Source organism: Symphodus melops, assembly GCF_947650265.1.
Source record: "Symphodus melops genome assembly, chromosome: 6".
Taxonomy (NCBI): domain Eukaryota; kingdom Metazoa; phylum Chordata; class Actinopteri; order Labriformes; family Labridae; genus Symphodus; species Symphodus melops.
Window position 1 is genome coordinate 9,477,023 of NC_136696.1, and position 72,089 is coordinate 9,549,111.

At 40.3% G+C, this 72,089-nt stretch overlaps 3 protein-coding genes and 1 long non-coding RNA gene across 4 annotated transcripts in view; 3 read left to right on the forward strand and 1 right to left on the reverse strand.

Moving 5' to 3' along the window:
* The first annotated feature begins 15,593 nt into the window (after window positions 1-15,593).
* Window positions 15,594-19,165, forward strand: LOC306824807. The gene is made up of 2 exons (XR_013779182.1): window positions 15,594-16,124; window positions 18,196-19,165. It is a non-coding gene; the product is annotated as an uncharacterized lncRNA (long non-coding RNA).
* An 840-nt stretch (window positions 19,166-20,005) lies between these two features.
* Window positions 20,006-24,282, forward strand: LOC306825877 (uncharacterized protein). The gene is made up of 2 exons (XM_079346838.1): window positions 20,006-20,486; window positions 22,032-24,282. Exons 1-2 carry the CDS (start codon window positions 20,294-20,296, stop codon window positions 23,162-23,164), a joined length of 1,326 nt encoding a protein of 441 aa, XP_079202964.1. The 5' UTR covers window positions 20,006-20,293; the 3' UTR covers window positions 23,165-24,282.
* Window positions 24,283-26,695: 2,413 nt separating this feature from the next.
* On the reverse strand, window positions 26,696-57,195 carry ano1b (anoctamin 1, calcium activated chloride channel b). Its single transcript, XM_079345797.1, has 24 exons — window positions 56,813-57,195; window positions 49,356-49,730; window positions 45,247-45,345; window positions 44,450-44,601; window positions 44,172-44,226; window positions 43,084-43,132; window positions 42,580-42,635; window positions 42,310-42,351; window positions 42,142-42,206; window positions 41,672-41,806; window positions 39,940-40,100; window positions 39,660-39,742; window positions 37,685-37,759; window positions 36,265-36,333; window positions 35,955-36,156; window positions 34,857-34,968; window positions 34,538-34,595; window positions 33,912-34,012; window positions 33,552-33,694; window positions 32,443-32,595; window positions 32,222-32,274; window positions 30,756-30,940; window positions 28,324-28,429; window positions 26,696-27,601 (listed from the first exon to the last, which is right to left on the reverse strand). Exons 1-24 carry the CDS (start codon window positions 56,915-56,917, stop codon window positions 27,335-27,337), a joined length of 2,901 nt encoding a protein of 966 aa, XP_079201923.1. The 5' UTR covers window positions 56,918-57,195; the 3' UTR covers window positions 26,696-27,334.
* A 9,123-nt stretch (window positions 57,196-66,318) lies between these two features.
* LOC306824847 (transmembrane protein 263-A) overlaps window positions 66,319-72,089 on the forward strand; it is a 6,868-nt gene continuing 1,097 nt past the window's right edge. The window contains exons 1-3 of the mRNA XM_079345224.1: window positions 66,319-66,441; window positions 67,686-67,815; window positions 69,151-72,089. The exon at window positions 69,151-72,089 is cut by the window's right edge and continues 1,097 nt beyond it. Coding sequence (XP_079201350.1) covers window positions 66,436-66,441; window positions 67,686-67,815; window positions 69,151-69,431 — 417 coding nt within the window. The 5' untranslated portion in view covers window positions 66,319-66,435 and the 3' untranslated portion in view covers window positions 69,432-72,089. The remainder of the gene's footprint in view (window positions 66,442-67,685; window positions 67,816-69,150) is intronic.

The following is a 72,089-nucleotide window of genomic DNA, read 5'->3' on the forward strand; positions in this document are numbered from 1 at the left end:
TTACATTCTCTTTGTCCGTTTGTTGACTCTGGAATCACGTTTGATCTCGAGAGGTTTTGCGAGATTTCCCGTCTGATCGGGGGACGTTTGCGAGTGAAATCGGTTCGTGTGTGGTGTGTTGATGTTGCCGTGTGGCCGCACACCACACACTGTACGACCAAAACTGTAAAACCTCCGAACCTCTAAAGTTTAGGAAATTGGCCGACAATTTTAAAATCCTACCGTGTCTTTCTTTCCCTCATTGTCAGGTCACTGTAGTAAGTCAGATGTGTCTCTCTGAGTGTCAGTCTCCCTGTGATTCATGGCTACCTTTGTTTTCCTTAAGCATTTTTTCAGTTTTTGTTTACGTTTCACAAGAAATTGGTTACAATGCCCTGTGTTGTTTGTTTTTGTGTGTGTTTGCTTTTTCTCCCCAACACCCCATGACAGAATGAACTGACACAGAGGGGAAGAAACACAGATTAAATAGACATAGGAGTAATCAACACAGGTGAGACTCGTTACACAGGTGAAGGCAATCAGACAGGACGGAAACGCACATAGGGGTTGCAATGAACACAAGACCAGAAACAAAGAACTCAAGAATGTAACAAGACACACTGGAACATGAAATGACAAAATAAAACTGGAAACACTAAAGACCGAACTAAGAAACAAACACAGGGAAACGAGCAACACTACATAAGAAAAGAACTAAAACATAAGAAATCTACAGTAAACTCCAAAATGAAAAACTAAACAAGACTAAATCATGACACTGTGATGGTTAGAGTATATAAAGCGGTTTTAAGGTGAATATTTCATAGTATAATTGGTGTATTATTGTTACAATGTTGCAATAACAATAATACAGGTATATTTCCAAATTCTGAACTTGTTGAATAACTTCTGCAACAGACTGTAATTTGCCTTACTATTATGGTTCTTATTACTCCACCATGTGGCTGTTTGTTGTGCTGCAGTCAATGTAGAAGTTCACTTTAGTGCAGGGTTTTCAACCTTTCTTCATCTGAGCGCTACACTGACTTAATGAAAGTGGCCAAGAGCTATTGGCATCACATTGCTTGCATTTATTCACACAGCACACATCATCTGAATTAAGCTACTGTTTGTGCACGTGTGAAATTGCAATAAGCCAATGCTTATTAATAATCTTAACTTCACATCAAGGTCCAAGAAAAAAAACGTGAATATTTTACAATTGTTATTGTGCAACATAGTCAGCTACGTTACTGATTTCTTTTCAGTTCTCTTCCCTAGTGTTGCTCGGTTCCCTGTGTGTTTGTGTTTCTTAGTTCAGTCTTGAGTGTTTGCATTTTTGTGTCTTGTTACATCCTTGAGTTCTGTGTCTTCAGTGTTCATGATTTACTTTGGAGTTGCCCATAGTGTTTCTGGCCTTGTGTTCATTGCTGCTTCTCTCCACATTTTCCCTCCTGTCTGATTGCCCTGATTGTCTAAACCTGTGTAACTAGTCTCACCTGTGTTGATTAGTACTGTGTCTATTTAGTCTCTGTGTTTCCTCTGCTCTGTTTCAGTTCATTCTGTCATGGGGTGTTGATAAAAACAGGGAATTGGACCCAAATGCAGGTGAAATTAAAGAAAAATGTATGTAAACAAAAAAAACAGAAGTAGCCACGAGGAACCACAGGCAGACTGACACTAAGTCAGTGATCAAAGGCCAAAGAAAACATTACTACTTTCCTTTTGTCTGTATGGGCCAAATATATGAAGAGTGGGAAAGGTGCATTTACTGTCGTCTGATTTTTTTTTTTTAATTTAAACTATTTTTAAGTTTAAACTTTGCATAATGTTTGCATACAAGCTGACTGTTGTTTAACCATTTAATAACCGGAGCTAAATACAAAAAATAACCGTTAGAGTTGAAAAAAACTAATAAAAAAACAGATAAAGTAAGTTATTTTCTTTCTATTAAAGGGTTTCTTTCAATTCTGATCTACAAAGCCTTCTATTTTTTTCAAAAAAACATAACAACAAAATAGTTTTTCACTGTAATTACTTATTGCATTTTTACATTATTTTTGTCGAGGTCAAAATACATAAAGTTCCTTACAATATTATTCACAAAACAAATCCGTGAGTGATTCTAGTGCAACAAGTTTGGCGCACAAGAAAAAAGTTTGGACACCACTGCTCTAGGGCTTTTGCTTTTCTCAACACTTCAATGTTTGAGTGATTTTATATGCACTTCTGAAATATTAATATCAGCTGGAGCAGGTCTTGAGATGGGAGGATGAAGCTGCATGTCACTTTGGGGCTTTCTTTTTATGCGTGATCATTTCAGATCAGTGATAGGATTGCTGTTCTTAGGTCATTGCCTCCTCAGTCTTCCCAGGACCTTTCAGTTCCTACAGCAAGCTCAGATTGTCTTTCAGCAGTTTGTTCAAAGAGGCTTTTAGCTCAGTTCAGTCTTTTATTTTACTTCTTATAAATCAATGTCTGAGCTCTGGGTGTGTTCCATCTCCTTTTTAAACATGCAATGGTGCAGCCTCTCTTGAAAAAGAACAATCTTGACCCCTTGGTTTTGTCAAACTATAGGCCTATTTCCAAGCTTCTTTTTATTTCCAAGGTTTTAGAGAAAGTTGTCTGTAACCAAGTCCAAGAATACCTTCAAAAGGCCAATGTTTTTAAAGTGTTTCAATCTGGTTTTAAGTCTCTTCACAGCACTGAAACTGCTCTTTAAAACGTTTTTAATGATGTCCTGTCTAACCTTGATTCTGGTAACTGTGCCTTTTGAATTCTTCTTGACCTGACAGCGCCGTTTGATTCAGTGGATCACACAATCCTCCTTTCACGCCTTGAACACTGTGTAGGCATTAAAAAGCACTGCTTTGGACTGGTTTAAATCATACCTCTCTGAGAGATGATTCTCTGTTCACATCGGAATGTTTTCCTCTGCGGTGGCCCTGGGCCCTTTACTGTTCCCCCTCTATGGCTACGTCTTACTTCCCTTATTTGCACTGAGTGTCCTCCGACTTGTCTCCTCCACTTGCGTCTTAGTCCTGCCCACCAGAGATGCACGGAGGAAACGAAGCCGAGGAGATCAGCTTTAAGAGAGCTTTAAGAGACATGAGACGTCCTTTCCTCGACAGCGTCACATGAAGTGACGTTCATTTGTGATGACATCAGCGCAGCTGGATCGGCTGCCGCAACTCCACAATTTATGAGCCTGAGATGCCGGGTGATGACATTTATTGGTGATTCCCCCAGCAACTCAAGTGTGGTTGTGTGAGGAAATAAAATAAAAACTGAAGTTGTGAAAGCATTTGTTTCAACCAGAAGACCAGGTTAAGATGCATTTATTTATGAAAAACTACAATAGGCTACGAACTAAATATTGAAAGGTTTATTTTTTCGCCTTCTCATATCCATTCCACGTAGGAATTGTTATGAAGACAGCAGTGTTTGGGTGTGTGTGTGTGTGTTTACACTACAATATATTCACACCGCTTCCAATAGTATCACCCACCCTAACTGTATTGCCTCCATGTATTTAGCCTCTTCATGCAGTGTGTACAAGATCATAACTGAATGAATTATTGTCACACGTTGTCACGCTCTGAGCCATCTGCATTACTATTTAAAATTCATTCATATGAATCACATCATTCTTCCTGTCCTCATGTGCTGCCACTCAAAACAGTTGCTAAACACCTTTTGGCAACTCTTGATAACTCAATGACAATAAAGACTTTTCCTAGATACCCATCAATCAGTGTGTCTGCTGTTAAATCCAACCATGCCAGCTGAGTCCTGTCAGCTCAATGAGTTAATTAGGAAAATGAGGCACCACACCTATATAAGTGTCAGATAATGCTTTACCAAGATAGTGTAAACTATGGAGGAACATCACATAGCCATGGCTGTAATTGCGGCCACCACTGCAATACAACTATATGAAGAGCATCGTCGCAGAAGGCGAGCAAGGCTGCAACACACTATTCAGTGTTTTGAAGAGGTAAGAATCAAGCAAACTTCTGAATTTTAAATCATGTCACTCACATGCTCCTCACACACACCACTGTCACCTGTAGCCAGAACAATAACACATCATGGGATTTGTGAAAAGATCACAGAAGTGCATGCTCAAGCATGCCAACACATTTTTTTTTTGCAACCCAAAAAACAATCCAGTTAGATGGATGAAACAATCAAACCACACACTCAGACTTTGTGTGTGGCTAAACATGGTCACTGCCAGGTCATTCAGATAAGTGCTGTAATTATTTAAATGTTACGATTCAGAATGAACTGGGAACCAAACGCACAACTCAGAGACAGTATAAACCAAAACGGTGCTGTTCACAAATGGTTTACCTCATATCTCACAGACAGGACATTCATGGTAAGTCTAGATACTTGCTCCTCTAAGGTCCATAAAGTCACATGTGGTGTGCCCCAGGGTTCGATTTTAGGCCCAGTGCTTTTTAACTTGTATATGCTACCTCTAGGCAGTGTCATCAGGAGACATGGAGTCAGCTTTCACAGCTACGCAGATGATACACAGTTGTACATCTCCATGTCTCCTGATGACACAAGGCCAATGGATGCACTTTTTAACTGCATTTTAGACATCAAATCCTGGATGGCAGATAACTTTCTCCAGCTTAACCAGGACAAAACTGAAGTTTTAGTCCTCGGTCCTGAGGCTCAGAGAGAGAAACTTTTACCCAAATTACAGGCACTATCTTTTAATCCATCCACACAGGTGAAAAACCTGGGCGTGATTTTAGACTCTGAGCTGACTTTTATTCCACACATCAAGAACATCACCAAAATAGGTTTTTATCATTTAAAGAACATAGCCAGAGTCCGCCCCATTCTCTCTCGGGCCAACACGGAGACGCTAATGCATGCTTTTATCACCAGTCGTATCGACTACTGTAACGCCCTGCTCTCTGGTCTTCCTAAAAAGAATATTTCATGCCTACAACTCTTACAAAATTCAGCAGCTCGTGTCCTGACGAAGACCAGAGGGCGGGCTCACATTACTCCGGTTTTAGAATCACTGCATTGGCTCCCCGTGTCTTTCAGGATCGATTTTAAGGTTCTTTTAATGGTTTTTAAGTGTATTAATGGTCTTGGGCCTTCTTATCTGTCAGAATTGCTTTTACCATATGAGCCTTCGCGGTCCCTGCGCTCCTCCGGCAGAGGTCTTTTAGTCATCCCAAAAGTCAGGACACACACCCACGGCGAGGCATCCTTCAGTTTTTACGGCCCTCGCCTCTGGAACAGCCTGCCGGAGGACCTCAGGGCCGCAGAGAACGCTCATATTTTTAAGAGCAGGCTCAAGACCCACCTTTTTAGTCTAGCTTTTAAATAATATTTATTCATTTTATCTGTTATGATTTTAGCATATTACTTATCTCTTACCATCATTCTATTGGTTTTAGCTTTATTCAGTCTATTGTTTGGCCTCATTTTAAAGTTTTATGTATTTTACGTTTCTTGCCAGTGTTTCCTCCGAGGGAGCCCTCTGTGTCGGGAGCGGTGGAGGGCTGTGGCTGCCTGGGCGCCGTCCTGCGGTGTCTGGGTGGAGGTCAGGGGTCTCGGCCCCGCCTCCCCTGGGCACCCTGTGATGGTGCCCCTGATGGCCGCGGCCGATCTGCCGCTCTCGATGCAGACGGCTCCTCTTTGGCGTTTACTTACCTGGTTCATCCGTACTCAGCCTTCTGTCCATACCATTGATGCTGGTGTGTGTGCATGTGTGTGTATGTGAGTAGGTCTGCGTGTGTGTGTTGGAGCGTGGGGTGACTGTGAGCATGACTGTGAGTGTGATACTGTCTGTATGCGTGGGGGATGGGGGGAGGGTGGGAATGATTTTAATGTGATTTTAATGTGATGTTAACATGTAAAGCACTTTGTGCTACTTTTAAAAGTATGAAAAGCGCTTTATAAATAAAGTTTGATTTGATTTGATTTGAAAACAATAATTTATTATACAAGAGTGTGACACGGTGAACTACAATACAATATGAAATGTGAGTGACACTAATGTGATGCATAAACTAAAGTGACTCAAATGTGTACAGGAAATAATGTGACACTCAACTATGTGAAGCAAGGAATATAATGTGACTCGAAAAACACGCGTGATGAAGCCAGACGAAGACGAACGAACGACGAGAAGCACAGGATACAAGATGGGCAGGACTGGGAACTAGGCGAGAGGGAGAAAAAACACGAAGGATCAAAATACACGACAGGGAATCAAGCAAGCAATTACAGAGTACTAAATATTCAGAGAAAGACACGGAGAATACGAACCACTGATGAACAACAATAGTCTGGCGCCGGCATTGTGGAGGGAGCCGGCTTAAATACTGCGTTGATTGCATAGGCAACACCTGTGCACTAACCTGCAAGCAATGAGTAATTAGGGAGGAGCAGGGAGCACACAGAGGGAGTGACAGACAGGGGAAAAACCAAAACAAACACACAAAACCAAAACATAACATTAAAGACAGACATGAACATTAAACTTGTATCCTTTGTGTTGTAGATGGAAATAGAGCCAGTACACCGTTGTATAAATGCCCATGTGCCAGTCCTTGATGGTCAGGATCCTGATAGAATAATAGGCCTCTTTCTGCCTATGCTCTGTGTTTACTGCAATAATGCATTGTTGAATAAAGGTTTGATCACCAAATACAAAGGAATGATTAGATATCCATTGTATGAATGATTGTTGCTCACATATTATCAGTTATTATGTGTTTTAATCTAATTGTTTGAGATTTTAGTTCAGAAAGGTAAAGGTATTCTGTGAAGAGGGCTTGCAGAAGTGAGTGCACATTCCAACATGTGTTTGATGTGGCCCTTTAAACTGAATCACTCACCAAATCAAACATAGGTTTAGTTTAAAGCCCTGAACAGTTAATCACTCACCCACTTTTATATAGATTGAGTAAGCCTTGATTCTTTATCACCTAAATTGTCTTCTCCTTAAAAAGAATCAGTTAATAGACAAGATGTCAGGTTGTGATAAGAAACAGGTAGGAAGTGTCTTCCCCTACAGATTGGACAAAGGATTCAGGAGTATAATGCACCAATGAGAGAAGGGGAACCAAACATCAAGAGACGCATAATTTGGAAAGCTGACCCAATCGGAGTAAGGGAAGTGAGACGCAGGGCATATAAGGTCCACAGCTCAGTGCATGGCAGAGCAAAAACCAAGCCATGAAGTCCAAGCAATTGTCTGTAGAGCTCCGAGACAGAATTGTGTTGCAGCACAGAGCTGGGCAAGGGTACAACAAATGTCTGATTCGTTGAAGGTTCCAAAGAGCACAGTGGCCTCCATCATTCACAAGTGGAAGAAGTTCAAAACCACTGTCACTCTACCTAGAGCTGGCTGCCCCTCAAAACTGAGCCATTGGGGGACAAGGGCCTTGGTCAGGGAGGCTACCAGGAACCCAAGGAGCACTCTGACAGAGCTCCAGCGTCACTGTGAAGAACTGGGAGAACCTTGCAGAAGGTCAACTATTGCTGCAGCGCTCCATAAATCAGGCCTTTATGGTAGAGTTGCTAAAACAAGATGAACAAGATTCTCTGGTCTGACGAAACTAAGATAGAACTCTTTTGGCATTAATGCCAAACGTCAAGTCTGGAGGAAATTAGGGACCCGCTCATCACTTGGCTAATACCATCCCTACGGTGAAGCATGGTGGCAGCATCTGATGTTTTTAGCGGCAGGAACTGGGAGACTTGTCAGGATAGAGGGAAGGATGAATGGAGCAGTGTTCAGAGACATTGTGGATGAAAACCTGGAGTGCACAGGACCTTCGACTTGAACAACTATTCACTTTTCAACTGAAAATGACCCCGATCACACGGTAAAAATAACATAGCAATGGCTTGGGGACAAGTGTTTGAAAGTCCTAGAGTGGCCCAGTCAGATCCCTGACTTGAACCGTATTGATCATCTGTGGAAGGACCTTAAAATCGCTGTGCAGCGACGCTCCCCATCCAACCTTACAGATCTGGAGAGGATCTGCAGAGAAGAATGGGGGGAAAATACCCCAAATCTAAGTGTGCCAAGCTTGTGGCACTATTCCCAAACATGTTTAAGGCAGTAATTGCTGCCAAAGGGGCCTCGACTAAGTACTAAATAAAGAGTGTGAATACTTATGTACTTGTGTTTTTCTAGTCTTTTTTAAAAATTAACAAGATATGAAAAAAAACTTTTTCCACTTCATTGTGGTATTGTGTACAGATTAATGAGTAAAAAAACGTATTTGAACCCTTTTGAAATGAGTCTGTAAAAAAAAAAAAAAATGTGAAGGGGTATGAATTCTTTCCGTACCCACTGTATCTCAGTTACCTCAGGATGCTCTTTCAAGGATTTAGACTATGGCACTTGCCATGTCATTCCCTCCTCTACCTGACATTGCCTCCGTCCACACAGCACAATACCCTTTCTTAGTAAGTGAGCTGTGGTCAGTCATGTTATATAGATTCATTTTCCTTTTATAAAAGAATGAACTGACCTCAGCTCATGGACATGAGATGACATTTTCTGAATCAAAACAGATCGTACGGTGCTGTTTATCACCTATCTCTTTGGCGCTCTTGGTGCATGGCATTTTTTTATATGCATGTTTATTGTGTGCATCCTCTTGGTGCTGTTTCATGTGTCTCACGTTCATCACACCTGTCTGATTTGGGGACATGAAAACCAAGATTAAACTCTGTGTTAAATATAAATCTATAGTAAGAAATTTTCACTGGTGTTTCATGTACTGTACATTTGGTTTTATAGAGATCATACATCTTGGCCACATTTCGAGTTGGCTCCACATTATACACTGTTTTCTGACTTATTGAAAGAGTACCTCGAAAAAAGGGCTTGCATTCTCTGACTTTCTGTCCCTCTCCTATATCATGAAAATATTTGAATGAGTGAGTCACCGCCACTACCACATCATCTCTCTTTGACATGGCACTCAGTTGTCCTCATAATGTAGTGATATTCCCTGTGTTACGGTTCAGAATAAGACCCAAAAGCACAACCAAATAAACATTAACTTATTATAACAAGGGGTAGTGACACTAGTGATAACAATGAGCGAGAGTCCAAGCTCCATGGTGAACAGTGCAGACAGAAATCCAGGTGACGATCCAAAAACCCAATTCCAGCACGCGTGAGGTGAATCCAAAGTGACAACGAGGAGACGACAGGACACGAGAGGGCAGGTAAGTCTGGACGGGGAGCTGACGAGGAGAAAACACGGACAGGGTAAATACGAGGAGATCACAGAGAACATCAAAATACAAAATACTAGAGAGCCTGATTAGGAGGTACGATACCACGGTGAGTTGACAATAATCTGGCGCCGGCTGCATGCCGAGAGCCGGCTTAAGACCAGGAGCTGATGAGATGAGCTGCACCTGGGTGCGCACCTGAAACCATTCACAATCAAGGGGGGAAGGGAGCACACAGGAGGAGATGACAGACAGGGAAAACTAACAACACACGTGAACAACACTAAACACCCCAAATCATAACAGTACCCCCCCCTCAAGGACCGCCTCCTGGCGGTCCTTCCGGCTTACCAGGGTTGACCCGATAAAAGTCTTGAATCACAGAGTGATCTAAAATCAGAGCCCTGGATATCCAGCTCCGCTCCTCTGGTCCATATCCAACCCAGTCCACTAAAAACTGAAACCCGCACCCCCTGTGGCGAACGTCCATAACCTTATTCACTGTGAAGGACGGATGGCCATCGATGAGTCAGGGGGGTGGAGGGGTGACGGTCGGAGGGCTCAACTCACCGGCTTCAGTTGAGACACGTGGAATGTAGGATGGATCCTGAGTGCAGGGGGGAGTCTGAGACGCACAGCAGAAGGGTTAACCATTTCCAACACTTCATAAGGACCAATGAACCGGGGAGCTAACTTCTTGGAGGAAACACTAAGAGGAATGTCTTTAGAGTTGAGCCAAACCTTTTGACCGGGAGTATAGGTAGGCGCCGGGACCCTGTGATGGTCTGCCAACCTCTGATTACGCTCCCTAGTCCTTAATAAGGCAGCTCGCGTCTCCCTCCAGGTCCTGCGTAACCGCCGCAGGTGGCTTTGGACAGAGGGGACGGCAATGTCTGGTTCCTGACTGGGAAACAAAGGAGGGAAGTATCCAAGAGTACATTGAAACGGTGCCATACCTGTGGCTGAGGACGTGTGGGAGTTGTGGATTCGTATTCCACCCATGACAGGTGCTGACTCCATCCGTCAGGTTTCTGGGCGCAAACACAATGGAGCATGGCCTCAACGTCTTGATTGGCCCTCTCAGTCTGGCCGTTGGACTGCGGATGTTATCCAGAAGAGAGGCTCACCGTAGCTCCCAGGGCTTGACAGAAAGCCTTCCAGACTTGTGACGTGAATTGAGGCCCTCGATCAGAGACAATGTCAGACGGGATACCATGCAACCTAAAGACATGAACTGTGAGCAGTTCAGCGGTCTCGGAAGCAGAGGGCAGTTTAGGGAGTGCCACAAAATGATCCGACTTAGAAAAATGATCAACAATAGTAAGGATGACAGTATTACCTTCAGAGGTAGGTAACCCGGTGATAAAGTCCAATGCTATGAGACCATGGCCTGCCTGGAACAGGGAGGGGATGAAGCAGACCCACCGGAGGACGATGAGATGCCTTGCTCCGGGCACAAACGGAACAGGCCAAAACAAACTCCTTAATGTCTTTGTTTATAGATGGCCACCAGAAGTGTCTCTTGATGAGGTCAGTAGTCCGAGAAACACCAGGGTGACGGGCGATCTTGGATGAGTGTCCCCACTGAAGAACCTGTGAACGAACTATGTCAGGGACAAACAGACAGTTATTAGGACCCCCACCAGGGTCGGGATTAGCCCTCAGAGCATTGCGAACCACCGACTCGATCTCCCATGTCACAGAGGCCACCAGGCATGATGAGGGTAAAATCGTGTCATGAGTACTCGGGGTCTCTTTGTCCTTCAAACTGTCTAGAGAGCGCATCGGGCTTGATGTTCTTACTTCCCGGTCTGTAAGTGACCGTGAAATGGAACCTAGTAAAAAACAAAGCCCACCGGGCTTGACGAAAGTTAAGCCTCTTAGCAGTCTGAATGTAAGAGAGGTTCTTATGGTCGGACCAAACCACAAATGGTGTTTCTGCCCCTTCTAACCAGTGTCGCCACTCCTCCAATGCTAGCTTGACCGCCAACAGCTCTCGGTTGCCGACGTCGTAATTCCTCTCCGCAGGCGACAGTTTGCGGGAAAAGAAGGCGCACGGATGGAGTCTTTAGTCACTGGAAGACCTTTGGGACAACACTGCCCCCACACCAATGTCTGAAGCGTCTACTTCCACGATGAATTGTCTTTTTACATCCGGTTGCACCAGGATTGGCGCTGACGAAAACCTTTTCTTAAGGTCCAAAAACGCCTTCTCCACTGCAGGAGACCACACAAAAGGCACAGTGAGAGAGGATAGCTGAGAAAGGGGTGCTACAACCTGACTGTAGTTGCGGATGAATCTCCTGTAGAAGTTGGCGAAGCCCAGGAATCTTTTAAGTTGTTTGCGAGATGTTGGTGTGTCCTACTCCATAACAGCCTCGACTTTAGCAGGATCCGGTCTCACTTGTCCGCTCTCCAGGATATAACCCAAAAAGGAGACTGATGTAGTGTGGAATTCGCACTTTTCGGCTTTTACAAAAAGTCTGTTCATCAAAAGTCTCTGCAGAACCTTCTGCACATGTCCTATGTGTTCTTTTAGAGAACGGGAAAAAAAATCAAAATGTCATCTAGATAGACAGACAAACACGGAGTGATTCAAAAAGTCTCTCAGAACGTCATTGATTAATGCCTGAAACACTGCGGGAGCATTAGTTAGACCAAACGGCATGACTAGGTATTCGAAATGACCCAGTGGAGAGTTAAACGCCGTCTTCCACTCATCCCCTTCCTTGATACGGATGAGATGGTAGGCGTTGCGGAGGTCCAGTTTAGTGAAGATGGTGGCACCCTGAAGAGGTTCGAAGGCGGAATTGATGAGGGGTAATGGTTACTTGTTTTTCACGGTGATGTTGTTGAGGCCTCTGAAGTCAATGCACGGGTTCTATCCTTCTTATCAACAAAAAAGAACCCTGCGTCGAGTGGAGAGGACGAAGGACGAATAAACCCTGAGTTCAGGGACTCTGTGATATAACTCTCCATGGCCTCTCTTTCGGGAGCTGACAGGTTGTAAAAGCGACTGGTCGGAAATGGGGCACCTGGGAGTAAATCAATGGAGCAATCGTAAGGTCTGTGAGGAGGGAGTGTGAGAGCCCTCTCTTTGCTAAACACCTCCCCCAGATGATGATAAACCGAGGGCACAGAAGACAAGTCGTTTATTTATTTAATTTATTCTTTATTCTAAAAACATGTTCAAAAAATTTTAATTAAACATAGCAAAGAAAAGGGGTCATGGTGAGTGGTTCCAGCAAAGGGGAGGCAGCCTAATATCTGAGGATGTGTTTCCCAGGAGTGCACTTTACCCACCACTCGTGAACTCACGGCAAACAACAACCACAGCAAATGGGTGCAAACTACTGTGTCCCAGTGTGCTTACCACTACAAACAATGAAGGGAACCACCTCGAGTGCCTAGCCTCCACCAGCAGCCGGCAACCACTTCACTAATGGGGAAAAACAACAAAAGAATAAACACCAGTTGGTTCGCTCTAAAAGTACATGAGAATCAAACACAGCCACACTAGGCCAATTGATAAAAAGGCAAATTGATAAGGAGGCAAAACAGCAGCCGATAAAAGGAATGCAATACAAAAGAAATGTTACGTTTAATAACATTACATAGTCATAAATATGTAATAAACATTTGGTATGAACCCACTTACCACCCAACTGGCTTCACTACAATGTATACAAAGAGTAGCAGCTTCTAGTGATGGGACAAATGAACTGAGGCATTGAGGCTTGTCTCGAGTAAAAGTGGGCGTGTCAAATGAAGTCGCACTTTGAGGCCCGTATCGCTTCCGGAAAATGACGTAACCGATGACAAACGAGGCCTCGGTTTGGTTGGTTCGTTCACCAACCTAACCTGGTTTTAACAGGTTTGTTTGCCCCGTCGCTGCAGCCAGTGCCTGTCCCCCCAGCACCCCTCTACACACCCCCTCCCTCCCTCTCACTCCCCCCAACACCTCCACCAGGACAAACACAATCTCCAGAGACAATCCATCCCCCTTCCCCCCCACCATCACCAGGGACCAGGTGAGCAAGGAGCTGAAAAGACTCCGCCCCAGGAAGGCAGCTGGTCCGGACAAGGTTTGTCCCAGGATGCTAAAGGCCTGCTCTGCTGAGCTGGGGGAGACACTTCAGCACGTCTTCAACATGAGCCTGCGGCTTGGGAAGGTTCCTTTACTCTGGAAGACCTTGTGCCTCACCCCGGTCCCCAAGAAGAAAAACCCCAGTGAGACAGGCGACTTCAGACCAATCGCTCTGACATCCCATGTTATGAAGACCTTTGAACGGCTGCTGCTCCAACACCTCAGACCACAGGTCCAACACGCACAGGATCCCCTGCAGTTTGCATACCAGGCAAAGGTGGGCGTGGATAATGCCATCCAACATCTTCTACACAGGGCTTACTCTCATCTGTACAAAGGGAGCAGCGTGATGAGAATCATGTTCTTTGATTTCTCAAGCGCTTTTGACACCATCCATCCCCTCCTACTGAGAGACAAGCTGACTGAGATGAGGGTGGACTCGCACCTGGTGAGGTGGATCACTGACTACCTCACAGAGAGACCACAGTACGTCAGACTGAAGGACTGCACATCTGACACTGTGGTCAGCAGCACCGGAGCACCACAGGGGACTGTACTCTCCCCTGTCTTGTTCACCCTGTATACCTCTGACTTCCAGTATAACTCTGAGCTCTGCCACATGCAGAAATACTCAGACGACACTGCGATAGTTGGTTGTGTCAGGGATGGACAGGAGGAAGAGTACAGGAGCCTGATCGAGGACTTTGTGACGTGGTGCAGTGCCAACCATCTGCAGCTAAACACCTCCAAGACCAAGGAGATGGTGGTGGACTTCCAAAGGAACAAACCACATCTAGAACCTGTTTCTATTGAAGGGGTCGACGTGGAGGTGGTCAGGACCTACGGGTATCTGGGGCTGCAACTGGATGACAAGCTGGACTGGTCGCCTAACATGGACACTACCTGCAGGAAGGGACAGAGTCGTCTGTACTTCCTGAGAAGGCTGGGGTCCTTCAACATCTGCAAAAAGCTGCTGCAGATGTTCTACCAGTCTGTGGTGTCCAGCGTCCTCTTCTACGCCTTGGTGTGCTGGGGAGGAAGCTGCAAGAAGAGGGACGCAGCACGCCTGGTGAGGAGGGCTGGCTCTGTGGTGGGTACAGAGCTGGACTCACTGGTGATAGTGGTAGAGAGGAGGACTCTGGACAAAATACTCTCCATCATGGACAACACACACCACCCTCTGCACAGCACCTTCACCGGGCAGAGGAGCATGTTCAGTGACAGACTGCTGTCACAGTCGTGCTCCACGGACAGACTTAAGAACTCTTTTGTCCCCCTGGCCATAAGACTGTACAACACTTCACTGTCAGGGCAGGGAAGAAGCACACGGTGAATCCTGGACTCATTTTTCACTTTTTTCTCACTCCTCATCTGCACTGCTGACCCCAGAGTCAGTCTCCAGTTTGACACTTTAATGCATATTGATAGTCACCTTACTGAGCACTGGTCACTTTAATGATAATCACCCTAATCATGTCTGGTTTCATCCTACTGTATTGTTATGCTACATCTGTAAGGGTTGACATGATCACCCTAATTAGGTCAAGTTTCACTCTATTGTCTTTGACACTTAATGCTATTCTGCTTCTCAGTAGTTGGGTACTTTAATGACAATCACCCTAATCACTCCTGGTTTCACCTTTTTCTTTTTGGGTCGGTTGGTTTTGACCCTTTCAGAACTTCCATCTAATTTCCCCCTTTTTTTTCAATCGGCTCGTTTCCTCTGTTGTGTCTTCTCCTGGTGGAGCTTTCTACTGAGCTCATATACACTACTGTTTTCTTCTTGGGTTTGATTTGCAACTGTCGGAGCCTTTTTCTTCTCTCCTTCATTCTTTTTATTTTTCTGTTCAGCCTTTCTATCTTTTTTTTCTTTGTGAGCCACTAGCACAACTCACCCCATCCATTTGGCACAAATTTTGGAAACAAATGCATTCCCAATCATGTTTTGAGCTTGCATTATGTTATCTCTATAGACTCATTGTGTAGCTTACTAAGCACTAAAACGTGTGCGAGCCGTTTTCAAAGTTTTCTATAATTGTTAAAACATAGTAATCAAAAAACCTTGATCGTAGAAATTTTACTTTGGAGAGCAAAAAAGTGTCAACCCATGTGGCTCCCTCTTTGCATGGACATTGGAATGGATACCTCTTCAAAAAATAGGTAGTTACATGCCCAATTTCCTTTTAGAGTTTTCTCGATAACGGTGGTGGAACTAATTGCCCTAAGCACAAATTACCCTGCTCTCCCCTAACCCTGAAGTGGAATTAGTCTGTGATAACAGGGCATTAACTTTTAAATTGAATCCAAAATCACATGAAATGTCTCATATTAGGTTAGGGTAGGATAATTTTCGCTTTTATTTTTAAAGTACACATCAAAATGTCCGCACATTAACTTTAACAATGTTTTATTGACTGTCTTTCGGTATGTACCCGTCGAATGCTTTTATTTTGAAACCATTTCTGAGACGCTATTACCGTAAAGCTTCTATAATCACGTTCAATAAAAAAACCTGTGTGGCTGGCTTGACTGCAGAGGGAGGGATGGGTTCAGTCCCGGCATCAAGCGCACCCAGCCTAAGAAACAAGAGGAGGAAGTCTGAGCGACACAAACATTCATAGCTCTCTGCGGGATTATTATGCGAAAATGTCCACGATTCAAACTGTGAGATCTTTTGTGAACCAGCGACTGACTGCAGCTGTGGAGGAGATCTTCGAGTTTTTGGAAAGTACCATATTAAACTATGAAGAAGAGATACACCGTCAACACAGGCTGCTGAAGGACGTTTCTCAGCATGAAAACAACCTCGACAACGCAGGTTTATATAATTATTAATATTTGCACACAGTTTTAATGTTAAGAACGGAGTAAAAACAGCGGTCTCGACTCTTAAAAACATTTGAGTTGTGCTATCTTATAATAACCTACATAAATATACAGTGTTATTCTTTGAAAGGCTTTGAGCATGGTGGAGTTCCGCAGACAAGAGTCGGAAGTGCTGATGTAGACTTTCAAAATAATAGAACAATTCATTAAGTTTAAATAAGTCTAAAAAAAAAACTTTTTAATGGGCCATTTCTGGAATTAAATGCACTAAACTAATTTATTTTATTAATAATTTTTAATTATTATTATTTTTATTTTCAGTAACCTGACTCTCACTCTAGGCTTTTAATATGTTTACCATAATTAAATACACCATCAGAAAATCAGAATCAGCTTAATTGGCCAGGTACTGTCGCTTATTTTACAGCGACAGGTCTGACACTGGTCTGTGACTTTTTAGCGTTCATCAGAGTGACATCCTGGAGGAAGAAACTGTTCTTATGACAGGTTGTTTTGGCGTACAGTGATCTGTAGGCAGACTCATCACTGTCCTGGATGAGACCAATGATAGTAGTGTCGTCTGCGAACTTCAAGAGTTTCACAGAAGGGTCCCCTGAGGTGCAGTCATTGGTGTAGGGGGACAAGAGCAGTGGGTTGAAAACACACCCCTGAAGGGCACCAGTGCTTATTTTCCCGATGCAGGATGTGATGCTCCCCAGCCTCACCTGCTGCCTCCTGTCAGTCAGGAAGTTGGTGATCCACTGTGAGCTGGGTGAGTTTCCCATGCAGGATATCCGGGATTATGGTGTTAAACGCAGAGCTGAAGTCCACAAAAAGGATCCTAGTTTAGGTCCCTGGGGAGTCAAGGGGATGCTGGATGTAGTACAGTCCGCTGACCGCATCTGCCACCAACCGGTTTGACCCGATATGCAAACTGCAGGGGGCCTGTGAAGTCCTTCAGGTGGCTTAACACCAGTCTCTCAAAGGACTTCATTACCACAGGTTTAAGGGCGGGGGCGTCTATAGGGGCGTTTCTTTGGGACTGGGATGATGGTGGAGCTTTTGAAGCAAGAGGGCACTTCGCACAGCTCCAGTGATGAGTTGAAGATCTGCGTCAAGATGGGGGCCAGATGCTTGGCACAGACTCTCAGGCAGGAGGGGACACACCGTCTTGTCCTGGAGCCTTTTCTAATTTTTTTTTTTCTTGAAGAGTTGACACACATCCTTTTCACAAATCGTCAGTGTGGGTGGGGAGTCAGAGGGTAAGGGGTCGGGGTTGTGGGGGGAGCAGATAGGGCAGAGTCTGAGTGAGATTTATTTAATCTGCTGAGGGGTTATTAGCTGAGAAGCGTTGTTTTAGCTTCTCAGTGTAGCTCCTCTCAGCTAACCTGATCACCTGCGTCAGTTTGTTCCTGGCCTTCTTGAACAGGTCCCAGTCCCCACTACTGCATGCTTTCTCCTTGGCCTGACGCTGCTTCCTAAGTTGAGGTGTAAACCAGGGCTTGTTTTTGTTGTGTGTGCAGAAGGTCCTGCACACGTCCTCACAGAAACTGATGTATGATGTCAGTGTCAGCGAGTTCTACATTTTCTGAAAATTTTGTCCCGTATTAGATTCCCTTCTCCCTTTGGCACCCGTAGTCTTTCTGGAACACTACTGGTGTTGTCGCCCAGATTTGAAACCCTTAAAGTACTTTAAAATTGCACATATAAGCGTTTGCTAGCTGATAATGTGGGCTGAAACCTCAAGCAAAACCAGGTCCAAAGACAAAACAACGCCCAAAACTACATAATCTGGACCTTTCTGTAGACATTTCGTTTTTATTTTACCCAACACACAATTATGAAAAGAGGAGGTAATATGTATTCTCTCGTAAAAAAATAAATAAAGCATATGCGCTGATAAGTGAAGCATGGTTTTGGTTATAATCAATAGTTGTTTGTCTGAGTTTCAGTTTAAAACTAGAAAATAACAGAGGACTGTATTCATGATATAGGATAGTCCACTATCAGACTTTAGAGGGTTAAGTGATCCATGTCACTGATCATGTTCTTCTGTGTTTCAGTTTCCCCTCTTAAAAAACTGATTGAAATAAAAGAAGAACATCATGAGGTGGAGAAAACTCTGAAGGCTGAAGACCCGGAGCCGTCGTACATTGAAGAGGAAGAGAAACTGTGGAGTCGTCAGGAGGGAGAGCAGCTTCAAGGCAAAGAGCAGGATCATACCACCACCAAGTTCACATTCACTTCTGTCTCTGGGTGTGATGATGATGAGGAGAAAACGCAGTCTTCTGAGCTTAATCAAAGACAACATGTGGACGACAGAGAGAGAGAGAGTCCAACCAGCAGCAGAAGTCACATCAGAGAAAAGAGATTCAAATGTGCCACATGTGACAAAAGCTTCACTCAGAGGAAGGCATTAGTTATACACATAAGAAGCCACACAGGAGAGAGACCATACAGCTGCTCCATGTGTGACAAATGTTTTAGCCAGAGGAAGACGTTAGTCGTACACATGAGATGTCACACGGGAGAGAGACCGTTCAGCTGCCTGTTTTGTGGAAAAAGTTTTAGTGTTAATGGGACGCTGACAAGACACCTAAGAGTTCACACAGGAGAGAAACCATACAGCTGTGGTGTTTGTGGAAGAAACTTCAGTTTGCTGACGCGCCTGAAAAGTCACAAGTGTGCTGGTGCAAGCAGCAGCATGTAAAGTTTTCTGCTTTGTGCTTTAAACTGAACTTAGGTGGTTAAAGGACATATTTAACATTTGTCAGCTACCAGAAATACAATCAAGCAGTATTTGTTTTTAGTGTACTGAAAGATTACATTGTGAATTTCGAGGACAATTGGGGCTGTCTTTTTTAAAAGTTCTTAGATTTTTTTTTTTTTTATGAAAAAAGTTGAGATTCTGAACTGAAAGTTAATGTTTCTTGCAATGTCCATGTGTCTTTCTGAAAAGTCAGAATTATGAGATTAGAGGAAGAGTGTGAAACGTTTACACATAAATGTAGCATAAATCCAGTATATCCTCCATTAAGTCATGACTGTCTATAATGAGCGTGATGTGTGAGTCCTGCTGTCTTGTCTGAGCCGTATCTACATCATGTTTAGGAGGACGGGATGCCAGACGGCTCATCCCCTTGCATAATAAAGTTCTCTGAGTGAGGGACGATGGAAAAAAAGAATAACATACTGTACTCACTGCTTATTTGAAAGTGCAACGTAAAGTTACGATCTAACTAAACACAGCTACTAATAGCCGGCTAACACAACACTGCTTTGAAGGGCCAAGACAGTCTGGCTGCAGACCAGCTCAGTCCTCAGAGCTTCATCAAAGTCAAACAGCAGGTGGGGTAAGATAGTGATGGGTTGGGCTGTGGAGTATCAGATCAAGATAATATCCTGCGTGATGAAGCACAGAGTCTAATGAAGGAAATAGATTTAAGCTTGTATCATTTTTCCCAGTCTTCTGACATGATTCATGTGTAAAAGGCATAACAAATGGCCTTTCAAAGTTTTATCCACAAGGTGACTGGACTTTGTTGAAGTGGCCTTTTCGATCAAGTTTAAAATTACGATGGCCTTGAAGGTCAATAACCTACACAGACACCTGATTGTTCGTTAGCCCAGAGAATTAAATATTTTCACATTATCACAACTACAGCCCAGCATTACATTGAATTTAAAATTAAATTAAAAAATGCATATAATAAAGGATTGAAATCGTATGTTCTCACAGAAATTGAAAATGACAAAGTTGCTAATAAACATTTATTTTTCAAATCCTTTCCCGGTGATGTCTCGAGTTGTAAGAGTTGTGCTTTGAGGAGAAGTGCTACCGTAATGCTCCTAGAAGCTTACAATATCATTCGAGTTTCTCTCAAGACCTCTCAATCTGTGTGCATTGTCAGAGCACTAAGACCACGTTTTAATGTCTTTGGACCAAACCTTGGATAAAGATTTCAGGAGAATATTGCTTTACTAACAGACTGTAAGTGATAAGGTTATTAATCACAGTGGCTAATACCTGGGTTTCTACGCATGCGCTCAACCGCTTCGAAGCACATAACGAAAGCTAGAACTTCTGTAAGAATACGGAAGTAAACAGTGGTGGCTGGCAAAGTGACGCGTGATGAGAAAGTTTATTTAACAGATAAAAACATGTGGAGAGTGGACATTTTGAGAGTGGCGGTAAGTCAGCGACTTGCTGCGGCCACTGAAGAGATATTAGGACTATTTGAAAGAACCATGTCCGAGTGTGAAGAAGATATCAGTCATTTAAAGAGGGAGAACGAGCGACAACGCAAACTACTCGACGCTGTCTTGAAGCCAAAAGTCCTGTTAGTGAGGACAGGTGAGTTGTCTCTGAACTCTACGCTAAATGCTGACTTGATCAGTTTTAGATTTGTTTTAAATGTACACAATCAATTTTTTTACAGCTGTTTCAGATTTGATGATTGCTGCTGCACGCAAGTTACAATAAAACATAAGGAGAACAAAAACACATGGGTAACGATCACATATGAAATAAAACACATTGTATAGAGTTTTTAGAAATTACTTAATTAATTCATATAAAAATAACTTTTCTATCTGACAGAAATCTTTATTATTTAATGTATGGACATATATTATGGGCTAAAAGTAGGAGAAAAATGCTGCCCCATTCACAGTTCATTTAAGGTGGTGCAAAGAGTGAGGTCTTGAAATTTGAGCCATCAGCAGGGCCGCTTTGGGGCCCTAAATAGAATTTTATTTTGAGGCCCCCCATTATTGTATGAAAAGGCAGGATGAAGCAGTTGTGCACTTGGAGTAGTGAGAGAAGCATCTGTAGCTGAAGATGTGTTGCTTGATGGCCCTGGTGAAATGTTGGGTGCTGCTGCATTTGAACCTGTTGACATGGTGCTTGACGGCGCTGGCTAACAAACTTAAGCATTGACCCTGTTGTGACAAGAAATCCATCATACAAGCAGATCATTAAGATGTGTTTTCATCTTACTGGTAAATTACACAATGAGATTAATGTGGCTGTTGTGAATTAAATTTACCAATAGATGGCGACATTTTACCTCCATAAAATAGCCTTACACTTCTAGTGATAGCATCGATTGATAGGCTATAAACCTGAGCCACCAAATGAGCACTGACTGGTTAAATAACATTACCTTTTTTCAGCAGAGCTAAATGTATATGCAGTTAACAAGACATTCAACAAATGATCATCAGGGCTACTGGAAAATATAATCTCCAGTCCACATCTAGACAGAAAGCTCCTCTTGGATGATTAGCAGGCTAGCAGCTGGGCTGTTATTTTCACAATGTTTTCCTTTTTTTTATTTCAAAAACATACCCACCTTAAAGTGACGAATGAGCCTCCTCTTGCTTCAACTTTTTCATTCTTTTGCTTGCTCCCGACTCATATTGACGTTTGGGAGCCATCTCTCTACCTTCTTCCAACTGCCTGTTAGCCCATCTGACCACTGATTGGTCAGATACTGCATGCTGTCAATAATTGCTGCAATGTGTGCGGTGTCAGATTACTCTTCTTTTTTTTTTTTTTTTTTTTTTTTTTTTTCCTCTCTCTCCTGCCTCGGGCTGACTTGGATCTCTACGCGTGCAGTGATGCGCATCCTTTGCGCATTTGCAGAGAATGCGTCCCCTTGCGCAAAATGGGGCCCCTCATGGATCGCGGGGCCCTACACACAGCTCGTTATGTGTGTAGGGGACGATCAGGTGAATTGAATCAGGCTAATAAGGGGTGATAGGGTGCACACCAGAGCAAACAAATAATTACAAAAAAGCAGAGACAAAGAAGCCAGATTAAGGAAGGGATATAGTAGAAGATAAGAAAATAGCAATCTATACCAAATTGTGTTTTTCATTTTGTTTGTTGTTTCAGTACTTTCTGCAGATACTAAGCCACATCCAGAGCTCAAAGAAGAAGAAGAGCAGCATCAAGAGCCTCTCCCTGTGAAGTTTGAGGATGAGGAGGAGACTGCTCAGTCCTCAGAGCTTCATCACAGTCAAACAACAGCCAGCACCTCAGCTCAGCAGACGGGAAAAGATAGTGATGGGATGGGCTGTGGAGTATCGGAGCAAGATAATATCCTGTGTGAAGAAGCAGAGAATTCAGAGTCTTACCAAAAAGATGAGCAGCAGAGCAGGGGACCGGAGTCAGATTTAGACAATGTGACAGAAGGCCGTGACAACGGGACTTCAGGGAGCGAAAACGGTGACATCGTCTGGAAGGAGCCAGTGAAACCTCAGCCAAAGGTCAAAACAAAGAAAAACAAAGTCGTGTCTGCAGCTGATGAGGAATGCAATTCTGAAAAGAAGTCTCTCAGGTGCTCTGCGTGTGGCAAAATGTTGGAGCTGAAGGACTGTATGCAGAGCAGCAAACGGTTATTGTGCTCAGCGTGTGCTCAAAGACCCAAACAGAGTGCAAAAGTAATTATGTTACAAAGAAGTATTTCAGAAAAGAAATCCTTTCAATGTTCAGTTTGCAAGAGAGAATTTGGCTATAAAGTAGATGCTGTGCGTCATATCAGGATTCACACGGGGGAGAAACCATACAGATGCTCAGTTTGTGGAAAAGCATTTGCACAGAGCCAGTCTCTACAGTCTCATACAAGAATCCACACTGGAGAGAAACCATTTAGCTGCTCAGTCTGCTCAAAGCGCTTCATTATTCGGGGAGATCTGGCTCGACACATGAGAGTTCACACGGGGGAGAAGCCGTACAGCTGTGCAGATTGCAACAGACGTTTCAGGACAAGTGAGACGTTGTTAAGACACATAAGGATCCACACAGGAGAGAAACCCTACAGCTGCCCAGTGTGTGCTAAAAGGTTCGTACAAAAAGGACAGGTGAAGCAACACATGACACTCCACACGGGGGAGAAGTCATTCACATGTCCCGTTTGCGGGAGGACATTCACCAGAATGTCAAGTGTGAAAAATCACAAGTGTGTCACAGAGAACAGCAACAGTACTGACAAAAACCTGGAAATGGCACAACAAAAACATGATTAACAAATAACAAATCAACAAACACTGACTCCCAAATGCTAACTTTCAATGCAAAATCTGGAACCTTCCTTATCTGTACCATTAATCTTAATAATTGGTGTGTGTGTGTGTGTGTGTGTACATGAGAGGGGCACATTGGAAGCCAGAACATGGGTTTGTAATATAAAGGGTTTGTACTTGGTTACCATTTATGTTAAATTGAGCTCGTTCTCGCTATACGTTGCTGCAGAGCAGTGACTTAGTATGTAAGGGATTCCTTTTGAAGCACTTAATATGAAGGGCTTAATGCACATTTAAAAAACAAAGCAATACAAGAGCCGCCTGACTGCAGGAAGTCACTTATTTAATGACATTATGTGTCCAACACTCTGTCTTTATGGTGAATGTGATATCTGAAATGGAAACCAGCAGGCAGCTGAAGGCTAAGCAGCTAGCATGTAAAAGTGACCACAGATGGAAACTAGCCTTTTGGCTAACTCTGGCTCATATACAGTAAAATAAAACGCTTGTTAACGTATATAAAATAAAAATTACATTAAAAAGTAAACCAAGAAAAAGTATTCGGCAGAGGCCAATCGAAAAAGAAAAACGTTTATAATTGTTATTGCTTAAAATGTGCAACGAGGTTTGACTTAACTGTCCTATAACAAAGTCAGTTGAAGAAAAAAGAGCTGATGATGAATCATTAATTCAATCATTTCATTCAAAGGATTACCAAACCATGAAGACATGATCACATATTATCATCATCATTATCACCATCTCTTAGGGGTTACATTGATTTTCATCCTTTGTTAGCTGTCTTAAAGATCACACAGACAATTGTATTCTATGTATTTTTTTGGAATTGTAGAGTTTGCTTTTTGCTTAAAAATGTGAACTCATGTCATGTGTAAGAATGTAAATGCATTATTGTAAATGTACTGAAATCAAATGTGCTGCCGATGTTGAATTAGAAACAGGCATCAGATGCTTTGCTTACTCAAGATAAAAGCTGCCATGTTAGAAGGAACCTTTGAATGTTATAAGTTATGATCTAAATCTTACAGCTCGTGTGTTTTATATTCACGTTGAAGTAAATTGTTATATTTTTTACGGCTGAAATAAAATGTAGGAATTCATGAACTGCTCTCTGTCATTCATAAACTTACACTTCTTATTTAATAATTTCCAATACCTCAAATTGAAATGCTGCAACCATAAAGAAGGCACAACGTGAGTCTGGTACGGGTAGGATGCAGAAATTGGAGCAAAGCTGACATCTCATTCTTCCTTTTTAAAAGCAGGCACCATCACCTCTCCTCCTGCTACCTTAAACCTTTAAACCTAACCTTTACAGTGAGGACATGTCCCCAGTTTGTTGAATTAGTCTGTGTACAGAGCCATGCAGCAGATTATAGGTGATGCTATATTAGTCCTAAAAATGACCACCAGAGAGCTATCCATGGCACTCTTTAATTACTGTCATTTTGAATTTCACCTCTGAGGATCAGAGAACAACAGTAACTACTATCAGACACCTTTATTTTCTACTCTATGCCATGAGACCAATTTGTCATAGACATTATAATAAAACATAAAGAACATATGTGAATTTGATAAAAGTAACTGTCACACCAGTAAGACAGATAAAAGGAGCATGTCTCCCTCTAGAGGCCAACCTGGAATTACAGAAGCAAGATTATACTGTAGAAGTAAAATAAGAATGACCAGTGTGGATTTTCACTGTTTTAAACTCTGATATATTGTTGCACAATTTGTTTGATGCTAAATATCAGCAATAAAATAAAAGAGGACTTTTTTAAATTAAAACAATTGGCTGCCAACATACTGGCCTATAATACAAAATAAATAAATAAAGGTCACAATCCAAAATTAAAATGTCCTTCGCAACATCACATTTCTTAACTGTTCAAAAGTGTATTTTGTTTGTGGGTTCTAATATGAAATCATTCCTTACATTTTAGTTTGGGTATTCCTTTCTTTTTTCTTTTTTGAGGGTACCTTTTCTTTCCTTAAACCTGAAACTAAGGAGAACAGCAATCTGCAGTTTGAGAGCAGCCTCATTTCTCAAGGACAAATAGCTGATTGCTTTAATAGTTTTAATAGTGATGTAGTACCTGATGTTTGTTTTCTGTATAAAACTTTCTCAGCTTGTAGTTATGGTTGGTGCAGGTATGGACTGGCTCTCACAGGGTGGGCCAATCAATCAAGTTTCAAGTGCAGTTACAAGTTGGGCTTCCCACAATCATGGAAACAAGATAATAAAGATTACTGTTTGTAATTAAGACCTGAAATTACATCAATAATTTCTTTTTTGATGTGCTTTTTTGTCCCTTTAATTGCAACGTGGATTAGTCTCTGAAGTGTTTCACAGTGAAGGAAAAGGGAAACACTGCTGCATCTTTAAATGTCTGATTTCACTTTAAAAAAGGACAGCTCAACTGACGAGTCAAAAGTGTTATCCACCTTATTTCAACATTTCACTTACTGTTTCTTTTTCTGTGGTTAAGTTAATGTCGTAACCTTCAGTCTACCAGAAGATCCTTACTTCATTTCAAAAATAAAAGCAGGGTTGATTGCAAACAGCATGTAATCTCGACAATTCAAAATAAAGGTAAAATAGCAATCCGTCTTTTAAAATGTAAAATAATAATGAAGTGTCAAACATGCCATTAATCATGATTAACAATTGAAATATTGAGATTAATTGCGATTAAAACTTTGATTTGAAAGCCATATTATAAAAGTATATTATAATTCTTATTTACATATTTATTTTCGCTTAGTGACTGTTTTTCAAGTCTTCAGAATGTTAAAGTGTTTAAGTTTGATGATTGCTTTTAATGCAGATATTGTAAAATCAATGAGTGATCGTGTTTTATAATCGTGATCCCAATATCAATCAAAATAATCATGACAAGCCATTTAGTTGAGCAGCCGTAAGATGTATCCAAGTATGTGCTTGCAATATGTTGCATAGTTTCTTCAAAATGACCTTCTTGAAGTTACCTCCTCTCTGCTTGATGCTCAATATGGATTCGGGAGAATGGAGTATTTTCTGTGGTGATGGAGGTGGAGCATTTTCAAGTGGGAAGAGCAAATACAGTGTAATGCATAGCACCCACACCTTTAAATGTTAGCCAGGTAGAATGAGCCTCGGCTGAGATCCGAAAAAAGAAGCACATTTATAACTGTCAGATGTCAAATAAGAGGCGAGCTTGAAAAAGAACTGAACTGAACTGATTTTATATTCAGCTTTAGAATAGGAAGATAAGAAGTAAAGATGGGCTGCCTTGTTTTCAGGTGCTTAACGGTGAAAATGGGTTTCCCCTTAACTCAAGCACACCGAAAATTAGATAATTGGTCTCATACAGTATGCACAAGTATCCTCATTTGCAGACAGTCTTCTGCTAAAAAGGACCGCAAGCTCAGTCTTTACGTCTGATAAAAGCAGGTGTAACATCTTCATCCATTTGTTTTTCCTCTCACATAGACAAGAAAAGAAAACCACCATATCCAAACAGTCAGTGACAGAGAGAGAGAAACGCACATTTATGGATGCATGTCTTATCTTTACCAGAGTTTTCTGCTCAGAACACAACATAGAAAAGCAGTAATACAGCAACATCTTAAGACTTTACGTTGCCTTAAACAAGCTGAAATGCAAACTTCCAGTTTCAAAACTGCGTTCAACAAGCATTAGCACTTCTCTACTGAATTCCATAGACGACTACACAGAGAAATTCAGATTGTTCTACACTAGCTGTAATTTAAACTGAGTAAATATTACTTTTGCACTTTGAACTTTCTAATAAAAGCTTTATAGAGTATACATCTTCAGATTCTTAAACAATGTACAAATCATATGCATGTAAATAAGTTTGAGCATGCATTACTCTACTAATCTGAAATTTGTGTGCCCATTTATACATTTGTGTACACATAAAAATTCCTGTGCACATCATAGAGAGTATGCAGAAAGAGGTACATGCAGACAACTCTCCACGCACAGTGGTAACGTATTTGACTTTGTACATTCACTCTTACTTTCTTCACATGTTAACAGACAGCTGCTCTCCCAATTGTTGGAATGATCTGAACAAGAACAAAACCACAGAGTTGAAGTGACACACTAACTAAGACAGAACTAAGGATTCTTGGTGAATCACATTAGAGGCTTTTTGTGCTATTGTTGTACAGTCCAGAGCGTTGGTGGGTCATTGTGCTGCTGCTGTTATTGTTATTGTTGCTCCTGCTGCTGCAGTTCTCTTTGCCCTCTGTAGAGGCCTTGCTCTCCAGGTTGTGGATTTTAACTTGCTCCTCTTTCATGAAGAGGTCGACCAGCAGAATCTTCTCCTTATGGATCTGAAGGCTGATGTCTTTAGGGATGTCGGGAATTAGCCAGTCCACAATGTCGCTCATTAGCATCACAACATTCTGGATAAATAAAAGGGAATCAAGTCAATGTAGTTTTCTCTGAGTATCAAATAGTCATGCTATATCAATTCAACCTCGACTTGACTTTTCCTGTAGATATCACAATACCAGAATAGAAGGTGTTTCAAGTTAAAAGAACATTTCAAAAGAAACCAACAGAATGAGAGAAACATCGAAGCTTTCATAGAGATAACATAATAAAACTGTCTGGCCCCAAACTGCACTTAATCCCAAATAGCTATAGCTACTTTGGCCACTACATATGAGTGAACCACATTAGTTAGTTCTGATGGTCACTTTATAGAGCATCCTTTGTCTCTGGTTTGACCTGTGTAAAAAGTGATTTGACTCCATTCTGCAGCTGGTAGGTTTTCAGGAGAACCAAAGATCAAACTAAAGTTGTTTCTGCAATAGCAGTTGATGGTGGAGTTAACACTCTTCACTGTCGATACCTCGCTTGGCAGTCAAATGTGGAAGAAGCACAATAAAAAGTTCCCAACATGTTTATTCAATTCTGGCATGCATACATAATGAACATCATGAACAGACTTACATCTTGAAGTTATTGGCTCTTTTGAACTATTTTTCACATTATATATATATATATATATATATATGTTTAATTTACACTGTATGATTTTCTTCTGCTATCCTGCTTTGCTACTGTAACACTCTGAATTTCTCAGTTTGCAAGAACAGTATATTCTATTTTTTCTTCTTACCTGGAAAACAATGACAAAGGCCAATCGAACAGCCAGCACAGCCCAGAATTCCTTAGAGATCTCGTACGGAGTGGTTGACCAAGGAGGTTCTCTGTAGTCCTTATACCTGTTGGGTCATAACAAAGGTTTTTAATTCTAACATGAGAAAAAGACTCCTACACAATGACCAACTGACATTTATTACACCTCGGGACATTGGGTACTTCAACTTTGTCCTTAAGTGTACAGCAGATCAATCAGCTGATGGAACTTGTTCACTTGATTTTTCTATAGAAAAAAAGGAACCCTAATAACAAGTTGAAGGAAAGCTACGAGACATAGTTTCTATAGGTTGCTTTTTTGATAAGCTACCTACGTAGACTACGTTTAAGGGCCCACTTATACAAATGTTCCAACCTAAATGATTTCGGAGAAAAAAAACACATTTATTCATGTTTAATATTTGAATGCCATTTATTGCCTAAAATCTGTCCTCATGCCAGGTCAGGTAGCTTGGTTTGAAGTAGCTTACAGTTTTAATCTTATGTAAAATGTTTACTTTTTTTGTTTCAACCACAACACTGGCTAAACAAAACTTTGTAGTATGATCATTTTTAAAAAGCAATTGAGGAAAACTGGCTACAGCTTTGATAATCTGAGTCCACCCTGTCAGTTGTTAAAACTGAATTGGCGCATCAAGGACTGGCCAGACTTTTTATTTCCTGATGAAATTGCTTTCACTGCTTAACACAGCTAGTTTACTCGGTTAGAATACAGTTTAAGGAGGATTTAGCCAAGATCATTAACATAAATAATCCAAACATCACATTTGTCGATACATTTAAAAAGAAAAATCTGGCAAGGACTTCTCAGTGTCTGACTTCTGACAGTCTTGTAGACTGTAACATTAATTGTAGAAAAGGCCCAAAGTTAGGGACATGTTATTCACTGATAACGCGATAAGTGAGCCTGCCCATGTGATCAGTCATGACATCTAATGAGTGGCACACAAGAAGTATCAACAAGCTGACGAGTGAGCTTCGGTTGTGACGTTATAACTTAATAGAAGCTGTTTGTGCGTAAATGAAAGTGTGAGTATTCATCTCTTGCATATTTGTCATATTGTTCACTCATATTGATGTTGTTTGGTTGATATGAATGAAAGTCGGAGCCTGCGTGCTCGCGGTATGATCAGCCACGTTAATGATAGCTGATTGCACTCATGCTAATTCACGTGCCGCTCACCTGACTCTGCGCGTCAGTGTGAGATGTGTCATGTTGAGTTAAAGGCATGTACATTTATTCACTTATTATGTAGTGTTAAGACAGTTTATGATTGAGCTGAAGGTGTTTAATGATCATTAAGTATTGTTGTTCAGGTTGCTTTTCAACTACGCCAATTCGGCAACCGGATGTAGCAGCTTGCCTGTATGTTTCAAAATAAAAGCATCCTGCTGGTTTCGGCAGTTAGAGGATTTATATAACAGGAAATGCTGTGAAGAGAAATGTGATTATAACCACTGAATCGCTTTCTGTATAAATGTATGTATGTATATTTGACTGATAATATTACTTTATATAGGTGAAGTCATTTATTTTATTCTGTATTATTGAGACTGTATTTTGTTATTCTTTCTTTTATAGAAAACCACATTCACATGCATATAGTAACCCGAAACAACCAGTTACAACTGCCTGTATGTGCTGCTCTATTGGAAAGTAAAGAAGAGCAGGACACTGTGAAATCTCTCTCTGCCCTTTCTTTCATCATACTCCCTGGAAACGTGGCCTTAAGTGGAGTTCTGGCCTACACTTTGGTGTGAACCTAGTGACAAACGCAGAACTAGCGCCCAGCCTGAGCTATTGTTATTATCTCTACTACATTAATTGACAAACCCTGAGTGTCAAAAAAAGGGGCTCAAGAGGCTCTTGGCAGCAGCTGCTATGCTCGAAATCCTGTCTTTGAGCAACTTTCAGTCACTCAGCCATTTTTCAAGGAGGTTGTTTTTTCTAGGCTACCTAACTGAAGGGCAAAAGGATATTAGAAATAAACAAACAGAGCTGATGTAGAGAACAAATAAACCTTGGATATAACAGCTATAGAACCTAAGACAGAATGGCCAAATTAAGACAAAATGATGAAAACCTAAGACACAAGCTGAGACACTCTTTGACAGATAGCTGGACTATTTTGTTAGTATGGAAGTATACTTTAGCAAACCATCTCAAACAACATATGACATTTATGAAGACTGAGTTGGCCCAGTGTGACTGATCATTATTACATCCTGGTTGGGGAAACCAAATTAACAGTATTAATTGAACATGTGCTGAGAAAAAGCCAATTAAGTGATTATCCCTTAAAATAATGGCGGTTAAGAAATGTTGATTTTTAAAATAATAAACATGGTTTTTCATGAATTGATGATTATGAATTGAAATGGATTTCCCACCTGCAGATCTCTACGGGATACCCAAGGTGCATTGGCTCATTGGTTTCTTTGCCTTCCTGGAAGTGGCTGACATTAAAATAGGACAGCGTATGGTTGACAAATCCATGCATGGAGCCATCATTGCTGTACATGTACTGGTAGACCATCCGAGGGATGAAGTCTGAGGTGAAGGAGATGACAAATGCCTGGGAAGGTGACAGGGAAGTGTGAGGGGTTGAGGTTTAGAGATTAGGGACAGAAATGGTACTTACACAAATGTTAATAAAGTTTGAATAGCTGTGTAATGTAACCACACACAAGTTGAAATGAAGCAATGCAGTTTTCTGTATTGAAGGTGTTCCATCACTCATGTAAAAGGTACCCTAACACATCTCCCTGCTTGACATCAGTGTCCTCACATTTAAGAGGTGACAGGTAAAATACCTGTCTTTGCCCCTGGCGCTTTAAGGGGCTTGAAGTGCTGCTTGACATTCAGACAGTACTTCCAGAATGCCACGAAGGTAAAAGACAGTATCATATTTTTGTTGCAATAAGCAAATGTTTTTTATAGTAGCGGTTAACATTAAAGTTTAATTATTCACCAAATTAACTGATGAGCTGCCATTGAGCTTGATGTCTTTGTTGAGAAAAACTACTGGTTAACAAAGTAACATTTTAGATTAACTGTGCACACTTGTGTTGTGTTTTCTATGTTTTTGTCAGCCATTGCTCCTTTTTTTCTTTGTCATGGTTCCTCCTCTTCTCGCCTTTTGACCTCGTTTTCATTATTCATCATTATTGGCCTCTAATCAAAGAAAGCCTTTTTTAATTTCCATTTTTATTTTCAACATTCACTGCATCTTAAACTCTCAAAAAGGACAAAACAAGTTTAAGCTAAAAGCTCCTTGACGAAAAGGATATTCAGGATTTACTTTGAGGGAATTATGAGAGTGAGACAGGTCTCACTATTGGTAAGGAACCAGTTGATAGTTCTGTGGCTCCCCCGAAACGTTTCTTGACTCTTCTCAGCTCTCACACATTAAGTGAACCGTGTATGATTCAGTGACTCTGCTCGTGGATGTGAGTAATCTGTGACAGCTGTGGTTTCAGTGGAGTTGGTAATTTCTTCACCAGAAGGATTTGGGGGTTGATCCCCAGCTCCTCTAGCCACATATCACTTTGTCCTTGAGCAAGACACTTAATCTCCCGCTGCTTCATAGGCGGCATGTGAATGTGCATATATAGATTAGTTCATACTGATGGATTGTTTATGTATCAGTCTCTGCCATCAGCAGTGAATACATGCTTTGAGTAGTCAGAAGACTAGATAAGTCCTTTTCAAGGTCAATGTTTATTTATTGACAATTGAATCGTAGCTTAATTTCTGTCTATGACTGCATTGTTTCAACTTAAGGTGATGGAAAACAGAGCAGAATACTCACAGACTGTACAGTACATGCGTTTATATCCATTCCTGTTTTACTTACATTGATGATGACGGCCACCTTTGCTACCCCTCTGAGAATGTTGTACCATATACCTAAAAACAAAATAACATGCATCAACTGCAAGATATAGAAAAAAAATCCTTGATAAAATGTTTCACATTGCAGGACTTTATTCACAGACACATTGACTCTTTCTTTTACAGTCTAATGCAGTCTTGTATTTTATTACTTATTCAAGAATTAATCAAAAATTCACCCACCAATGTCTTTGGCTCTTGCTGCTACTGGTCTTCTCAACTCGGATACAAATTTCTTGGCATCCAGTCGTATTTCAATGATGTTGTTGAGCAGAGCAAAGAGTGGAGCCAGAGGGAAGGATGCCACAAACAATGTGACAAAACCAAACTGGATGACTGGACACGGAAGAAGACAAAAAAAACTGCTCATCATATTTAGCCACTTTTACATAAACATGTGTAGAAAGTTAATATCAGAAATAATTTTGATTGTCTAATTTTGGAAAATTAGATGAAGCTGAACTGTACCCATTGTGAGCTTAAACCAAAGGTGGAGACAGGTGGGAAATACATAAAAAATCTGTAATAGTTTTTTGGACAGTTCTTATTGAAGAAGATCTATTATACCCACTTTCACCATTAATGATGTAAGTAAGTAAGTAAAGTTGATTTATATAGCACCTTTCACAGCACAAAGTCACAAAGTGCTTTTAGTATGTCAGTCTGTTACACCTATTGAGTAGCACTGGGGCGTATGTCCTTATTTTTCTTTTACTGATCTGAGTAAAACCCTGAAACGGTTCATATCAGCTGCTGTCTCTTGAAGCCCCCCTCCCACATGTCCACTTTCCACCGATTAGCCTGCTCTGTTTGTTTTATCAGAAACATTTGAATGAACTTCCAGGTGGGTGTGTTCTTGAAAGAGATTTGCTCTAACACGTCGGCAGAACATGACGTCATGTTCTGTCAAAGTGCGTCTTATAAACGTCTTATACAGACAGAGCAGCAGGAAACCACATCAAAGGAATACGCCAACAACCGTGTATCTTGCACGTGTATCTTTAAAAAAATCCTTAGCTGAGTTTTAGTAGGGACATCCAACATCGTAATATAAGATGTTTGTGTTTAAATATGGATCAGTATTTTAGATATCCTTTAACATTTGGGCAGAATAGTGGAGAAAAAAAAAAAGTAGTACCATATGTAAAGTTGTTTAAATGTATGTAAAGTTACCTTAAACGACTTACTGTACATTGTAAATTAAATTGATGTGATTTGTGGACTTATCGTTCAGCCTCATGAATTAAACAACGCACAGAGTGTATGTAGTGGTACTGTGTGTTTGTACTGACTCATTTCCATGTACTCAGGTGTTAATCCAGCAAATGGTTCCAGGAAGTGGTCGGCTTCGTATCTCTGCAGCTTCTTCTGTCTCTCCTCTTCCTGAAAAGCCCCTTGCTTTGACCGGATGTAGCGAATCAGCTTCTTTAGCTTGCTGAGGAACATTCATAAACACATCAGTATATCACAGAATTTGAACAAACACAAACAAACATGTTCATTTAGTTTTGTCCTGTTTGCATTATTTGAGGGGTGGCTCTTGGTGATGTTTGCTCTTTTTAGTTTCACAAGAACCATTCCAGGTTTGGAACTGCTCACTGGTAATAATGTAATGTATAAAGTATTCACTTATCAAAGTTATTCATACTCACGGTATCCCAATCTCAAAAAGATTGTTCTGGATGAGCTGCTTTCCCAACATGGTGATACTCAGCTGGATACACAGCTCCATCAGACAGCCACCATGAGCACACTGTAAAACGGGGGGGGGGGGGTTTAAATAAAACCATTTAAACAAGAAGGCCATAGATGGACTTGAGCTTCTATAGCGATTTTATAGTTTTCTACTGTAAGTGCTGAATAGCTAGCCATTTGGAGATGTTTTCATTAGAAATAAATCCAAAATTATGAAGCAAGGTCTTTACACTAGCTGAGTTTCATCTAAATTGCTAAAGTAAGTTTGTTGAAACAATAAACCCGAGCACTAGACAAAAACCTTCCTGTGGATATTTAAGTTTTGTAGCTTGACTTGTTGTTCTCTTGCTAGCTTACTTTTACAAATGGGATTGTTAGTCAAACCCAGTGATGTAAGTCAATCATATTTTAGTCTAGATTATCTCATGTCTCCATTCTGGTTGATGGTTTCGCCTACTGACTGCAAGCAACACAAGTCTGACCGCTGCACACTTAACTTTTGGTGGTGTTGAAACACTGATTTTGTGGAAACCCCATAGTTCAGTCACAAACAAAAATAATATGCCTCAATTAATTACCTTACCTCTTCCATTCTGTAGGAATCAAACACATATAAGTAGCTTCCTGGTCTGCCCACCAGTCTACAGGGAAATCAAAGAGAGAGTTAGCAGCAGATATATTTTGTCCTTTTTTTAAAAATATGTATTTTTTCAGCATTTGTTTAAACCATTTGGGGAAGTTTGATGTTGTGCATGTTCTAATGTAAGGCGTCCTTGGGTCCCTAAACAGGCGCTATATATTCAAATTGTTTCTATTGTTTTTTTAGATATTAAAACAACAGAAAAAAGAACTTAGACCTCAAGTTAATGAAAAAAAAATTAGAACATAATGCATTTACCCACCTTCCCCTGAAGAAAGCTATGTAGATGATGGGGGTGAAGGCGTTGAAAAACTTGAGGATAAAAGTCTTGAAGATGAGTCTTTCCTCAAAACTCTTGTCCGTTTTAGGAACCTCTAAAAATAAACAAGGAGTCAGTAGTTTGAATCAAAGAGGTGATTTAATAATGAACTGTTAAACTGTACTGATTGTTCACAGATGATGTTCAAATTATATACAGTATATGAGAAAATAATAGAATAAAATGACAACGTGTGAACAAAAGATTTAAAGCTACTGCACAGGTCTGCCAAAACCATGGAGAGATGTGCCAGGTAAATGGAAGGGATGGATGTTAATTATTGGCTTCATTGGTACCATGAACCTTCTTATCTGATTGATGGTGTTGGTCTTTTAACTAATCCAGCATTGCTCTGAATTTCCAGATAGCCTCTACATGCCTGATATCAGGTCTTTACTGAAACAGTTTTAGGTCTTTTTTTTTTCTTTTCTTTTTTTTAACTCTCCTTGTTTACAAATGATGAGGCTTAACAAAGACAGATTCAATCAAAGGCTTTTTTTTTTTACACAATTCGTATTGGATTAAGATTGGAAAACTGTTTAATCCAACTGCATGTGAGACAACACAAAGCAGCAACCTTCAGTCTTAAAAAATGAAGCTAATGCAGAAGCGCAAAATCCTGCAGTTCGTAGAGTGTCTGCTTGAGGCTGGCTCCAAAAGCTCTGGAAGTCACATACAAACGACTGGCAAAAAAGCCTGTTTTTATAGCAGAAATATACTGTAACATGTTTACAGCCTGGTACAAAAAAACAAAGTAGGTCAGATTAGTTTATGTCATCGCTGGCTCACACTGTCTGAGGGTAGACAGTAATCTTTTAACAAAAGATTGATTTTATGAAAGATACGTAGTTAGGCGTGTGGCTAACATAATTTATAGGTGGGCTTGACGTAACGGTTTGTAATAAGGCTTAAAATCCACCTTAGCTCCAGCTCTTAGCCTAACTGATATTGTGTAAGATGCTTGACCTAAAGGCAATAAATCAGAAAACTGTGCCTGGAGCCTAACCCTTATTTCCAGAGCCAGTTGTTCACCAGACCTACCTAACACAGTGAGCCATCGTGCCACAGCCCCGTATACCTCATCCAGAATTAGGATGACCACCAGGTTGATAATGGCCGCTGTGGTTTTAACCGTTAGTTGCACGTGGTTCCGTGTGGTCGGATTGGAGCTCAAATGGAGAGCGGCTTTGGTGGAGATTCGGTAGAGTATCACACCAAACACGATGGCAAATGTAACGCCAATCTGTGTAATAGAAAGGTTTGCAGAATGACAAGTGCAGAATAATTAAATGAAAAGACAACGTTTCTGTATATCATCAATGATGTACAGTATGTGTTTGGTTATTTTTACCATTAAAAGCATCATGACAATGTTTGTCATGTAGGCAGGGAGGCGATCTTGACATGTGAGCTTTTCTATCTATAAATAAAAAGAAACATAATACAACTTTAACACAAATATAGTTAAGTGCACTGTGACAGAAGCTGTTGACAAAAAGCTGTGCAGAGTGTAAAACCCTATTCACTCAGGTTTTGTAGTACCTTGGGACCTCTGGTAATTTGGGAATCCCTCTGTATCTGCAGCCTGTATTATACTTACTAACATTTTTGATAGAAAACGTTGAAGCGCTACATGATAACCACATTGTCTCTAGGGGCAGGGTCACACATGAGAGCGTACATTCAGACTTAAGAGTGTATTGTCCCCATGAGTGAAATTGTTTTCAGAGTACCGTTTCTGTCCAAACAGACAATTCCCACCAAAGAACATACATACACGTAACACAGAGATTAACACAAACAGAGTCAGACAACAGTCAATAATTCCCACACTGGCCCTTTTCAGCGAGGATTTTTGTTCAAATCCACTATAACACTAGCAATCAGGCTTTTCCCAAGGCGAGGCCTTTCTGCTCCTCATTGCTTTGCACCTCTGTCCTGAGGTGCGATGTGCTGGTGGATGTGTGATGTTTTGCTCTATGTTGGTTCCAATGCGTGTGATGACCCTGTTGTTGAGTTCTGTTAGGTTTGGAGTGGGGAGACCTATTATTCTGGAAGCTGTGGTTGTGACGAAGACGTCAACATCTGGGACACTTACTGTACACTTCTACAAACAACCAAACAACTAACATCATAAAAACGTGAAAAGAACACTATTCCCTCTTCGGCATCTTGTCATGGATGTTAGTTTACGTCTTCTTCAAATCATTCTCCATACTGTGTAGCAAGATGAACGAGCTCGATTTTTCACCTAAATAGCTATCCAAACTTTCATTTGCAATGTCCAGCACCACCTCCATTATTCTCGAGCAGAAAATGCAGCAGAAACTTTCTTAAAAACAAAGATATTGCACCTAAATTCTGAGATGTGGATTCTGACAGGACTATTATTAGCATCGGATGACCTCTGATCATAGTAAGTAGGTAAATTACCCCTGGTAGTTTTACTTTACAAATTACAGACAAGGGTGACTCACACAGGATTAAAAACAGATGTCCTCAGTAGAGTTTTTCAAATTACCAGAGGTCTACAGTTAATACTAATACCATGCTAATAGGGATTAGAAGGGAGAGCTGCAGTGGACCTATCTCCCACAGAAATGAGCATGAAGATAAAATGCACAGACACTCTTCATACAAACCATAAATGTCCAAAGCACATATTGTAGTGGTGAAAAATTACTTCAGAGTGATTAAAGGAAGCTCAATCAATAACTGAATAAATACAACTTAAAAAGATGCACATTTGTGGAGCCTAAAGTCATGGTTACCTTATGCCTGGAGTTCTTATCTTTGCTGAGAGACTTCTGCATGACCCTGAATTCATATTCAGCCCTGGGATGGTCCTGACATGGAGACAAATGGGAGACAAGCACAGTAAAACACACACACAGTATAGGGGAAGTAATGGTGAGCATAGTATGGCAATTATCAAAGTCCTGTTGAAAACAAGATGATAAAAGACCTTTAGAAACAAAAACTTGTCCTCCAAGTTTCCCAAGTGAGAAATAAGCACTTAAAGAGAAGAAATATCAGATTGAAAGGCTGATAAGTGGCTGCAATATAAGGAACCTGGAAGGCATTTGTTTGTACATGACAGTTAAATTAAACTCCTGTGGAAAGTGTTATTGTTGTGAAATGTTTATCGTCAGGGGTGTTTTCAAACCAATGGTAAATATCAGCTTGAATTTCCCTTCTGGATCAATAAAGTATCCATCTATCCATCTATCCATCTATCCATCCATCCATCCATCCATCACAGTTTCTAAGTGCAGAAAATAATTACTAGGTTATCTTTTTGCCATATTTTGTCATCGTCCTGTAGTAGCATAAACTTTTTATTCTTGGCATACATCCCAGACTCCTTTTATAGTGTGAATCTGAAAGAGAAAGCATAAGTAATAAAGCTTGCAAAGAGATAAAGCAAACATGAGACAATTTGGTCCCTGGTTGGATGTCTTAATACCGGTTTTGAATAAGTGTTCTAAAAAAATAGCCTACAGCGTTCATTCAGATGGCACCTTAACCCAAATGTGCACTAGACAGACAGGTTGATGCTTAAACATCACAACAAGCTTTGCCCATCTTATTCTGAGGTTTAGGCAAAAAAAAGAAGACTTGGTTAGGTTGGGTTCCATTGCACATACGCGTTGGCTTCTTTAGTACAACACCCCTGGCTGACAATTTGACCTAAGCCGTAGTTGCTTATTTCCATATAGTCCACTCACTGCTTTCTGTCAGTGCCAATATTTTGCTCTGTCCGATGGCTAGCACCCTGCCCCACTGGGTCCTTTTCTGGAGCGTAAGCGCAGTAAAGTGTAGCCAACTGCAGGATCATGCGGGAATGAAGAAAAAAACATGCTGTCAAGTTGTTGCTGATTTGCTGCTCATTTGGTGTCTGTTTCAGCGTAATGTTGATAAAGTAATGGAACGTCCTGATTGCAAGTCTATTTACATTTTATTTTGAAATGGACCTGGACACTGTGAGCTTCCTTGTCTGACTTCCTGTTCCTGTCGATCTGTTCTATCCAGCTTGCAGCAGGCTCTAGTTCATCGTACCAAAATTGACAAAAAGTAATCACAGGGGTGTAAATATCGTCTATTAAACACAAATTGAACAACTGTTGTAACAAAAATAAAGTGTCATGTGTAGAGAGATTGTAAAAGCAGTAGCAGCAGCAGAAAGGCTAGACAGAGGAAAAAAAGATAGGAGTTTATTTAGTAATAGGAATTCATCCAAACCTTGAGAGCTTCCTGTGAAAAATAAATCAAGAGAGGGGAGGGGTTGGACAGGGAAACAAGGAGTTTTATTTTACTTCATGTATACAATGAAACACAACAAAATTATTTGAAAGGTTTTAGGGATGACAGTTTTTTGGTAAAATGGTTATTTGCAGGGAAACAACTGGTTAGTAAAAGTACATTTGAAATCTCACTGACTACCTCATGGACAAGGAAATGGATATATAATAGCACACGTAACAAATATTAAACTAAAACTTGCAAATTACCTCGGAGGAATAAAGTATTTCTTTGAAACCTTGCTGGCATTTTAAGTATCATGATAGTTTGGGGATAATTCAATTGTTCTACAAACACGGGAATGGAAATGTTGATTACTATAAATAAACTTGGCGTGTCATTTTGTATATGACAATTTACAGAACATACTGTATGTATAGTGCAGAATTTCTCATCATTCTTTTTCTCTGAGCCTTTTCAGTTTGACCTGCTGTTAAAACTCACCTCTTCATCTTCAAACCCAGTCAGGTCCCATTCATGGTTCAGTCTCATCTGCCTCCTCTTCCAGTGCTCCATGAACATGGCAGCTTTAAACCAAAGACATACAATTGGAAACAAATGCTCAAATATGCACATTAGAACTGATATGTATTCAGAAATGCTTTCTTTTATTATTGTCTTTTATATAGTTTACACTCTAAAGGGATCACCAAGCGAAACTAGGTAGGCCGTTATATGGCATAAAGTGATGGTATGAATGTGAAGCGAGAGGATGGACACTCACCCCAGAGCGCCATGAAAATTGAGAAGAAAACAGTAGCAGGGTTGTCGAATAGATGACTGGCCCGGGCGGTCCCACAGGCAGTACTGAGTTTCCAGTAACTGCACACCTTGTCACACAGAGGACACATGGTTATGTTGTTCTTCGGGTGGCAGATTTCCATGCTGGAAAACAACGAACATGGACGCACATAAAGAAAACGCCAATTAAAACATGCAGGAGCTCTTAATAAAGAGCCACTAAAATGGGGATCGTTGTTCTTTTTCTCCTTAAAGCTCCTTTCAGGAACCTTCTGATTGTCTGATTTTGGTGTACAAAAAGGACAAAATCAGACACCTAATGTCTTTGCTGATCTTTTGCCTTACATGTGTTTTCTGACAACAAATCTCATTTAGCTTTCTTTTAAGTGTCAAACATTTCGTTCATTAAATTCATGTCAATGTACTAAAAGGCTTTTAATCACTTCGTGTGACACCTTTTCACATACCCCATTGTTTTGTTTCTCACCAGCCGAAATGTTTAATTCTTTAGACCAACACAATAAACCCCTCTCTTTTACCAGCTTTGCTCAAATATTCTTTGCATTTTAGTATTAATTAATAAATGTTAATGTTAATAAACAAAATCATGATGCTTTTTTGCTTTTTTTCAACGCCTTCACCCCCATCATCTACATGCTTTTTTGCTTTTTTTCCATTATCTTATAAAGAAGTTCAAAATTACTATAGAAAAAATAACAAAGGCTGAAAGAACTGAAAGAAGAAAATGGTGATGTCTTATATGTTTAAAAAGCATTCATGTATAATTGTTTAGCTGATCTTATATTGATGCTTTCCGCAATTCAAACTATTGTCAGATTTCTTCCAGCAGTCGTTGCTCTTGGTGTTCCTTAAATGATGTTGCTTTGGCAGTGTAATGAAAGCAGTCATTGTTACACTGTACACTGCTGACATTAATGTGAACCTCTTTATAATAGATGGACGAGTGATCTGCTTCGTCTTGGCGTGCGATTAGGGCCAGTTGAGTCTGACATTAACACTTTTATTGAGTGTGCGTGGTGTGTGTCTGCATTATGTGCAGATGTGTGCCGGCAGCATGTGTCATAATATCCTGCAGGGTGATGAGAAGCAGGCTGAGGAATCAGAAGAGGTCGTAGTTCCTCAAGTCGTTCATCAAACTCTTTTAAACATTTCGGAATTGCTCCAGGAAATTGGATGAGAATGCAGCTGTGAAACAATGCCTTTATGTTTCGGACAACATTACAGAAGGATTCTTATTTTTTGTTGCTTTTGATGAAAAAGAGAAACAGCTATTCAATTCCCCACTTCAATCCAGAAGACCTCATTAGCTACTTTCAGACTGCTTTTTTTCTGACAAAAGTGCCTCAAACTCAGCCGTCGTCACATCATAGTACGTACATATTGATTAATTGATGGCGTAATATTCTTGTCCCAGTCTATGAATTCACATTAAATTTCAGCATTGCAGAAGCACGTCACAGCGGGAGCTCCACATACACACACAGTCAGACATGTACACACAGACACACACACACACCTAAACACACACACACGGCTTTTCATTCACTGTTATTTTGTGTTGCACAAAAACAGTGGTGAGTTCATAGTAATCCTTTCAAACTGCAAGGTCAGAAGAAATGTTGCTGCAGCAGACACAGATCAGATTAGTGCATGTTTTAAGTGGTAGACAGTCAGCTAGTAAAAGAAGAGCCCACCTTGGTATATTGTCATCAACTGATGCACATCCATACAAAAAGACGATGACCCCCACTAGCGAGGCTGGAATCAGCATCTGGGTGTACAGACCCAACCAAGCAAAGTACAATCCAATCTTTTCACCAAAGTACTTCCTACACAACACAAAACAGATTCACATTTTAAGAATATTCAGATAAGATATCCATGCAGATAATATAATATAAACCAAATCCTGATACCCATCATCAATCATCTGATGACTATTTATCTTGTATTAGTCGTTTGTGGTTGCATACAGTAAAATGTTACAGTTTGCCTGAGTATATAATCAGTTACCAGTATATGCATGCACACTCACCCCAGAATCACTAAATATATTGTTCTCTACCCTAAAAGGCTAAATTGTTGTCAGAAGAAAATAATTGTCACGATTGTTTGGACACAAATGATTTGAAGTAAATTATTTACGTAGAAAATGTGTCTTTACCGCACAAGTCCTATGGGCTGGTACTTGTAGAAGACACTGTAGTTTGCCCACTCTTCATACAAAAGCTGAGGATGATAATCATTGGTTTGGTTGAAAAACAAAAAAATAATTGGTGCTCGTAATGACTTCTACTCTGGCTTCCTTATATATTAAGAAATAATGTTTCACCTTTCTGTCATTGGACTCTGCACTCTCTTCATTAATATCTCCCTGAAAGGAAAGAGCAGCAATAAAGCAAGTTATCATTCACACAGGCTTTGGATTTGATAAACCAGGATTTGATATTAAGACATGGACTCATTGGTGGAAGTGAAGCTAATGTAGTTTTTACAGAGTACCGTTTTGACTTATCTTAAAGTGAATATCATCAAAATGTGACTGATTAAAAACAAACATAAAAATGATTTCTTGGCAGCATGTTTGGTATATACGACTTACATCATGAAGAGGGTAAGCTGCTGTATAAACACCACTGCCCAGCAGACTGGTTATTCCTGCACGGAGAAAAAAGGCGTCACTGCTACATGATTACCTCTTACATGTTTAGGTAACTTTCTTAGTTCTTGGTAAAAAAACAAAAACAAACGTGTTGTCAAAAAGATATCAATAAAGAAATCTTTAATTCAAAAGGTTCCAAAAACCATGTACTGTGCACTGTAAGCCCAATCTTAAAAAAACAAAAACAAAAAACCTTTCAGTTTGCGGATTCTGGCTCTAAGCTTGGATGGCTGCATTTGTTTTGTTACTCAGGAAATGATAAATCCAATAAAAATCAAATCATTGCTTTCTAAAGTCACAGAATATCTGGAGAGGACCTGAAGGATGAGAACGCCTGAGTTCAGTTTGAATAATTCAAACATATTTCTAAAACTTAACCTAAAATTGTGCTGGGTCTTTGTGTTTTTTTATTAAGACATGGGATAGACAGAGATCCCAACTTACCCATGCTGTACTTGGCTTTGCATTTTGTTCTTTTAAGTATTTCATAAACCTGTAAAAGAAGTAAAGCTGAATTTATCACACCATGCTGCAGATGAAAAAGAAAAAAAAACAGCCAGATCTTTTTTCTTTTCTTTTTTACAAATGACAATAACAATAAAACAATTAATATTCATGTGTCATGCAAATATTAATTGTGACATGTTTTCCTAACACTAATATGTGACATTAATCCTCCTGCAAACCCCCAATTATGAGAAAAGTCATCCCCCCACTTTTCAGAAAATGTGTGCTCATACAGAGCGTTCAGAGATTTTATGACATCACAAAGGGCAATTACCCCTCCCCAGTAACCCCTGTTGGGTGACACTCCCAAAGCTAGGTGTTTGTTATACCCTTTGAATTTGCCTTCTCACTGGAAATAGTGGCGCATGACGCAAAAAAGCACAAGCACTTCCAGAGAGGGGCGTGGTCATCTGCATTTAAAGCTACAGACAGAATCAGCCTGTTCTCATCAGGGTTATAACAGAAGGGTTTATAGGCATGATCAGCTACAGGATCAGAGTGGATATTTGGCAAGAAGATTAAAAGACATATTTTGGGGACCTCTGAGACTTATGTTGACCAATTAAAAAAAAGGATTTTATATGTGACCTTTAAGCATTGATTTGCAATAGCAAGAATGACCTTGTGCAAAGTTATTGTTGAATTACTTTAAAGTGTTTGTGGCTTTTGTGGGACTAAAAGTTAATTTGATACACTCCTTAATTCATTACATGTACAGAACCTGCACTGTCACTTTATATCCAGTCTGGGAGTGTTTGTTTTCTGACTAAAAACCCATAGAGGGTGCAGAATTAAGAAGCAGTTGGACAATTTCATGGGTAACAAACAGTCACAGGAGGGACATAGCTTCCTTTTCAGCGTAAGTATTATTAGACACTACAAGGTTTTAAAACATATCGGATTGTTTTCAAGAAATTAGATGTGTACGTCTGAACCAAAATGTTCAGCATGAGTGAATGACTTTGAGTGAAATTCAATATCTAGGAGCTGCTGGATACATAACAGAAACACTTTGGTGGACTTACCATTGAACTCCTTGTTCTGCTATCAAAGAAGTAATCTTTGTCAGAGAGGTCAAACCTGTCCATACACACGCACAAAAAAACAACAACAATGTTTTTACGCCCAGTACAATTCAACCATGCCCAATTAAACTGGCTTGTATAGTCAAAAGTGTGCAATAAGCACACACATACACAAGTACACACACTCAACACACACACACAGGCACACACACATAGGCACATATACATAAAGATTATTTGGTGATATTATCAAGTATTTTCCATGAAAGTGAACTTACAGGTGTTGTTTTTCTCTGGAGAACGTGTGTGACAGATGTTTGAAATTTCTAGATTGATGTTCTTCAACTTGAGGGTGGAGGGGCTCCACAACTTTACCGACCAGAGAGCCAATCTTCTCCATAACACTGCCCGACTGCTTGACTTCATACACCTGTTCATATTCACAGAACCCCAAAGGACCATTATGATAAAGTTTGAAATATTCATGTTTACAAAAGGCTGTGGGATTTTTTTTGTTTTCATGTTTCTATTCTCAAACTGTTAACAACACTGAATGTTTCATTTAGTAAAAAAAACATTCTGATTTCTTAAACACCTTCAGTATCATCACCTCAGTGCTCTATACTGTACCTCCACTCTGAGGGAAGTGGGGTGTGATGTGTTTCATTGAGGTTGTAATGCGTGTCATGAACCTGTTGAGTTCTGTTAGACTGAGTGTAGGGAGAAGAATTATTCTGGCAGCTTTGGTTGTGATGCGTGAGATGTTGGCTCTGTTTTCAACAGATAACATGTAGAAGCAGGGGGGGGCAGTACAGTATGTTGGTCTGAATCATGCTCTGAGTGCACTGAAGAGTCAAGCACAATATAGTCTAGTTGTTATTTCAATATAAAAATGTAGTTTAAACTGAATAGTCTTTTATAGAGCTCATCAGCTTTGGTTTAAATTTACTTTTCTTTTGTTTGTTTTTTTAAGTCTCTACATGATTTTAAAAAGAGTTTATCAAGTATTTGGAAACATAGATTAAGCTAACGGTTTTGCTAGATGAAAAATTGTAAATAACAAATGAAGTCCTACCTTCTTTGTGGGCATCTTCAGCTTCATTAACTCTGCCTCTCGACAGAGAACGTTCCAGGGAGCGTGAATCTTCACAAAACAGACTCCTGGAATCTTGGCCTAAGAGATGAATATGCAACACACAACCCCCAGTTATAATTATGAACATATTTAAATGTCATAAGGAATTCATTACCGTGATAAAACATGTCCAAATTTTATTTCCCCCATCCTACTGAGTGGCATCTGGCACATAGAAATACCTGTGGTCACTAACATTTAAAAGAATGTGCTGGCTAAACCAGTATGTGCTTGCCAAAGAAGTCTACACTTGTGTTTACGTCCTCTATTCAGGAAAATTGAGCTCATCTCATCTCCTCAATGAAATGTGTCTTTTGGTTTAATGCCAGGTGTGAGAGAAGATTATGTGATTTGTCATCACTGAAACTTTACTCCGGCCTCTCCACAACATTGCACCTGGCTTAGTTTAGCGTGCACCCTGGTGATCATTAAATCATCACTCAAATAAGTTGATGACACACTAGTGTTTAAGTGCCTTTGCATCCAGTTTTCAGAAAACGGGAATTTCCTACGTGGTACTGGCAATCTCAGGTCAGCCACTACAAGTCACTGCTGTTCCTATTTATATGCTGGCATTAGGACATCTTATACATAAGCAGAATATCAGTTTACACTTTTATGCAGATGATACATAACCTGCAAACCCTGCAAATACTTTTACAAGAAACTTGCTGTAACCTATAATGTCCAAGAAATTCACAAGTGAATGTCTTTAAACCTCCGGTAGTTAAAAATAGACGCTGAGGCCATGTCCAAATGTTACTTACTCATAAAAACAACTCCAGCTTCTATATTACATATGTCATGATGTTTTTTCCACTACTTGAAATTTAACCTATAGCTGCAGAAGGAAGTAGCTTCTCTCATCAGACATAAAATAAAAGTGATATAAGAAAAAAACATTATTAATGGATATTATAGTGAAGGAATTTTATCATCACTTGAGAATAAATTGCTACCCAAGAAATCGCTTCTCCAATGGGTTCATAAAGGTGTCTAGTAACACATGTAAACATATTTAATTCAAGTCCTAAAGTAGCAAAACCTTTGAGAGTTGGTGTACCCAGAATTTTAGTGATGAACAATTTAAAATGTTCACTTCTGCCATAAGTAGCTTGTGAGGGTTCAAACTACGAGTTTTGCAGGATTTTGAAGCAACTGCAAGCATTCGTTTTTCTCAAAATCCACTCCTCTATGGAAAAATGGCCACATACACTTTAACCCCTTTGACGCCTGAATTTGTTTCCAAGTATTAGGAAAAAAAAGTTCAACATGTGTTTCTGCTTTCAAGTAGATGCTAAATTAAGCTGAGAACATTTATTTGAAAATAGCACATAAATAGATATTACATAAAAAATGACACATAAATAGCACATCAAACGGATGTTGTTCTGTCTCCGACTGGCCCTATGACAAACTAATGCTTGCAAAAGGTTCCTATGTATTGAAAGGAATACAGACACTATTTCGGCTGCATTTGAAGCGGAAGCGGTTTGATGCAAATTTGCGACAATAGGCGTCAAGGGGTTAACAAAGCCTCCTTTGGACAAGTTTTGAGAATTTGCATGTGTGCGAAATCAGTCAAACAATTCATTGGGTTCATGTAAAGCAGTTGAGATGTCCATGTAAAATGAAAGTCTTTCTGTCTAATTTGTACATTGGAAAGTAGCTATGTTTTTATTTCAATGTCTCAAATAGTATTAAGAAAACAATACTGCTCCATATGTCAAATGTTTCAGATCTGAGTCTTCTCCAGACTCGACATCCTCATTGATATACAGTTCTTGTATGTAATGCCTTTTCAACATCTGTATGCTGAGATACAGATACTTAACTTGCGCTGTGGTTCGTAGAGAAATGGGTTTTCGATTGTTCTGTCTGTCCAGCATGTACAGAAAAAATGGCAATAAAGATGACTTTGACATTCAACACCGTTCCATTGGTTGCTGCAATCTCCCTTACAATTTGAACTTGTGAACCACAGCGGCTCCTCAGAAGCCATGGGATCTTGCTTTTGGTTACAGCAAAAATTCCTACCTACATTGTCACTGGGGTCCAAACATGAAATTCTCTGTAGAAGCGTTCGGTCTTGAGAGAATGTTGTTAATTTTACAAGATTAAAATCGTAATTGTATTTGTTCATTACACATTTCTTTCCATTAATTCAACACACAGATCACAGCTGAAGTTATACTGATAGGCATTTTGAAATTGTCATGGTTTAACTCATGTTTGGTAGTCTCAGCTTTTTCATTCCTAAATTATGCTGTGATAAATCTGCACTCTGAGGGAGATTCACAAAAGGATTGTACGGCTTTTGCCCCGCTCAGTTGTGCAAATGAATCGAAAAGGACAAAAAGTCTTACTCACACAACACACACAAAGGGTTGAATGTCGAGATAACGGGATAATGGGATCAAATGATGTTCAATCTTTTGAGCTATTAGTGGCCGCAATCCATTCTTAGGGAATCAGGCCCTGAATTTTAAATAAAGTATGATTGAATTAGGTCACAGGGAACATGTTAAAGACACTGAGATTACGTTTTTTTTTTAAATTGCAATACTCTCGTATCTCGTATCATCTGAGGAACACATCGGTAGAAGATTGTTAATACTTGGTGACATTATCTGCCCCCTCATGTTTCCTGTTTAAAGTCTAATACATGCTCTGTCAGCTGTGTAGGTCAGACATGAAGCTGAGTGAAACTCCATTAAGACACCAGATCAGTTACTGGTACTGATATCCTAGTGTGGATACATCCTGAGGCTGGAGATATACTAGCAGCGTCCAGCTTGTCGGACAGAAATGAAAAGAGCTTGCTGAGGAAGTGCACATAGCATAGCAACTGACAGATTTAGATTGTAATCATGTCAACATTATGAAAAAAGATCCCCAAAGTGGTGGAGCATCTAAAACTATGATTAGTTTGTATGTCATATTGTGTGACCTTATTTTAATGAATGGTTAGTTTTGAATCCACATGATAGTTGTGTAAAATACTATGAGACAAAAAAAAAAAAAAAGACAAGAGTTGAGGATGGTAAATCAACAACTACAGTGCTCTATATGGTATATATAGGTATAATCAGGGGTTTTGAAAAGCACTTGAGTCATATAGACAACAGAATGTGTTCAAATAGTTTTAACAAATTTGTAAAAATTTAAATCAGGATCTATCTTAAGTTTAGACAGGAACTTTATATTTGCCTTCAGATTCTGGTCTGTCTCTCATTTATCCCTCTCACACACGCTCACTCGCATGTCTGCTGAAATTCTCTCGAGCTGTCATGTTCTGGGACTGTCATTGATTGGTTTATCAGCTGTCTCTTCAGCGGTACTGATCTAACCAACTGCATTGCGTTCTTTCCTCATTGTCAAAATCCTCACCGCTCTACTTCCCTTCTAAATATGATTCTTTCTCTGCCTTTTGTTCCTTCATGTTGATGGTTCATGCACCCCTCTGCCCATCACTGCCAGTCTTACCAGAATCATCATCCATCCTCCTTTTTCACCCATAAAGTCGTCAGCTTTACCTCCACATGTCTCTGGACTCCACGGATGGATGTAATCTGTTGCCACTTACGTGACATTACCATGTTATGTGTTATATTAAATGATTTTCTTTATTCACTTGTCTCTCCTGATTGAACTTCATTTTGGAGCTTACGCCAAATCAAATAAGTCGAATTTCAAAACGACACTGACTCATGATCAGTCTTTGTAAAGACTGCCATTCAGTTGGGGGCAAGAAATTTCATTTTAGACAACAGTCAATTCTTTGAATAAACAGTTAATATTGGACCAGTTTTCCACAAGCAAAACATCTGAAACACATTTTAACACATTCTCCTCTCTGTTGGAGCTCAACAATCTGTCCTGCTCATGAGGCCTTTCTCCAACAAATAAACGTGTAAAACTATTGTTTGAAAGTTAAAATCTCATGTTAAACCTTTTCAAACCATATGTTTTTTTCCCCCTGTCCATCACAGACACTATTTAAAGTGGTTCAACTTGGAGGGAAGAAATGAATGAAAATATAAACTCACCTCCTCATCTTTCTCCAGCTCCAGACCCATGTCCCTCAGTTTCCCCTCAAACTCCTCCCTCCTGAACATCTTGTGGTTCTCCTGGCTGTTGAGGGTCTCTCCATGAAGGCCCAGCTCCACATCTGCTGCTTGCGAGTCCCTCGGTTTTTGTGCTTGGTGATTTTGAAGATGTTCTCCCCGTCGCTTGGGTCCTCGGCGTAGGCTGCGAGCTACAGCATTTTCAGTGAGAAGGTGTGCAGATGATCGGATGGAGCGGCCCGCTGATGGCTTCTTCACAGGGTACGTGAGGACGTAGTCGACACGCCTCTGACCATCCTGAAAGAACAGGCCATGCTGGGAGGTACTGTTTTCCTGTGGGGTGAGAGCCTTCAGCAGCTTGAAGCACATGTGAATAGAGAGGGAGGAGGGAGTGTGAGAAGCTGTCACCAGTATGACCTCACAGTATGAGTGCTTGTGGTAAACACACATACACACAAAAACACCCACTCGCACACACACAAACACCCACACACACACAGTTTTTGAAAGGTGAAATATAAAGTACATTTTTTGTAAGGATCACTTTTGTTGGTTCTTAGTCGTAGTATTAGTAGTATTGGAACAACAACAATTTGGCACTAATTCATAAGTCAAGGAATTTCACCAATAAAAAAGGAAGGCTTACACAGTGATTAAAAACCAAAGAAATATAAAACCATTACAGGAAACCTTTTTTTCTTGGTGTATTGGTGTGAAATAAAGGCTAGAATAACAAGTACTTAAATAAAATTAAATGTTAGATGCAATTACCAATATATGAAATAGAATTTAAAAATGTCAAATATAAAGAAAAATAAAACACACACAATGTAAAAAAACCCACAAAATGTGCAGAAGGTGTATGAGAGGGGCTTTCGTGATGAAGAATTATGAAGTGACTCATAACATTCTGTCCTTTCCAAAAAGATGTATTTATCGAAAATGTGCGTGCTGGTCATACCTACATCAGTATGTAATCAGTGTTTATAATCACATGTTTTTTAAACAGCATTCTGTTGACTCTGGGTCATTTGCATTCCAACAAGCCACCAAATAACCAAATATAGTAAAACCACACAAATGTTTTTTTTTTTTTTTACCTCACCAGACTAATGCCATGCTGTGTGATTGCCAAATAAAGCGCTCCATGTAGAGTGGGTGGTTTGCCAAATCTTCCAGTAAGGCAGGATGAGCCAATGCACTTCATTTTAAACGTCACAGCAGTCTTTAGGCGAGATTTACATGTTGTGACACTTGTAATGCTCTTCTTCTACTAGAGTCTGTGCACAAGCATGGTCAGAGTTGTGCTTATATTTACTGTACACAAATTCCTCAAATTTGCAAAATTCCATACTTTGTGTGGCAGGGCTCTCAAGCACTCAATACACACGTCTGTGTATACACATTATGAAGGACATGCAGAGGGTCATATGCGCTATTTTTAAAGCATTTCCATACAGTCTATTTTTTACACGTCTCCCACTATCAGGGATTTTCTCTGGAGGTATGACATGAAGCAATATGTTTACATCAATCCAAGATGATGGCTGTACCAAGTTCAAAACAGTCATTGTTGCTTTTATTTGAATACTTGTAATTGGAGATATTCACAGTATCAACAAAAGAGTGGCAGGCAGCTAAGATTATGAAGTCGCTTCATTATGCGCTTAAAGATCCCAGAGGTCTCACACCGGCTGCATGATGAGTGTTGCCCACTTGCTCCCAGTGATTTTTCCTAATGACTACCTGCTTCATTAACTCACCAGCTCTCCCTGACTTCTTAGAGGCGAACAAATTCAGGAAGGAATTGCAAGGAATGGGAATAAGCTGTTTGAATTCACACATGAAGCTCAGCTGGGGAGTTTTGGTACATTTTCAGGAGTTTAGGAATACATAGGTAATTACCCCAAGGCCTTTCTCTTTATGTCATTCCACTGACATGATGAGATTCTTCAGCTCTAGTCAACATGACAAATACAGTATGGTCTAACGACCAAAACATTTCCACTTGAGGGCAGCAGAAACAAGCTGTAGTTACAAATCCTGGCGAATGAGAGCCAAGCTTTGACCCCTATTTAAACATTTTACAAAAGTTATATAACCTTTGCATCATTGTTGTGTATAATCAAGCATACTGTAAGTATAATTACAAATCATTCGAAATGAATTATGTGCATTCTATTATTAAATTTGTAAAAGTGATGAAAAGTCACGATTTGGATTCAACCTTACATTTTTTGAAGGACACACACCTCCCTGTATTCCTACTGAGCAAAGGTGGTTCAATTGTGAGGCGTAGGAGATGCCAGATAAGATAAGTTCATAAAAGAAGTTCTTTATATTACATTGTGCCATTAATTCATGATTAAAACCAAGAAGTGATCGATGAAGCTGCAGTGAATCTGCAGACTGAACGTTTCATTATCATGTGTCATTGTGCAATCCAATTAAGTGTCCTATTACATTCACACCTCTTTCCTTATAGTAATTTGGTTGAAGACCTGATGAATGAACGTTTTTCAGGAGCTCGGGGGCAGTTCGGTGCCATAGTACAGGTGGCAGCTGCTATGCCGACGTTGGTACTTAGTAATTTCTGTAAGATATAAATAGAGAGTGAATTATGAGCTCTGTCATGACCTCAGCTTATTACAGTGTTTCTTCTCATGAGGTCTATTCATAAAGTCTGGCCACAGATGAGACAGAAGGTGTCTTCAGATCAAACTACACAGATAGGACACTACATTTTACACTTGGAGATCAGTGAACTGGTGTTGTATTTGTATTTGAAGACTTAGTTCCAATAATACCTAAATTATTCTTTGAGCTTACAGGAGAATTCTGGTGTTTTTGGGCTGGGTCTAAAATGCCAAAAGATACTTTGTTTTGGTAGTTGTTCAATTAGAATACTACAGCAGGTAACCTCAACACTCGCTGTAATGGCTGCATCATAATCTTGAAGGGACAAATGTGTCAGATCAGGGATGCTATGTGAACTAAAAGCTTTTTTTTTTTTTTTTTTTTTTTTAACTCTGACAGACTCAAGTCTTTTTTTAAAGGGTCTGACAGAAATTACAGAGAGAACATTTTGTGAAAGAGTAAGTGGCCTTTTTTTTAAACCTGTAAAACATTCATATCTCTTCAGAACCATCAGACCCCAACACCGTAGCCCTGTAGAAAATATAAGGTGTTGGTTCCAAAAAGATACTCTAGCACCAAAGTCACTGTAACACAACACATTTTCATCAATGGAGTCTGGCGGCTTTGAAGAGAGCAATGGCATTTTTTTATTTATTTATGAAAAAACTCTTAACTCAAGTAAAGGCCATTTCTGTAGGGATCCTTTCCCATGGTTAATTGATTTCATTGTACAAAATTTGAGTCTGCGGCTTGGTTGGTCTCCTAACCAGAAGGTTGGAGGTTCGATCCCCAACTCCTGCGGTTACACCTCTGATGTGTCTTTAGGAAAGACGCTTAACACCAAGTTTTTTCTGCTGCTTCGTCGTTGGAGATGCATGAATATTAATGCGATTAGTTACATCTTAAAGTCACTTTACATAGCAGCCTCTGCCATCAGTATGTGAATGGGTGTGAATGTGCAGATGTGACCTGCAGTGTTAAAGAGCTCTGCAGAAGACAAGAAAAGTGCTATACCAGCTCACGCCCATTTATCATTTACTTTGATTCATTTTTCCCAAGTGACCATGTTGCAGGCCTCATTGGATGTTTCCCCACTGCCAGCTCAAGCTTTATAATACAATTAAAAGTCTTTATTATAAGCAGTTGTCTGTGTGATGCAGAATATGTAGACAGGGGTCATGGTTTATCTGTGTGAAGATGTCTGTTTGTTGTCAAAAGTAACAATTTTGCTGGCAATGGTTGGTGTGCAAAAAAACTTTTGAAGGAGAGCGCAAAAGCCAATCCCAGGTCTAGCAAAGACTGATGATATATATAAAACACAAATGTGTATAAAAGTACAGTTCAAGTCATCTCTCCACTGTAAGTCCAATTTTGTGTGTCTCAAGTTAGTATAGCTATAAAGACGCTTAAAAGAGCTGCAAACCAATGATGGATTTATTAATGAGTGATGTTTTGAGCAAACATTCTCTTCCTTAGACTTGTCAATCATTTAAACAGGGGCTCCTTGGCGTGTGGATCTTTTTTGCTTCTCATACTGTTATATTATTGTTTTTTGATTTTGCAAATTACTTGTTAGACATTTATCAATGGCCTTCTGGCTACACCAGAAAACCTGAAAAACGTCCGCTGCTCAATGAGGCTGTGTTTTTGATGGATTATGGGACTGGTCATTCACAACTACCAATGTGTCGAAGTAGGGCCTAGGGTTTAAAAAAAAAAAAAAAAACCTCAATTTGCCTTTGGCTAGGTTATTTAGTGTTGATTGATAAAATATACCACGAACAAGGAGGTAGAAATGAGTGTTCAAGCGCCATGTTACTGCTGAAACCATTCCATGTGGATATCACGTGTTTGTAAGTGAAAATAGAAATGTTATTTCGGCAGCCTAATAACATCTGTCAGCTGTCAGGCACAGTGCTCAGATCATATGAAGAAGAAACTGATCATGGAGACACTCACGAGATACACCTGCCACTGAAGGAGATTCCACATAGTCTGGGTATTAAAGGGAGTAAATGGGGCCACTCCTTTGGAACATAAGCCTCACTCTTCTTCTCATTTCACAAAATGATATGTTGGTGGTTAAGTCAAATATTTAAAGCTCACTGATCTGCTTGATGGTAAGCTCTAATTTTGGTAAAGCTGTTCTTATTAGCCAGTATGTCTTCAAATGTCTCAGCATTGTCAGGAAAATTTTGGTTTGAGCAGGATTTACATTAATTATGAATGATTGTAAAAAAGGTGTCATTTAATTTGAGTTGTTGTTCTCCCTTATACATGTAGATAAGGTACATGACCCTCATATAGTGTTAAAGTGATCTGTTAAAGTATTGCGTTAAACAGGCTGTCAGTTCAAAGCACAAAATGTACGACTTTTTGACATCTCGACTTCAGTCTGAAAGTTTCGGAGGCATGATGTGGGGACAAAGTGATCCCATCTCTGTTCCTCCATCGAAGAGACGTTACAGGGCTGAGACGGGATTATTGGAGCCAGCGAAGGATAACAGCGCTGTGTTTGTATGTGTGTATGTGTATGTGGAGCACCTTCTGTTTCATTACATGTATATATATATATATATATATATATATACACACACACACATATATACACAGTATATGTAACTGAATTAGATTATCATCTTCAGCTATAGACGGGGCGGCTGTAGCTCAGTTAGTATCGTCAGTTGTCTCTCATCGATCCTCAGCTCTTGCATCAACATGTCAAATGTGTCTTTGAGTAAGACACGGAACACTTATCTCCTGCTGCGTCTCTGGCATCGTATGAATGTAGATGAATGGGATTAGTTACTTCTGAAGACCACTCATATAGCAGCCTCTAGCAACAGTGTGTGATGGGGAGGTGTGACCTGGGGTGAACAGTAAAAGTGCTTTGAGTTGTCACAAGACTGGAAAAGCACTCTGCGAGCTCAAGCACATTTACTATTTCTCATTTGCATGACCAGGAATGCCAAGAATTATTTTGATTAGTGTTTTATTGTGGAAATCATAGACTTGTCATCATCATTGTTGTCGTTATTATGTTTAAATGTTTGAATACTTACTACAGGTTGCTAAGTCAGACACTTTGACTGGTCTTTGGTATTTTGAAAACGAGCTGACAGCCTGTCACACTGGTGATTCTGGTTGTTGTTGGGGCCTATGACAAAATTTTCCAGTGGGCTCCCCTCCAATCAGCATTTATCAATAATCTGACACCCACAAAAATAGCTAAATGTACTCCTTATTTATTGTCAAACTTAACACAATTATTATTTTCAGAATAAAGATATAGAAGGAACAACAAAACCTTTTAGTCTCCTTCTGGTGAATTTCACTATCAAACAGGTTTTTACAGCAATTATGAAAGCAACCTTTGACAGTGAAACAGGAGAGAGGGCTGTCAGATGAGCACACCTTTATGGAGGTTTCCTACTGTCAATGCAAATTGCACTTTTTGAGCCACTGCTTTGGTTTAAACATTTGTCAGACTCAGGATATGGGGACAACTGGTCTGGGGCCTTAAACAGTGACCTGCCTTACCTGTTGACAAGCAGCGTCCCTACACACAGATGTGCAACCCTGAAACCACAGACCCCCTCCCACATCACAAATCAAATCCCTTATTGTTGGATTGAATATGACATGTATGTGGTTTTTGCATGTCATAGGTTATGTTGTAGTTTAAAAGTGTCTTCGAAATTAAGATACATGTATGAATAATCAAAGAGTTAACAGTTTGTGCAGAATCTGAATCAGGATTATCTATGTTTAAAAAGCGGCGCTATGGTTCCTTTTCTTTCTTCCATCCTGTTGTAATCCTGCTCTCGTTTTATGAGCTCTCAGCTTCTCAGACCACCAATGAAGAGTCATGAATTTATTACAGCGTGAGCTCTCCTGTTAATAAGTAGAATGAGCTTAGTTTTGATCTTGTTCGTGGATTGAGGTTAAAGTGATGTGATATGGTCAGAGTGTTCAAGCGATGGGCGACTTTGTATTGATCTTTACATTGTTTGGTTTAAAAGTCGAAAGGAGCAGGATCTCATCAATTCTTAAATTTCTTTCTTAAGTCATTTCATATTAGAAACATTTACTAAAACTCTCTTTATTTGTTCACCATTATAGCGCAAGCATTATTTTTGAACTGGATTAACTTAAAATAAACTATAACATCACAAAGTTCAAATAGTGCTATACATTTTATTTCTTTTGACCCATTTTAACTCCATAAATCGTCACTTTTTTTTCCTAATTATTAACCTTTGCATTTGAGTTGAACAGATTCTATCACAAACATATTGCTTTTTTTAATAATATAAACTTAAAGAAATTACATAAAATAAAGTAAACCAGTTCAGGCGCTGGTGGACCATTTCCATTGCTGGGAGTTCAAAGGGGTAAACAAAAACATCTGGATAGCAGATCAGGGGCTGAGGGAAGGTCATCTCTTGGGCTTTGTATGATTCACTTCCTTCATGCAGGAAGCTATTTTTTTCTATAATATATTATTGTCAAATTTTCTTTTTTTAAACATATCAAAAAACAAGGTGTCTCTTTAAATGTCTGTCCCTTTTTTTGGGCTGCAACATGCCATCAAACGGAAAGTTCCATCTTTTCAGACCTCCAGAACAGGCGATAATAGCAGGTTAGACGTGCCACGTGTAGTGTTATGCTATCAGAACATATACGTCCAACAATACTTGTATCTAGTATTCATGGATGGCCATTTGTGTAACATCTCTGTGTACATTGCATTTCAGCCACTGGATCTGTCTATATCCTTTGGTTCTCTTGGAGACACTCACCTTAAACTTGCCATGGAAGATGACATCTTGCAAAAAATGAGGAGCCTGTTGCTCTGACTCTGAGGTTGGTGTGAGGTCTTCTCCCACCTCTGCTTCCTCTGTCATTGTCCAGTCCCAGCAGGTAAAACAACAAATATGAACTGATGTGGTAAAGAATTCTTTCCAAACAGAATAGTCCAATTTGTGTTGTTCCTCTCTCTACATTTGTGTCTCCTGTTTGAAATGTCTCATTACTGTGTATGACAGAACCTCCTTCCTCTCTTCTCTTCTTCTTTTCTTACTTCCCTCTGAGTTGCCACTTTCTTGTGCCTTTTCTCATCTCCCTTTAAAGCTCTGCCTTGAGCTCTGTTTCTGTCTCAATGTGGAGTCGCTGAAGTGAGCTCGCAGCCTTGTTACTTGAGAAGCCGTCTGTGAGCCAAGATCTAAACTTAGACAACGATAAAACTCTGATGAACACAAGGTGCCCTCCCTTACTCTGTCTGTCTCTACGCCGCTGTAATCACTACAAGATCAACCACCCAAAAACACACCCAACATTTCTTGCTCCCTCTCTCCCGCTTTCTCCCTCCCTCTCTCTGCCAGAGGCTACAAATCACAGCAAGGTCAAAGTTGATGCATTACATGTCAAAGAAATGACAACATGGCTTGGCTTACGAGCTGAAAACATTCCAAACAACATTCTCATGTGTCATAAGAACACGTGTGTACACTTGTGTGTGTACAGTACATGTTATCAGACAGAATTCATTATTATTCCGGTCTGAACACACTCAATGATCTTGAACATACACCAGAGGTGCCAATATGACGTTTTGAAAACTATCCTTATCGTTGGAACTTGGCTCTGTCGTCTCTTATGGCTGCAAAATCTCCACTGGTCACACAAGGACGAGAGCAAGGTAGGGCAAGGCAGCTTTATTTTTAAAGCACATTAAACACAGGCAATCCACAGTATTTTACATACGTTCCTAGGATGTCAACATGAAAGGACAGTTATGGTCCAGATATTTGAATATCACAACAGAGTTCATCTTCAGACATTGGAGACAATAAGTATTGTCTCTAAATCATTTTATTCTGATAGATTATTCTGTCAAATTCTACTCAGAACATTTGTTTTGAAAGATTTGAATTCATATTGCCATGTGACATTTTGGGCTCTAGCCCCTAATCAGACTGAATGAAGGGCATTGTTAAATGTGACTCAGAGCTGCTTCTAATGTATGGGCTCAGTTTCCCTTTTGCCTTTGTATACTGTATATATACAGTATATATTTTTTACATGTTTTTATTCCTTTTGCTTCATACTTTAGTGAAAGTGGATGTTTGTGCCACATTTGATAACTACAGTTGCTGCTTTATGCAGATGTAATAATTAAAGTGCAACACAAGAAAATATGTAAACAAAACACAACAAATTGTCCCTAAGAGTTCATTCATTTATTGGTTTATTTGACATGGACATACAGTAACATTGGTGCTGTAATATTTAACCATGCACAAGTCCCAGATGCACAGCTCATATGAGCAAAATGCTATTTCGTAACACTTCCACAGGAGGCTATTAGAAGAGTAAAGTAAATGTGCCTCATTTTAATGGCCAGCTGGTGGCATCGTCACCCCGTGGCAGGAACAAATCTGATAGGACAGATTTATATCAGAAAATTAGCCAACTTCTTCGCTAATGTTTACCTCAAAAACACATTTATTATTAAGTACTTGGTTTTAGAGGCAGATAAAGCAGGTTATGCTTTAGGGTGAGAATTATTGTAAGTTAAGACCTGCTTCACACTATTGCTGGCATCATCTTAGGGATTACACTCACCACTCACTCCACACATGTTCCATGATCTTGTTCGTTGGGATGTTGACAGCCAAATCCACGACTGAGTCAACAAACAAAGAGGTGATGGCCTGGATGTTCACCACGTCCACTTCTTGTATCAATGAGCCAGGCATTTGCATATTGGATTCCATCAGGAAGTCCATCAAAGTGCAGCATGATATGTCAATGTCGCTTCACTTGGTTTGATTCTGGTTCAGCCAGTTTACTTCTTTTTTATTATTATTTTTAAAAGAACCCTGCTTGGATTATATTTGTCGAGGTGGTTAAAATAGATAGTTTGAGATATGTAAATGATGTATTAACTAGCAGAACGACTAGCAGGGTTATTCATGAGAAAAAGCTTTTGGGTGGTCATGTTGGAAATAATAGATCAAAACCCATCCTCAAGATCTAGAAGCATAAAAGAGTTTCTCTATTTTTTGTTTAGGCATATAGCCTCTTATTGCTGGTACTATATCATAGTTGTTTAAACCATACAAGACATCAACAACATTAAACTGTGCATAAAGTTAAGTTGTATATATGAATTTATTTTTTCACAAGAAAGTTTAGTTCTTCCCACGTCCACAATGCGAACAGGCATGATCTAAAGGCAAATTTCATACCCCAGAGGAGTCAAGAAACCCTGGTGTAAACAAAATCGTTGAAGAACAAGAAGCAATGCTTAGTCCACAAGCTTTAAGCTAGACACCTCTTGCAGAGAGTGGAAAAAAGTAGTAACGCTGTTGGTGGACAACAGTGGCTGAAGAAGGACTAATAAATCTAACTAAAAGAGTAAAAGTGACACAGAGGAAGGTACAGAACTTTATTGCATTTCAAAGAGAAATCTATAATCAGTTGTGACAACAGGAAGCAGAGAGTCTGGAATTCCTGTGTTAAATTAATACCTATAATAAAGCATTTTTTGAGTATTTTTCCATGCACAATAAGTTTTTTTTCTCTTCCTGTAAAATGTTTGAATGTTTGAATACTCATTCTGCAATCAGGTGTTTATTAGTTTTACAGCTGATTAAAAGCTATTTCAAATGTATCCCAACATTAAGTCATTTCTTCTAACTTGTGTTTGGTTCTGTCCTGTTTCAGTGGTAAATACGTTGGGACCAAGCAGCAACCTCCAGTGTTGAGACATGAATCCATTGCAATGTAATTGCAAAATCCTGCAGTTCATCAAGAGTCCAAAACTCAAGAAGTCACACACAAACACTGGTCAAAAAAATAAACATTGGTCTGATTATATATTGTCCTCATGAGCACGTACTGTGCTTGGATGACATTTTTTATAACACACCTGTTTCGATTTAATAATGGATTTGTTATTTACAATAAATGAAAGGCCTGACTGACAGGTCGGTGTGATTTAACAGTTTGTCAAGAGGAACCCTGCTCAGTTCCAGCTCTTAGCCTGCCATTAAGTTAAATGGAAAAAAAACTAGCCAGGGTCAGGGGTTGCGAATTAGCCATGGCTAGAAATCTGTATGCATGGCATCAACTTTGTATTTTACATATGAAGCAATGTTCATTGCATGTGTCCCTGTTGTAAAAAAAAAAAAAAAAGAGGCTGAGAGAGGATTTCCAGCATGGGGGCGTTCCCCTGATGAGCCTTCAGATCCCCCTTTAGTAACAGCTGGGTGACGTCACTTGGCTTTGTCCATCCATCCATCCATCCATTTTCTACCGCTTATCCGGGGCCGGGTCGCGGGGGCAGCAGTCTAAGCAGAGACACCCTGCATGACTGCAGACGCCGCACTGATCCGTCTGTCAATCTCACGCTCCATCTTCCCCCCACTCGTGAACAAGACCCCAAGATACTTAAACTCCTCCACCTAGGGCAAGGACTCCCCACCGACCCGAAGGGGGCAAGCCACCATTTTCCGGTCGAGAACCATGGCCTCAGATTTAGAGGTGCTGATCCTCATCCCAGCCGCCTCACACTCGGTAGCGACAGTGCGCACTGAAGGTCCGGGTTCAATGGAGCCAACAAGACCACATCATCCGCAAAAAGCAGAGACGAGATCCTGTGGTCCCCAAACCGGACCCCCTTCGGCCCCTGACTGCGCCTAGAAATTCTGTCCATAAAAGTAATGAACAGAACCAGTGACAAATGGCAGCCCTGACGGAGGCCAACGCGCACCAGGAAAAGGTCCGACTTACTACCGGCAATGCGAACCATACTCCTGCTCCGGTCGTACAAGGATCGGACCGCCCTTAGCAAAGGGCCCCGAACCCCATACTCACGGAGCACCCCCCACAGAGCGCTGCGAGGGACATGGTCGAATGCCTTCTCCAGATCCAGAAAGCACATGTGGACTGGTTGGGCAAACTCCCATGAACCCTCGAGCACCCACTGGAGAGTGTAGAGCTGGTCCAGTGTTCCACGGCCAGGACGAAAACCGCATTGTTCCTCTTGAATCCGAGGTTCGATTAACAGCCGGAACCTCCTCTCCAGTACCCTGGAATAGACTTTCCCAGGGAGGCTGAGGAGTGTGATTCCCCGGTAGTTGGAACACACCCTCCGGTCCCCCTTCTTGAAAAGAGGGACCACCACCCCGGTCTGCCAGTCCAGAGGCACTGTCCCCGACCTCCACACGATGTTACAGAGGTGTGTCAACCATGACAGAGATACTCAGGGCGAATCTCATCCACCCCTGGTGCCTTGCCACCAAGGAGCTTGCCAACCACCTCGGTGACTTCGGCTTGGGTGATGGCCGAATCCACCTCTGAGCACTCAGCCTCTGCTTCCTCAGTGGAAGACGTGAAGGTGGGATTGAGGAGATCCTCAAAATATTCCTTCCACCGTCCGACGACATCCCCAGTTGAGGTCAGCAGCTCCCCACCTCCACTGTAAACAGTGCACTGCTTCCCCCTCCTGAGGCGAAGGACGGTTTGCCAGAATTTCCTCGAGGCTGACCGAAAGTCCTCCTCCATGGCCTCCCCGAACTCCTCCCAGGCCCGAGTTTTTGCCTCCATGACCGCCCGGGCCGCGGAACGCCTGGCCTGCCAGTACCCGTCAGCTGCCTCAGGAGTCCTATGCGCTAGCAACGCCCGATAGGACTCCTTCTTCAGCTTGACGGCCTCCCTTACTTCCGGTGTCCATCACCGGGTTCGGGGATTGCCGCCACGACAGACACCAGAGACCCTGCGACCACAGCTCAGAGCAGCTGCTTTGACAATGGAGGTGGAGAACATGGTCCACTCGGACTCAATGTCCCCAGCCTCCCAGAGGATCTGTGAAAAGCTCATCCGGAGGTGGGAGTGGAAGACCTCTCTAACAGAGGGTTCAGCCAGACGTTCCCAGCAGACCCTCACTACACGTTTGGGCCTGCCGAGTCTGACCGGCTTCCTCCCCTGCCAGCGCATCCAACTCACCACCAGGTGGGGATCAGTTGACAGCTCAGCCCCTCTCTTCACCCGAGTGTCCGAGACACACGGCCGGAGGTCAGATGACACAACCACAAAGTCTATCATCGACCTCCGGCCTAGGGAGTCCTGGTGCCACGTGCACTTATGGACATCCCTGTGCTCGAACATGGTGTTTGTTATGGACAGACTGTGACTAGCACAGAAGTCCAACAACAGAACACCACTCTGGTTCAGATCAGGGAGGCCGTTCATCCCAATCACCCCACTCCAGATCTCACTGTTGTTGCCCACGTGAGCATTGAAGTCCCCCAGTAGAACAATGGAGTCCCCAGTCGGAGCACTGTCCAGCACCCCTCCCAGGGACTCCAAGAAGGCCGGATACTCCGCACTGCCGTTCGGGCCGTAGGCCGAAATGACTGTTAGCGACCTGTCCCCTACCCTAAGGCGTAGGGACACGACCCTCTCGTTCACCTCGGTGAACTCCAACACCTGGCGGCTGAGCTGTGGGGCTATGAGCAAGCCCACACCAGCCCTCATTTTGCCCTGAGATGAGAAAAATTTGTTTTTCTTTGCTTGAAAGTTTTCTTCATGTGATGCAAAAAGCGTCATATTGCATCACATGAAGAAAACTTCCAGGCAAAGAAAAACATATTTTCAATCAAGCACAGTAAAGGCATGCGCTACATTTCACACATCAACAAAGCAGAAATCCTGTAAATGTCCATGAGTCATGACCGTCTACAATGAGTGAGAAATGCGAGTCTCTCCTGCTGTACTATTGTTACACCATGTTTACATTTACGAGACGGCCTTGCATATAAAGCTGTTTCAGCCAAAGACTAGATAAAAGAAGAATAACACATACTCACAGCTTACTTGAATGTCACGTCAGTGTCTTTAGGTCATGGGTCAGTCTGTGACAATTTACATGTAATATGAAGCTATGAGTTCACCGTGTGCTAACATTAGCTTGCTAACACAACAATGCAGACAACAGGCAGTTGCATCTTCAAACAAAGGCACTTAATGTTGATAATTATGGTGCGTTCTAATTGATAAGTCATAAAAGAATTCAGAATAGCGGAGATGTCGCCAAGCAGCAGTTTCTTAACGTTTAATGTTGGTGCCCAACTGCAACAGGATTAAAAAAGTTGCACATTATTCATATCTAGCCTTGTTTGAAATGTGTATTGCAGTGGGAATTAAAGACTTTTGTAAATGTGTACTCAGCAATGGCTGCAGTCTAAGTTCAATTCTGACTTGTCTGAACTTGTGTCAATTAATCTCGAGGTTGTGGCTGTTGCTTAGCTAGCGTAGCCTAGCCTATCCTAACCTAACAGGACCTCCTGCATAAAATAAGGCTCGCTGTCATGCTGAAATGGGAGTAAGCGTTTTTTCCCAAAAGCTCCAGGACAGTTACAGCTTACTTTGGCCATGTAATAAAAATGTTGTGGTTTGCACACAGCTTAAGTGCCCATTTTTACTACGGAGGGTGAAAATGCCAGCATACATAGCCATAATAAATGAACCAAACACAAATGGTGGGTTCAGGCTGAAAGTAGATCTACTTCAGTGAGGCTAAAGCAGCTGACAACCAACCTAAACAAGCTGCTTTAACCGACCACCTTGTGTGATAAGTGCAGGTCACAGATCTGTAGATCTTTACATGCTTCTTTGAAGTTAAATTAAAGTGTCCCGATATGGAGGTTGGAAAGTATGATCTCCCCAGTCTGATGTTAAAACTTTTCATTCTCGTTAGGAGAACAATTCATCATACTGCAATTCAGGATAGCCTAGCAGTTATATCGCTCGCCATATAACCATGCAGAAGTTATGTAGTCTTCAAAGTGGGTTACTTTGACCCTCGGCTCTTTGCAACATGTTGTTCCCCAGTTTCTCATCTCCACTTTACTAAACTATCGTCCATAATAAAGGTCGAAACACCGATGCACTTTAAGATGGTGGAGATTATGCAGTAATGAATGTTGTGTATATTGAAGTGTCATTTTATCTTACCAGATTTGTTGTGAAATCTTTTATCATCTGGCTTAGTGTGCTCCCTATTTTTTTTTTTTGCTTTATTTTTTTGTTATTGTTGTTTTTGTTTCAGTATAAATGGTGTTCTTTTAAAGCATGTTGTGTCTATGTCAAAGTGCTGTATAAAATAAATGTACTCTCTTATCTTTTGTTTCAGCTGGCTAGTAAAAATATGTCTACATTCTCAAGATTACAAGGCAAGAATGCAAATATTAGAGACCTTTTGGTCTTTACTCCACTGTTGTATAGGGAAAACAAGAGTTGACAATGACCATATTCAGGAAACATTTCTGGGGATAAGGAGACATTCTCTTTTTCATCTGTGAGAATAATCGCCCTGCTGTAGCACCAAACATCTGGAATATAGCCTGGATAGACTTCATTACTGTCAGCTTTTACAGCAGAGCCCAGGAAACCTGTGACATTTTTTAAGTATATTAAAAAGTTGCCAAAACATGAAGCTTGAAGATAATTCCTGTGGAAATTTTTCTCTGTGAAGCTGTTCCAGGAAACTGTCCTTTCTTCCATGATTGTTTACTTTAGGAGAACTGAGATCCAGAAACTTTCTGTTCAACCTCTTATTCCTGACACTTCAATCCCACAAGCTTATGTAACACAGCAGCAACATCCGCACTCAAGTTTATTTTTAGACTTTAAGAGTTAAAAAATATACAGAGAATCAAGCAAAGGAAAGCAGGGACCTTGTAGAGCACATGCTGTCAGGCTCCCGGGGGAGACCATGTGTCGGGCTCGATGCTGGGAGCAAGATGTAGGGGTCATGGGTCAGTTCTCACAGGAAACAGAAGGAAGTGGTGTTTGTGTTCACATACTGTAACTCAGCTTTAACAACAACAATGACCCAAACTGTGTGGACACAAGTCAAATTAAGTTAGGGTTACAATTAATTGTGCAGGTAATTTGGAGCTCTTCAAAGAGAGAGAGAGCTTCAAAGACAAACAGGCTCAACGGAGCAGTTCCTCAAAAACTCATAAAGATGGATGAGGGGCTGGAGAGCAGACTGGGAGTAGTTGGCTTAAGAATGAATTAGTCGCTACACTAGTTTCACATAACTCTATCATCCATTCATTAAACCTTAGTTTCAACGGCAGCTAAACAACAAGGTAGAAACCCCATTTACATTTTATATTGGTGACATAATATCAACAAAAGATCCCGACACCAGGGACCACTACAAAGAAAGTGAGATAAAAATGCCAGAAAATTAAGACTCATAAAAGGAAAGTTAGAAACTGTCATTAATTACACAGAGATCAACAATACATATAAAACTACTCTTGTTAAATTACTAAATATGTGAAGAATACAAATGAGGTAAGATGGCTGTGGCTCAGTTATCTCTCAACTGTAAGGTCTGTAAATGAGTATGAATGGGATTAGTTACTTCTGAAGGTTACTTTAGCCGACACAGCAAACTCTGCCTTCAGAGTATAGGCCTATGGGTGGGACATGTGGAGTAAAAGCGCTTTGAGTAGTCAGACTAGAAAAGTTCCATTTACTTTTAAAAAGTGTTGGGGAAATGTAATGTGAAGTGAAAGCTATCTCACCCCTCTGTGTCTTGCGACCCACCATGGAATCCCGACCCCTACTCTGGGAATCCCTGGCGTAGACTACAAAGGTATACAAAATAATTTTCTTGTCAATGTGTCTAAACCCATTGAAGAATGTAATGACCTCAACATATAAAACATTAATTGGGGATGTTGTGTTCCTTTTCATATTTTGTTTGAAGAGTTGGAGACAGGGTTATTATCATTATTAGGCTATAATACTTAAACATCGTCAAGAGGGGGTCAGTACAAAAAAAACCCCAACAACAACAACAGACTAACAAAATCAGCTTGACAAATATACACCTACAGTAGGCTGTTACTTTAGAAATGTTCTGGCATACTATTGATTTGAATAAGATTTAGACAATTGATAAAGGCCTGTACAGTTTTTTTCTACCTAAATCATTTAAAATGTTGATAAACTAATCAACTGAATAATCACAAGGTAAAATAAAATCGACAGAAGTGATGAAAAAAAAGTGTTTTAAAGTCTCCAAACTGTTCAGTTTTAATAAATAAATGAGAGGAGCTGGACACTGCTTCAGCTTATATTTTTACGTCACTGCCTCACAGTACATATTATGTTTCATGACACACATAAACATGGCGTAATAACAGCGTAGTATGCCACTCAGCGACTCTTCACTTTGTCTCTGCTGACAGTCTGCGGCCGCGCTCTGCCATTACAGTAGCAGGCACTCAGTAAACAACAAGACGTCACTTCCGCTTTAAGGTTGACAGCAAAACAACAAAAGCTGAGGCGATAAAAACATACACCAAGAAGCAGTTCTAAACGCCACTATAATAGGATGAAGGTAGGAGAGTCTTCGGTTTAACATGTCCGTGCACCTGTCCTCTCTGTATCGTTTTATGCGTATGTGTGTGTGTGTGTGCATTACTGTGTGCGCGCGCGCTTGTTTGTATGTGGTGGGCCAGAGCGAGCTGCCGTTATCTTACCTGCAGATGTACAATCAGCTCCTGTTAATGTTACTCTAAAAATGTCTCTTTCGCGTGTTATCATGACTCAGGTTAACTGTAAGAATAAAACTGAATTCAAGAATTCAAAATGGTGACAAACTGCGTCGGTAATATCAGATGAAGATGTTGTCCCCCTGTGTGATGATATTATAACAACAGTCAGTCAGTGAGTTGATAACATGTTTCCTTGCGACTCTTTATTTTTTTGTTGTTGAGGAAATTACGACTGCCTCTGCAAGTTTGTACTCATAAGCGCATTTAATTTTAGGGGAAACATATTGATTTTTAATATTTCTGACCTCACAGTCTTTTATTTTTTTTAACGTAACACATTGTATTTAAAGCAGAATTACAGCGGCCTGTTCCTTCATTTGTTTGGACTGCATGGGACAGAAAGCTCTCTAATTTTATTGAAATTAAGTTAATTATTAACAATGTAAACGTTTTTTTTATCTACAGCAAATGATGCAATATCATCATGACATGTACATATTTCTCTATGGATAACCTACAAGCATGACAGACACTTTATTGCTGCATCAAAACAATAGCCATTCAATTTACACACTAAGGTATAGAGAACATCGCTGCCACCATGTTATTATGGCTGCCACTGTTAATTATCATGTAGCAATGGCTAGCAGAGAGTACTCAGACCTATAAGAATTAGAATAAGTGTTTATCTGATGCTTGCTGACACAGCACATCTGGAGAGGTTTCCGGCTGATCTGCTGCGAGCTTAGCTTCTATCGCAACGTCAGAGTTGATTCAATGAGACTATACCACACGTATGAGTTACAGATATTAAAAAGAACAGTTGACAGTCTTGGTAGAGCAAAGATAAATAACTATTTATATATATCTACTACACAATATGTATTAATGGAACAAAACTCCCAACCTAAGCATGATGTCAAAGAAAGACAGAAGCTTTTTGAATTAAGATTGTATAGTGGTTTAGGTATATGTCAATGCGTCATGTTATTAAAACCTTCACACACAATGCTTTCTTTGGATAGGTCATTTAAGATCGCTGTTTTCTATGCACTCTATAATATTGTGAGTCTATGTTTTCCTTCAGGAGATGACTTCACAGCAAGAACTGGAGGAGGAGAGCAGCTCACCTTCTGTTAACTGTAACAACCACTACATCTGTGACGACAGAGAAGAAGAGGAAATTCTTCCTGACCTCCAAGAGGACCATCCACATGGTGAGAAACCACGACAACTTAAATCAGAAAATGTCCCAAATTCTTGTAGTAAATTCATGGCCTCAAATATCAATATGTTTGATATCAGAACTTTTTGACCTCTGCACCATCATCACTATAGGATAAATCTGCTTTTAGAGATGACAGAGAGTATTATTAACTTTAATTAAAAGGGGAAAAAAATAAAAATATGTACTTCTGTGTGCGGCAGCCTGTGTAGCTGTTTTTTTTATTTTTTTTTATTGTTTGGGCAATTCAAGTCAACAGCATTCTAGATCATGTTTACGTTTCCTCAGGCTTGTGTGATGACCACTTCACAAGAAGTCTACAAGCGTTTATTATTAGTGAGCAGTTTCACTTTAAACCCTGTGACATAAAAACATCTAAAAATTGGTATCTTTAGTGTACCAGTTCATGATGTGCATGGAGCTGGCCTATAAACGGACCCTACAATACATTCATAAGCCAGGAAGGAAATCTTCAGTTAAGAGAAACTGTATTACATTGACTGTATATTAGAACCTTCACAACAGGGCCTTAAGTCTCTAACTACACTCTTCTCCTCTGTCCCCGATGGTGGAAGGAACTTCTAAATTCCATTCGATCGGAGTCCCAAAGCACCTTTTAGAAAAAGCTAAAGACCCAGCTCTTTCATGAACACCTACACACTTCATAATGACCATAGTGATGATTATGATGTAGGTTTTGTTTGATAATGGAAATATTTTAGGATGGTTTCTATACTGGTTAAAGCTCTCAAGAGCAACTGTCAATGTGCTCCGCCTCTGTGCACGGCCTGTCAGCACCTGTGTGTCCAATCGGACTTAAAGCTGTTTATTTGCACTTGCTGACATGTTTCCTCTGTTCTAGATCCTTGCTTGTGTTGTACCTACTCTCTTCTGTACGTCACTTTGGATAAAGGCATCTGCTTCATGTTTTTGGACAACAATAATGAAAACTCCAGTTTAGGAGTGAGGTCACTCCTAAACTGCGAGGTCAAGTGACGCTTTAGCAAACACAAAGATACTCAGTCATGCCAAATGGTGTAGTTAATGACTGTTATTTTTTTGCCTCTGAATGAGGTTGTATTTGTGATGATAGCTGACTTGTGTTTTTTATTTTTGGACTCAAAGAGTGTGTGAAATGTACCGTCATTGCCACTTGACAAACACTGAATGAGCTAAAATCCTCGTATGATGAGCTCAGAAACTAAAATTTCTTTTAGTAGAAAATTGTCTCATATGAAGGTCCTTGAACAAATAGCTTGACAGAAATGTTATGTTTTCCATCTCTGAGTGAGCTTAAAGCCCTTGTCTCTGTCTCTGCTTTTCTCAGACACAGATAAAGATCACCCCATCCCAGAAGGAGGAGTTATGTGGAGAATGGGCGGCGGCCTGTTCAGCATGACACGGAACGTTGTCGGTGCAACCCTTGGGGGTGTCGCGTGGGTAGGATCAAAAAGTTTTGAGCTCACTAAGACAGCTGTTACCAGTGTGCCAGCAGCCAGCGCAGGTTTGGTCAAAGGAAGCGTCTCCATGGTTACAGGAAGTGTTGGAGCTGTAGGATCTGCGGTGGCGAGTAAAGTCACACCAAGGAAGAAGGACAAAGCTGACTGATGGACAGTTGGCGTGTGTGTGTGTGTGCGTGTGTGTGGATGTTTTTGTTTGTGTGTATGATGCAAACAAGAGCAAACTCTCTGAAGCTTTGAACGGATTCTCATCACAGCTCTCCAGATTAAAGCAGAGTATTCTTTCATACAGCAACAAAGATACAAAAGCAGCGAGATGTCAGTCAGTGTCAATGCAAATCTTCCTCTGAAGGGGGCATGACTGACAAGAATGCAACTGTGGGGCGGGGGAAAATAACATTTTATATATATTAATTCTTAATGAGCTAAACGACAGTGACAGTAATTCAATGTGTCATACGTAGCATTCTTTTTTTAAGACAAACGAAACCATTCAGTGAACTGAATTTGACGAGGACATGATGCTGGTCTCTTACAGTATATTGGTACATGGAGACGAGACAAGTTCCCCTTCTCATCATTGAGGACTTTGTCATTGCGTTTCAGGACTCATCAATGGGCTTTTATTCATGGGTGCTTGTTCTTTATGTGTGGGTTAGCTCTAAACAAATCATGAAGAGTAGCAAAGTCACAAAAAACACAAATATCCTTACCCAATAAGAATGGTGGTAAACTAGCAACTCCTATTATTCAAACTAAAATGTCTCTTTTTGTCATGGGAATCTGGTTGCTTGTAAGACAGCAATGTAACAATTTTTCAGTTTATATGGAAAAAAATACAAACTGAGCAGGTCAGCAGCACTGTATTTGAGCAATTCAAAACATAATGTAACATACACCCAGGATTAAAAACACTTAGACTTCCACTTAAAAATCATCCAACATTGTTATTGTAAGACGGCTAGGTCCTTCAGAAAAGCAGGAGAGTGTCCCTTGTTTTAAAATGAAGACACAGAGTACGATGAGGCATCTCTACTATTTTATGTTGTATTTAAAGTTGAGCCATCAGCTTTAAAGTGTGAATCGTTTCAAAGTAAAGTGTCATTTTTTGAAATTGTGTTAATCATTCGTTTTTTTCCCCTATAGGCGCATTGTAGCTAAGGCACTGCACTGACTGCAGCATCTCTCTATCGTCTTAGTGAAGGAAAAGAACGACACCTCTACCCCTTTGAATGTCTCATTTCAATTAAAAGAAAAACAAACAAACTCCCGAACATCTCACCTGACAAGTCAAAAAAGTGATCCACCTTGTGACAGCACACATTTACATTTTTTACCGTTCCATTTAGCTTTTCAACCCGTAAAAAGTTCCCCTCTCCGTGGATTAGCTAGTGCTCTAACCTTTGATTTACAAGACCCTTTTTTTTTTTGCATCCACACAGGAAGTAAAACACTTTGCTGGAGAGAGCAAAAAAAAAAATTAAAACACAAAAGCATAACAAAAACAGTTTTGAAATCCACAGTGATTGGAATTTCAAACATGCAATCAAAATTTAATTAACTATTGAAATTCAGAAATTAATCATAATTTTAAGAATTAAGCACTTGACAGCCCATATTTAATATTTTTTTTTTACTGTCTGATGTAAGGAACTATAAACCATATTGACTGTAAAGGAACAACATCACTCACTCCGTCCCCACCATGTGTTGGTGGTTCTTAACTTAAACCATAATGACATCATTGTATTATGTTGGATATGTAAGATAGAATTAGGGAGAATAGATTTTACAAGCAGGGTACATTTGAGTTGAGAATTCAAATCACCAGAAATAGAGAACAGGGTTTGAAAATGACTATCAGCTGAAAGTTTGTTAAAACAGATAAGCAATAAATAAAATTAAACTATATCAAATCTATATTTTAGACCACGTTTACTATAATACAATATGAAACGCCACCCTATGAAACCCCACAAGGCACCAGTTATATCTAGGTTTAGTTATGTACATATGTCAATTCTTTTAAAGTAAAGAGTAATTTTTGAAAACTTGCATGATTTTGAAAGCAGCAATCCCTTAGTGCCCTGACTAAAACCCTCTTCCCGCTATGCTCCCACAGAAGCCACGCCCCTCACTTTACATGCACACGTAGCATTGCTCCAGAAGCGGACCTCAGCTCATCGCTTCGTTGTGTAGAAATTAGGTCATGTCCCGTCTCTTTCAGCAGTAAGTAAACAGTATAAACTTCATCACTGGTGACGCGCTTGGAGTGCGGGATAGTGCACGCAAGGGAGACAGGGTTGATTGGTTGATCAAATTCGTACCTCGTGGCAGTTTTTACTGTCTTATAACTGCTTCAGATGACAGATTTTCTTTGTTTCTTTTTCAGACTACATGAAATATTAATTTCTGTCAGGACCAAAAGACAGCTCAAACGAGAACCTATCTTGTATCTTTGATTCCAATAGTAACCATATTTGGATGCGGGTTTAAAATAGCTATCCAACATCTTTGTGCAACCAATGTGAGTCTCCCCCTGCAGGACATGAGAGAGGGTACATTTGTGCTGTTGCATCACTTTTAAAACCAAACTGCTACAGCCACTGCATATACTGTCCAGTGTTTGGTTCTTGGATGTGAAACCCAATATGGCTCTGAATCTCTTTGAAGCACGGAATAAAGCAGTTTACTCTCTAGCTAGAACAATGTAGATGACTGTTATCACTTTGAAGGATATCTGTGATGATTTAGATAATCCTAGGTTGAGGTTTTTTTGTGTGTTACAGTCTGATGCTGATAATCT

Bases quoted from the DNA above. Each gene is read 5' to 3' on its own strand.
- ano1b (XM_079345797.1), bottom strand. From the start codon at position 56,917: ATGACAGAGGAAGCAGAGGTGGGAGAAGACCTCACACCAACCTCAGAG. The intron at 33,695-33,911 runs GTGAGTATGAAT...AATGTTCCTCAG, and splicing joins CTTTTTGAGATTGGGATACC to CAAGCTAAAGAAGCTGATTC. The intron at 28,430-30,755 runs GTGGGAAATCCA...ATGACCCAACAG, and splicing joins TATCCCGTAGAGATCTGCAG to GTATAAGGACTACAGAGAAC.
- LOC306825877 (XM_079346838.1), top strand. From the start codon at position 20,294: ATGTGGAGAGTGGACATTTTGAGAGTGGCGGTAAGTCAGCGACTTGCT. The intron at 20,487-22,031 runs GTGAGTTGTCTC...TTGTTGTTTCAG, and splicing joins AGTCCTGTTAGTGAGGACAG to TACTTTCTGCAGATACTAAG.